General features: G+C 34.5%; 2 protein-coding genes across 2 annotated transcripts; one reads left to right on the top strand and one right to left on the bottom strand.

Annotated features, from left to right (window-relative positions):
• Positions 1-2,022: 2,022 nt before the first annotated feature.
• On the bottom strand, positions 2,023-8,894 carry CSN2 (casein beta). The gene is made up of 7 exons (XM_060096826.1): positions 8,802-8,894; positions 6,038-6,100; positions 5,255-5,281; positions 5,121-5,147; positions 4,071-4,094; positions 3,932-3,973; positions 2,023-2,559 (listed from the first exon to the last, which is right to left on the bottom strand). The coding sequence occupies exons 1-7, from the start codon at positions 8,892-8,894 to the stop codon at positions 2,023-2,025; spliced, it is 813 nt and encodes a 270-aa protein (XP_059952809.1).
• Positions 8,895-30,792: 21,898 nt separating this feature from the next.
• On the top strand, positions 30,793-66,041 carry LOC132488530 (alpha-S2-casein-like). The gene is made up of 15 exons (XM_060096812.1): positions 30,793-30,843; positions 32,292-32,318; positions 33,207-33,248; positions 33,643-33,666; positions 35,191-35,220; positions 35,317-35,361; positions 36,993-37,115; positions 37,619-37,645; positions 38,612-38,638; positions 40,092-40,115; positions 40,204-40,248; positions 41,139-41,258; positions 52,014-52,152; positions 52,329-52,477; positions 65,967-66,041. Exons 1-15 carry the CDS (start codon positions 30,793-30,795, stop codon positions 66,039-66,041), a joined length of 948 nt encoding a protein of 315 aa, XP_059952795.1.
• The last annotated feature ends 6,048 nt before the right edge of the window (positions 66,042-72,089 follow it).

Raw genomic sequence — 72,089 nt, 5'->3', positions numbered from 1 at the left:
ATCACCCTATCTTTTCCTTCACCTTTTTTTTTTTTTTTTTTTTTGCGGTATGCGGGCCTCTCACTGTTGTGGCCTCCCCCGTTGCGGAGCACAGGCTCCGGACGCGCAGGCTCCGGACGCGCAGGCTCAGCGGCCATGGCTCACGGGCCCAGCCGCTCCGCGGCATATGGGATCCTCCCAGACCGGGGCACGAACCCGCATCCCCTGCATCGGCAGGCGGACTCTCAACCACTTGCGCCACCAGGGAGGCCCTTCCTTCACCTTTTGATATCCTCTTGTATTCAATTCAAAGCATTCTATTCAATTTCAATTTTTCCACTGCTATTTTTAATGCCAATAATAACTTTAAGTTAAAAATAAAGAGGCCAATTACATCTGAAAAGTTATAATAAAGACAGGAAAGCTTAACTATGCCTAAGGATTAATTTATTGAAATGACTGGTTACAAAAGAGATTCTTAAAGAAATAATGAACACAAATCCAGAAATTATTTTTGATATGTTTATGGTATTTCCCACTTAAAGTTGAAATTTCATTGAATTAAACTTTTGAAAATATAGAGTTTATGAGTCAAATTCAAATTAAGATGAATGTTATATAAAGCATAAAATAAATAAAGGAAAAAAGTTTCATATTTTTCCATGTCGACTCATTTAAAAACTATTTTGGTAGCATGATGAAAGGATTGAAAAGTTGCCACATTTCCAGTCACAGTCAATTCTGTGGAATAGAGAGCAAATATAGAATTAGTTATATGGTATAACTCTTCATCTCTCCCCATTTGTAATTTTGGTGGGACTAATTCATAAGAGAAATTTTATTACAAATGCACCATGTTGTGCCCTATCTTGGAGGCATATAAAAGTTCCTCTAGAACCAAATATCAGCTCACTTAGAATTGTTTTATATCTACTGGATCATGATCACAGGAGGATTCGCATCTTAAGAATCTCAAAACTATATTCTATTCCCTTTTTAAGCCTTATGTCTGGACTAAGAAACTGTATTTTTACTTATAAATTGAAAGACAATATATAAATTTTAACTGATAACTAATTGAAGATCATAAAGCCTAAGTTAGAAATGTGAATGCAGTTGATCTTTAAAATAAGCTCTAACATGTTTGCATAAAAGTAGAAGAAATTATTTTCAGTTTTTCCTAAAAATGATGATAATCAAGCATAAGGATATAGGCAATTGAAAGAAAAAGAAGCACATACATACAATTTTGAATTATTTGAAATATAAAAGATACAAAATTTCAGGTGCATAATTAATAGTCAGTCATTGAGAATAAATTGATAATTAATTAAGTTAGTATATTGATGGAAGTTGCCACTATTTGTGGCTTATCCAGGAAAATGAAATGTAAAAAGATATTAACTGTGAAAATGATCAGTCTATCTCCAAACTCCTAAAGCTTACCAAAAGTGAGGAGGGGGCATTAATTGTGAAATCCTCTTAGACCTTAAAAATTAAAAAAATAAATGAATAAATATACAATTCACCTTTTGGCAAGAACACTTTCCCTAAGAATTTCATGAGTATTGAAATAAACACCTCAGTATTTTGCCCTCATATGCTCATACATCAAAAACAAGATGTGAAATGAGGCATGTGGGAAATAATTGTGCACAAGCAAAACTTCGAAATTGTAGAAAATAACAAACTTTCTTAGGTTTGTTATTCCCAACCAAATGAGGTTATCAAATTTAATTCTGGCTTTAGTACACCTTAATCCTCTTTATCTAAATTATCAACAGACCAATTAAATCATAGTCCCTGAAATTATTTCTTCCCAATATTCAGTTTCTTCTACATAGAAAGAACAATTATATCAGAATCTCCATGGGTAAGCCTAGACATTGAGATTTGGGTGGGGGTGGGGGAAGTTCTCCAGGTTATTCTATTTGTAGCTAGTGTTGAGAACCACTGATCTAAACTATATGCATTTTGGAACCATTCATTATTCATTTTTTCTTTTATTCTAGAGCTTTCAATTACTCTAACATCATAGAAACATCATAAGTGAAACAGCACAATTAGTAAATTTGGACTTACAGTAACAGGGTAGAGCCCCCGGATAGGACCAAGTACAGGCTCCTGGTACAGCAGAAGGGCCTGGTTGGGCATAACTCTCTGGAGGTAGGGCACCACTTGCTGGGGAATAGGCAGGACTTTGGGCTGAGAAAGGGACTGCAGGGGCTGAGGAGGAAACATGGGGGTAAGAGGAAGGTGATGGGGAGGCTGGTGCATCAAGGACTGGAGCAGAGGCAGAGGAAGGTGCAGATTTTCAAGATCAGTGAGAGTGAGGCTCTGGCTTTCAATAAAGGGCTCTACTGGAGATTTAGGGAAGGGTATTTCTTTATGCTTAGGAAGGACAGTCTCCTTAGCTTTGGGGACTTCCATTATTTCAGGCTGAGGGAAAGGCACCACCACAGGGGGCTGAGCAAGAGACAGGATGTTTTGAGGAAGGCTAGGGTAAGGGATTGGCCCAGTGTAGGAATAGACTAGAGGCTGTGGCTGGGAAAAGTGGTAGATTTTATCCTGGCGTTCATCCTGGAAAGAAGGAAAAATAATCTTTGCGTCTGTAACTCAGTTATAATTGTCATTCATGATGAAGTAGCCTCCTCTTTTTTGAACAATGATTCAGTGAAAAGAGAGAAAGAAAATCTTTCACTTACTTTGGTTAAGAAATTATTTGGGGTCCTGTGAAGATTAATGAGGAAAATGCCCACTAAGGGATTTCTCATTAACCCACTTCCTTCATAGGTGAATCCACAGAGCCAAAAGAAATCAATGTTTGGAGATTTCAAGACTTGTTTCACCTTTCCCTGAGTTGCCTGCAGAGCTGTAGCTATATACTTTGGTCTTCAGAGGGTACAGACTTTTCAACAATGTGTTGATAATAGTCATAATTGTTTTCATATAATGAATGAAGATCTATTTTAAAAAGACTTAAAGGGGTAACTCCAAGGTTTATTTTTGTTTGTTTTAAAGAAAGGTAAGTCTTAATTTTTTTTTTTTAATTCAAGGAGTTACTTAACAACAGCAAACTTCTAGCACTACTTCCCTTGGTAGAAGGTGGTGATCTTGAGTCTTTAAAGAGGCATCAATTTGTAAATTCATTTTGATTTAGCAAATATTTGGTGTAAGTTCCAGACAATCTAACTTCATTGGTAAAACAGGAAAGCTTAAATATCACAATTAGGTAAGTATGTTACCATAAAAGTAATTTAATTACAGAATTTTATGCTGTTCCCAAGCCTTATTTTTAAACAAGTTCTGTTATTTAATAACTATGTGATATTGTCACACAACTGTGTACTCAATTGTTCTGTACCTCACTTCTGTCATCTGTGTAATGGAAATACTTTTAGGAACTCCATACATTCATAAATGTGAGTATAAAAGCTACAGAATGCTAATGTAAAATCACTGAATATTCACTGTGCACAGCTCATCAATCCTGGGAGTTTATGAATATTCTCAATTTACAGGTGAAGAAATTGAGGTACAGATAAACTTGGAGCCAAGGTTATATGGCTGATAAATGATCAAATTAGGATTTTTGCCACACTGCTTCCCTCCTCTCTTTCCTCACCATATCCATCTTGAGAATAAGGGGATCACAGTCCCCTATCCAAAAATGTTCCTACCAATGTGCACTTATTGAAAACAGGTATACTATTAGTAAAATGAATAAACCAATAGTTATTCTTAGGTATTTATTCTAAATTCTGGAAGCTGATTATGTGTTTAAAAATGTGTTTAAATCTTTAAAAATATTTTCACCTTCTCAAAGTTTAATTTCTTCCACTGATGTTTATATTATTACCATTCTTTAGACTGAACATAATTATTATAAGTATGTTTGCATGTATTATATTTCATTATAATTTTCAAAATATACTAATCATGAAAAAATTACCTCTGTTTGTTGCTGTTCCTCATGTCTAAACTTCTCAATTTTCTGCTAAAAAAACAATTACACATAAAGAAATGTTATTATTTGTAAAAATCAAACAGGAAATTTTGAAAATATGTACATTTAAATATAACGGTTTTACCTTGTTGATGTGCGTAACAAATTCCTTTGGAAGAAAAACATAAAATCAGGTTTAGTTTTAATGAACAATTCTTAGTTGTCAACATACATCAGAAAATGAAGGCATTTAATAGGTTAATGCATATTGTTTGATAATATCATTATTTTAATTGCTGAAACTTTATGTTACACTATTCTGAATAAATCTGTTGTATAAAAGAACAGATGATACAGTCAAGAAAGAAAAGAAAATTAATGAGCATAATACCAAAAGAAGCATTTAACAGAAGCTAATTTCTCTCTATCACCCTGTTCCCTTCTTATGACAACAAATGATGTCTAATACCCTCATCTAGTTCTAGAAGAATAGTAATTGAAAATATATGATAATAACCATTGATGCATTTGTTAATCATTCTTGGTTCCCTTGTTATGTTTAGGCTTCAAATGAATTGTAAGAAATACATACCCTCCCCTAAGGACCTTATAACCTTTGCAAAGAGACAAAGTATATTGATGTACCATTTAACTAACAGGTGATAACAGACGCAAAAAAGAGTGGTGCAAGCATTAATATCTACATGACTCCCCCAGGCAGATTTAGGACTACACTAATTCTCACTGCCTCTTATTTATTAGATTGTTATTATAATAACAAAATATGTCCATTTGCATGTCTCTCCACTCTTTACTAAGGGTATCCCTCTTTCCAGTTTGTACCACAGCTGCTAGTCGAAGTCTGATACAGAAAGTGCTCAATAAATGTCAAAACAGGGAAAGAGGTTAACGTAGAGCTCAAGATAGAAAAGAGGACTGTATAGTTCATCAAAAAAAAAAAAAAAAACAGGACACAGTGACACAATTCAAATAGCAGGCAAACTTAGAAACTGCTAGAATACTAAATCTTCTAGACACTTATTCTGTCTTTAAACATATACAGTGGAAATTTACATTCGTTACCTGTCAGAACATAGCTGCATTGGCTTAACTGCCCTAATGTAACACAAAAAGAAAGTACAGTATTTTTTTGTTCTAAATTTGGGAAATTGCCTCCAAATGAACATTGTCTTACCTCACTGCTTGAAAGGCCTTCCGCAGTCTGTAAAGGAAAAAAGAAATCAACAATCAGCTGAGTCTTCTACTAGATCATCAGAAAGTGTTATTACTTTATGGTTAGAAATTTTTCTCTGAATAAAAATATCTTACCTCACCGGATACATTGAGTTCTTCTTTCTATAGAGAAAAAAAAAAAAAACAAAAAAACACCATTTTAGTTCCCATAGTTAACCCATTATTAAACATTTTTCCTACCTAATTTTTACCTTCCTTATGGAGAGCTATTTCACAAATTTGAGAAATAAAAAATGTTATATGTATTTTGAGAGACTTGTAATTGCTTTTACAGCTTTCAAATTTAGTACCTTTTTATTGGTATATTTTTATTTTACCTTAATGAAGAGTCTGTTTTATGGGTAACAGAAAAGGAGTTATTTTAATTTTTATTGAACAGTTTATTATGATTATGAATATGTTTATGATTATTCATCTTCTGGAGTAGCATCCTCTGTTGAATATACACAGGTAGGGATCAGCCCATTTCCCTAGAGTAAGAGATATGTATATTTCATCACTGGAATAAGATATATTTATCAAGATTGCACATGCATGCAATTGTATTTGTGCAATATTACTCATTTTTTTGTTCTTATATGTGTTTCTTCTTGTTTGTCTCCTGCTTATTGGTCTGTTTGCTTTTCCTTTAGGGACTGGTGGCACAATACTGTAGAAGAATTTGACCAAGATTTGTGGTCCTATAGGATTCTGTTGAGATAGTGGGTTAATGTAAATGATTTTCTTAGAAGTCAAAAGAAAAAAAAATGTCTGAGATCCTGCATTATTTATACATTTAAAATGTTGGTAATACTACATTCTTCAAATAGGCAGATAGTACTATTTCTTAGTTATTTCAAGATATTTTTCTGTACTTACCTCTCTTGCAAGGGCAAGAGCCAACAGGCAGGCAAGGATGAGGACCTTCATGGCTATTAAGTCCTGTGAATGGGGAAATGAGGAAATGATATATTACTTGTCAACCTAATATATTTTCTTATTTAGGTAGGATTACTTTCCTTTAAAAGAAACCAAAGATAATGTAAAACAAAAATGTCTGGGGACTTCCCTGGAGGTCCCGTGGTTAGGACTCCATGCTTCCACTGCAGGGGGTGCAGTTCAATCCCTGGTTGGTGAATTAGGATGCCGCATGCCACATGGTGTGGCCAAAAAAAGAAAAAAAAAAGAAGAAAATGTCTGTATTTTAGAAAAAATACTAATAGAAGTTTTATCATATGATCAAGGTCAAAATCTACTATGGCTCCTTAATCTTACATACCAAGTTTATATTTCATTGCCAGCCATTCAGATATTTTCAGCTAACAGCCCTATCCTACTTTACTCATTTTCATCTCATTCACAGTACTTATGAGGGCTTTTTTGAAAGACAGAAAAAAAAGTTACAAATATTTACAGAAAGATTAATTAGTTGATTCATTTATTCAAAAATATTTATTTAGGGGCTTCCCTGGTGGTGCAGTGGTTAAGAATTCGCCTGCCAATGCAGGGGAGACAGGTTCGAGCCCTGATCCGGGAAGATCCCACATGCCACGGAGCAACTAAGCCCATGCACCACAACTACCGAGCCTGCGCTCTAGAGCTGCGAGCCACAACTACTAGCACACGTGCTACAACTACTGAAGCCCGTGTGCCAAGAGCCTATGCTCCACAACGAGAGGCCACCACAACGAGAAACCTGCGCACTGCAACGAAGTGTAGCTCCCCCTCGCTGCAACTAGAGAAAGCCTGCTCACAGCAACAAAGACCAAATGAAGCCAAAAATAAATAAAAATAAAATTTAAAAACATATATATTTATTTAGCACCTTTTATTGTCAGACATTGCTTAGGTGCTGGGATTTTAGCAGTGAACAAAATATTAAGGTCTCAGTCCTGTTGGAGCTTCAGTTCTATTGAAAGGCAACAGATCAAAGAAAATGTATACAAAGAAGATCATATTTTATTGTTATATTATTCATATCTTTATTTCCAATAAGACAACCATTTTCATTTTAGCATTTCTTTTATTTGCTCCACTTATCCAGACATTTTCTTAGACTGATTGGATTGTCTCTTCTCCATGTATATCCACCACTCAGTCTTCATCTCCACATGCCTAATGTCATCTCTTCTCCTTTGTCACACATAATTTTAGAGACCATACATTTCATTTATTTTCTCTCCATAAAAATGTGTACTTATCCCTTGATGATTTACCAAGGTGTCAGATTCTTTTGTCCAATCCCCACTCTAGGCTACTTCTCCTTGGAGCATAACATAAAATATGTTATCACTTTTCACCAAAATGTACTAAATGGTTGGTTTTGTTGCATTTCTATAAGTTCTTGTAAAAAAATAATGTTTTTGTCATCAATATCACTTGACACACACTCTTCAATCCCAGATTTTCCAATTAATTAAGGAATTTTTTTTCTAGATTTTTCTCACGGGTGCTAATTCTATATTAATTTTACTTTACCTAACACTTCTATACATTTCTAAATAATTTTTTATTGTCATGACTCAAAAAAAGAGTATGGTACTATATTAGAATTCATTACAAGTAGGGAGAATATTATTACATTTTCTTTATTTTATAATTAGCATTTTATAAACAGATTTTCAAGCAAGAATTTTATTATTGACTAATATACTTTGAGCTATTCTTTCTTTCAGATCATATTTTTCCTTAATTTTTGTTTCCTGGTCATCTCTGTCAGGTCTAGAATTTTTGTACAAAGTAAAACACTTTGTTTCTCTCTAACTTAATTCTGTGTTTCATGTAACTATTTTAATATTTTTAAATAGTATAAACTAAATGATAAACTGGGAATTTGGATGTTCTAAACAATTTTGATAAGTACACTCTTCTTCTAAAAATATTGTCCATTTCTTGACTACTCTATTTCTTGACTCAGTATGCTATTTCTATAAACTATTTGTTGGCTAAAACTTTCTCAGTGAAGAGCCTAGGGGTAAGACGGGAATAAAGACACAGACCTACTAGAGAATGGACTTGAGGATATGGGGAGGGAGAAGGGTAAGCGGTGAAAAAGTGAGAGAGTGGCATTGACATATATACACTACCAAATGTAAAATAGATAGCTAGTGGGAAGCAGCCGCATAACACAGGGAGATCAGCTTGGTGGTTTGTGACCTCCTACAGGGGTGAGATAGGGAGGGTAGGAGGGAGAGAGATGCAAGAAGGAAGAGATATAGGGACATATGTATATGTATAGCTGATTTACTTTGTTATAAAGTAGAAATTAACACACCATTGTAAAGCAATTATACTCCGATAAAGATGTTAAAAAATTAAAAAAATAAATAAATAAAAATATTTACTTCAAGAAATAGATCTTTTAATATAAACTGTTAACTAGTCATGTACTAAAGAAAATAGCAATCACTGTTACTACATTTTGTTAGACTCAGAAAACATATGCTGTCATTATAATTTTTATCAAATCTTTATAGGTACTTCTATTTTTTTCAACCTAAGTGCTAAAAATATTGTTAGCACTATCTTAAATACTCTAATGTTTAAAGATATATTTTAAGCAATTATATTCTTTCTATATCTCAACTTAGTTTGAAATAAAGATGAGGAGAGGGTATATTGAATTTATATCTGAAATTCTTACCTTTTTTCTGAAGTAGAGGAAAAGAAGTGAAGGAGGAGCTGAGTGGATAATGGTCTGCTTTTGTGGCTCTTTATATACAGTATTTAATGGCATGCTAATTTTGTGGTTGAAATAAAATCAATAGTGAGTTTGAATTCCAAGAAGTCTGTATGATTAGAAAATGAATTCTTCCTATTATCTGTCCCCAGAAATTCTGGGGAGCATTTTAACAAGGGAATAATTCACAATCTGATAAAGGAAGTGAAACTGTCCAGTAACTACAGACATTGGCTGGGGGACAGTGATGTTCTGGCCCAGTCCCCAAGTTGTTGTAACCACAATAATGTCTCTTAGTACTTGGTGGGTCTTCAAGATCTTAATTGTGGGGAAATTCTAATAGACACCAGAGAGACACAGCCACACAAAGGACACAATTTCGTGCTAACCTGAATAGCTGTTAGTGTTTTATGCTGTAATGCAGAAAATGACAAGCTAACAAGTCCATGACAGTAGCTTAGACCTGAAGAGGGAATAGAGTTATAGGCTAAAAGGAAAGGAAGAATAGGGTCTTGAATATGAGAAAGAAGTCACTACAATTAAATCAAGTAGCGAATCTGGGTCATGAATTGCAAGGAGTAGGGAGTAGATATAGATGAGAAGAGAGAAAGAGAAAGTGGTCAGATAATGATGGACAAAGCATACAATGATCCTAAGGAACCTGGATTTTATTCTCTAGATAGTGCAGATTTGTTGAAGGGTTTTAATACAGAAAGTAACATTTAAAGAATTCTTCTACAAAATGAATGATAGTGGTACAAATTTATTAAAATGGGGCAGCCCAGGTTTGGCCTCATATCTTTTACAGTGAGTCAATGTTTGTCAGCTAGTATACATGGAAGGACAAATGAAGGAAGGAAGGAAGAAATAAAATGAAAACCCAGACAGGAGCAGGGTCTTACTCAAAGTACTACCATAGAGTCGGAGCCAGACCTCAAAAGTACTTTTTAGGTGCCCATTTACAAAAGCAGTCTTCAAATTTCTTTGCCTCTTTAGCAATTGATGTTCATAAATGTAGTTGTATTTGACACTACTCATTTTTAGAAGGTTTGTTTCTTCTATTCATTGCCTGTAATAGATATATTCAAGGCTTCAGGACAGATAGATGCCCTTCTAAAGTAAGCACTTTAGCATAATTAATAATTTTTCTTCACAATATACTTTGCATTCATATCATGCTAGATGTGCGTGGGAGAGGAACACACCTGACTGTCATACAAGTTTTGTATTGCTTAGAAAACCCAAGTCAATGTCTGCTATGTATTTGAATTATTCAGCTAATCTTCATTCTAAGACTGTTCATAGGGAGCCAGGAGGAAGCCATGAAAAGAAATGATGAAATGACTTCAATATCATAGGTATAACTAGAAAAGGCCTTGGCTGCTCCATGTGCCTTTATGTGTTAGCTCTTGGTTGCCAAGGCCACAGCCAAAAAAGTGTGATTTCTGAGAAAAGGAATACAAAAGCAAGCATGCCCTACTCATTCAACACTTCCTTTTTATTTTCTCAGCAAGATACTTTACATATTGTGCAATAAACACAGCATTGCCTTATGACTGTCTCTCACCAAGTTTGAATTATATTAATTGATATAGTTATGGACTCAATTGGGCCAGAAAAGTAGGTAAAACCTTGATCAAGGAAATCACTAACAGTACACTAGGGAAAGGAGCTTGCCCAAGGGAAAATTAAAAAGCCTGAGATTTAAGATAACATCAGGTGCCACTGGACAGGTAAGCTTCAGAGCACAAAGACCAATAAGAAGCAAAGCGCCATGTGGGCAACTCAAGCTTTTGCAATGTATAACTTAAGAGTTACCATTTTTATAAGGCAAAATGAGAATTTCATAAAGGGAAATTTTATAAGATAATCCTGGGTGAGGAGCAAGATATAATCTAAGCAAGATGTTCTAGTACTATTTGTTATAAGTAGAATTTGTTCAGCCAAAGCTTTTTCCCATATTGAATGATGGATCTGAAATATGCAGTCATGGGTTTTGGATATATTCCAGCTGAAACCATGTAAGTAATACCCTCAAGAAAGAGAGCAACAGAAAAGTTGGATAAAGAGTACAATAAAGGGACAAAAAATGTTCAGAAAACAAGAACTAGAAGAGATATCGGGAATTCCCTAGTGGTCCAGTGGTTAGCATGCTGCACTCCCATTGTAGCTGGCATGGGTTTGATCCCTAGTCAGGAAACTAAGATCCTGCAAGCTGTGTGGCATGGCCAAAAAAAAAAAAAAAAAAAAAAAAAGTTGAGATATCATCCATATGATGTCTTAAATATATTTTAGAGAAAAGGAAACTGAGGACCTGGGAATTTGTATTATTTTTTCAGGATACTATAGCTATTTAGAGATAGAGCTGTTTACTAAAAACTTCAGTTTCCTAAAAAATATTTGAGGTACTGTTTAATAACTTCCAAAACATGGGGGAGGGGAGAAGGAAAATAAATAGGATTTATATAATAATTCAGACTTAGGAACAACAGAACACAGAATTAATTAATTCTCACAAATTATTAGGTAGGGATAGATAGTTTAGCTTAGCATTATTTATATAGATGGAGTATTTTAATTCTTTCCATGAGATTATCCAAATATAATAAAATAACATCTTATTTATGTGAAATATAGCTATTAAGATTAATTTATAAAGTTAATCAAGAATCAGGGAATAAGAAATATGTTCTGTGAGCAAGCAGACACCATGAAAACATAAAACCCAGAACCCTGATTCATAGGACACACCCTTAATCCTAATTACTCTCTCTTTACATATGATCATAAAACATCACTCAAGTTCAAGATACATTTATTGAACACGTACTACATGCTAGACCAGTATTTTTCAACCTTCATGTTATTGATATTTTGGGCAGGATAATTCTTTGTTTTGGGGGTTATCCTGTGTTTTGTAGGATGTTTAGCAGCTTCCCTGGTCTCTACCCGTAAGATGCCAGTAGCACCAACCACACAGCTATTAGAACCCAAAATGTCTCAAGGAATTTCCAAATGTCTCCTGGGGCAGGGCAGTTAAAAATCATCTCACATTTAGAAGCACTGTACTGGATGACTTGAAAAGTCACACAAAGAAAAAAGACAAAGATGGTGTGGTTCCTGCTCATTATCAGATCATAAATGTGGAAGGACATATGACTACATTTTGTCATGAAAGTAATTTCACCACTCCATAATTTCATCCTTCCTACTTTCCTATTCCATTTCCTACCTACTGAATAAACCCCTTTTTATATCTGAAGCCAAACATTATTTGGTTTCATCAGAATCTAGGACCTTTCAACCATCCTGTCAATACTTCAGTGCCTTTGAATTCCTTATGTCTATATGCCCCTTTTTTCCCACTTTGAATTTCAAGAGAATTGTTATTATCACACTTGTATACAGATATTCAAATCCCCTACTTGTCTCTGATTTTACTATACTGTCTTACATAAATCATATCCCAGGTTAATCTGAATTCTACCTCCTGCCCCTGTGAATGTAGCTGACAAAAAATACTCAACCATGACAATTGTTCTCACTCTAAAATGAAGTGCAGCAGTCACATATTCTCCCCGACTTCCTTAGACTATTTAACATTCAAAGCAACAACACCTCTATATACTGCCTTTCATTGGTTTCTTGTCACTCCCAGATTAAAATCCAAAAGTCATTACAATGACCTAAAATACCTTACATCATCAGGCCCCCTGTTGCCCCTTTGACTTCATGTTCTGTTTATTCTCTGTCTAGCTCCTGCCCTGTCCTGCTGGCTTCTTTGCTATTCCTTGAGCACAATAGGTGAGCTGCCACCTGATAGCTTTCCATTAGTCGTTTCTTCAGTCCAGAATTCTTTCCCCAGATAAATGCATGGACCACTCCCCACTCTTCTCTTATGTCTCTACTTAATTTTTCTGTGAGGCTTTTCCTGGCCATCTTCCCCAGTACTCCTCCTGATATTTCCTACCCCACTTCCTTTACCTATTTTTCTTCTTTTCATAAAATATAATGTAAATACTATACATTTTACTTTTTATCGTGATTTTTTTTTGCTACTTGTCTCCAATTGTTTGTGTTTCTGTAGCCCTGTACACTTATAAATCCATTATCCTTAAAAGAATGTAAGTTTCATGAGGCCTATATCCTAGGAGTCTAGAATAATACATCTAGTTACTTTTAAATAAGTCTAAGTAGCTTATGTAATAAAATTAAATTCATTTATTTGCATAGTTTAAATAACTGTTGACTGAGTAAATGAATTAATTAACATGTGACTGATTAAAATACAGCATCAGTGTAAATACTCTCTTAAAGAACACACCAAATAAGCAAGCACTAGACCTACCCAAGGCTTGGAGGATATTGTCAAAGAAATGTTCAAATTTCAACTTTGTCTTGGAAAATACATAGGAGTTTGTTAGTCAGAGAATGTGAAGAGAGAGCGTTCTCTGTCAAAAGGTATTATGCATAGGAAAGACGTGAAGACATGAAATTATGGAATGGAAAAGTTATATATGAGACATAAGGAGAGGCAAGAAGTAAGGCCAGAAATATCTCTCCAGAAAGCTGTGAAATGGTCTTGAATGCTGTGTTAAAACCTTGGATATTATTCCATATATAATATGAAACCATTAAAATAGTTTTTGTGGTAAAATGGCTTGTCACAACAGTTTTTGCAAAATAATTCTGAGAATAATGTGGATAATGACCTGGAAAAATGTCAGGTTAGAAGTGGAAAGACCAATTAGGAAACAAATTACAATTACCTAAGAAAGAACAAAAGATGTGAATGAGGTGAAAGTTGAATGTACAAGTTATGGAGCAAAATCCACAAATGTATATCTTTTCGGTTTTTCATCTAAGTATTTGATGGTAACTGGTAGGAGAAAACTGGTGATGTAGCTGAAGAAACAGGAAATTATGAGACAGTATTTGTAGAATATAAGATGGTGCAAAACTGATGGTTTGTCTAGGCTAAAGAAAGACCACTGGAAATGAAGCAAAGATGTAAGAGAGAAAAGGGATAAAATAGAATGGTGATGATCATGTAGGAGGCATTAAAAGCCGATCTACCTAAGACAAATGACTGATTCAGAGCTTCTCTGGAGAGTTAGAGAAATGAACAAGCATGGTTGTGAAACCCCCAAGCTAATGGATGGAGATGCAAAAATGATTAAAACAGATCAGATATCTTGTCCTCAGGAAACAAAGTTTTTTTAAATAGATCCATACAAAACATTATGACTGATAAGCAGTCATAAAATGCATAAGCAAAACAATATCATTAATAGGAGACATAAAAATCAGAAACAGGATAAAATAACAATTTCAGAAAAATAATTTTATGGTGCTGAACTACTTTAAATTAGTCAATGACTGTAAATAACATATATATATATAAATTAATTATATTTAGTGTTTCAGAATGTAGTAAGGTGTGGTAAATTTAAAAAATTCTTCTACATAAAATAATTAGGAAATTAAAAAAATCATTATGCTTAAAAGTTAATTTTTCAGTTGATTCCACTTAGCTTGCCAGAATTATTCATTCTCCAGTAACACAAAACCACATTTGTGATCTCTTTATTTTAGCAAACACAGCCCTTCAATGTGTTTTGTTTTGTTTTTTGGCAAATAAGATATTTTAAGGCATGTTTCAAATTTGTTGATAGCCTGTAAATATCAGAAGAATTCACATTAAAAAAAATCCAGACTTCTGATTTATCTCCTAAAATAATTTGCAGAATCTGGTAATACAGAGTAATATTTTTTCCATGTCAAAAACTGGCTGGAGCTGAATATTGACTGCTTCCTTTGACCCAGGCTTGAACTTTCTAAGAGGCCATAATCCATATTTTATCTTACCTTTTTTTTATGTCTACTTCTGTTTTATTCATTTAAATCACTTGGCTGGTCTCTACAGTTATTTGAATTTGTAAATATTTTCTGATTTAGCATCTTCCACTTAAAAAATAATATTTTCGATTACATACACTATTGCTAAACTTTGCTATAATACACACACACACATATATTTAATTGACACCATCTTACAGATGAAAAACCTGAAGACAAAACTTATCTACTCAGTTTATAGTGCTAATAAGTAGTGGATACAAGTCATTACATTGTGTGGCTTGTCATTCAGGTAGACCAAGTTTTTATATTTGATAGATGGCTACCAAGCTTCAGTTCTTCATTCATTCAAATAATGAAGCACATTTATATTTATAATAATGCAATTTTATTACATATCCAAATGTTTTTCAGATACGTGTTCAAAGAAAATAGAAAACAGATCTATGAAATTCTTTTTGCCTGTAGCCAACTAAATTTATGCAAATGAGAAAAAGAGACTAGGAAAGACTTAAGAACTTCCTTGAACCACAAAACTAGACCATGACAGAGGTGAGGCTACATAAAAACAGAATGTTAATAATCAATACACGTAATAACATCTTCATTTCCTCTAATCATGTTCTAAATCATCCTGTATGAAATACTCCTTAGACTATGTGGGTACAAAAATTGGTCAGGAAAAACATGTGATAATAGTGAGTTCTTCTTAGAATTCAAATAGTTTACCTGTATTTTAAACCACATGATGGAGAAACAATGTTTAAATAGTATTAAGATAAACTATCTTAACACATTCACTGTCTGGGCTTCTTTTCCTTGTTTTACAAAACAAAGTAATATTTCCATATATCCTTTCTCTCATACTTCTTACTTATGAAGAATATCTGTACAACAAATACTATTATTTAGAAAAAAATACAAACAGTATTTTAAAAGATAATAAAATGTTTTAAAGAAGGTTTCTTCTAATTAGCCCAAAACTCTTATTTATCATTCTTTACCAGGTTTTTTCTTGATGAAACTGACATTTAGACACTAGAAACAGTTTATTGTATTGGTTTTATTTTATTATTATGTGCTCAGACCTTGCCTTTTGATTCAGGGTGTTCAAAATGAAGATTACAGAAATTCAGGAAAATCTTCATCTGTAAAATAGAAAAAAAAAATTCACCTTACATTACTCTAGTGCAGAAAGTACACATAACATGCCTAGCAGAGTGAAAATAGCAGACGCTGAGTGATTAGTAAATCTTTTGTTTTATTTTTTTAAACCTACACTTTAAGAAAATTTGTTTCTCATTAATTTTTTATGATACAATTTATTTCATTAATCTAAAGAAAATTCCTAACTATAACATATTGGGAACATCTGTGGTGAATAAGCTTATTTCACATCATTAAATATCACACAATATTAAAGATGTTCTAATGAAAGTGTCCTTTGTTATATGAAATTTAACGTTAATGTGCAATGTTAGGGAAAATACGATTTTAATCTGTCTACTTAAATATAAGTAAATTTATTTATTTATATCAAAACTATGCAACAAATATACCATATGAAAAAGAGAAATTATGCAGCTTACTACTTGGAAATTATTTATTAATGCGAATCTTAAGATAAAAAATTGAAGGGAAGGAGCTTCAAAATGGCGGAAGAGTAAGATGTGGAGATCACCCTTCTCCCCACAGGTACATCAGAAATACATCTACATGTGGAACAACTCCTACAGAACATGAACTGAACACTGGCAGAAGATCTCAGACCTCCCAAAAGGCAAGAAACTCCCCACATACATGGGTAGGGCAAAAGAAAAAAGAAAAAACAAAGACAAAAGAATAGGCACGGGAACTTGCACCAGTGGGAGGGAGCTGTGAAGGAGGAAAGGTTTCCACATACTAGAAGCCTCTTCACGGGGTGGAGATTGGGGAGTGGAGGGGAAAGCTTCAGAGCCACGGAGAAGAACGCAGCAACAGGTGTGCGGAGGGCAAAGTGGAGATATTCTGGCACAGAGGATCACTGTAGACCAGCACTCACTAGCCCGAGAGGATTGTCTGCTCACCCGCCGGGGCAGGCGGGGCTGGGAGCTGAGGCTCAGGCTTTGGTCTGAGCGCAGGGAGAGGACTGTGGTTGGCTGCATGGACACAGCCTGAAGGGGGCTAGTGCACCACAGCTAACCGGGAGGGAGTCCAGAAAAAGGTCTGGAGCTGCTGAAGAGGCAAGAGACATTTTCTTGCCTCTTTGTTTCCTGGTGCGAGAGGAAAGGGGATTCAGAGCACTGCTTAAAGGAGCTCCAGAGATGGGCGCGAGCTGTGGCTATCAGCGCGGATCCTTTAACGCCATCCTGTCTGAGCGAAGAACACATGCCCTCAGGCAATCTACACGCAGAGGTGGGTCCAAATGCAAAGCTGAACCCTGGGAGCTGTGCAAAAAAGAAGAGAAAAGGAAATTTCTCCCAGCAGCCTCAGGAGCAGTGGATTAAATGTCCACAGTCAACTTGATATACCCTGCATCTGTGGAATACCTGAAGAGACAATGAATCATCCCAAATTGAGGAAGTGGATTTTGGGAGCAATGATATACTTTTTTTTTTTCTCTCTTTTTCTCTTGTTGTGAGTGTGCACATGTATGATTCTCTGTGTGATTTTGTCTGTATAGATTTACTTTTACCATTTGTCCTAGGGTTCTGTCTGTCCATTTTTTGTTTTGTTTTGTTTATTAGTATAGTTCTTAGTACTTGTAATCATTGGTGGATTTGGTTTTTGGTTTGGTTATGCTCTTCTTTCTTTCTTTTTTCTTAATTTTTAAAAAAAAATTATATTTATTTTAATTATTTTATTTTATTTTATGTTATGTTATTTTATTTTATCTTCATCTCTCTTTCCTTCTTTATTTCTTCCCTTTTATTCTGAGCTGTGGGGGTGACAGGTTCTTGGCACTCCAGCCAGGCATCAGGGCTGTGCCTCTGAGGTGGGAAAAGCAAGTTCAGGGCACTGGTCCACAAGAGACCTCCCAGCTTCATGTAATATCAAATGGTGAAAATATCCCAGAGATCTCCATCTCAATGTCAAGACCCAGCTCCACTCAATGCCCAGGAAGCTACAGTGCTGGACACCTTATGCCAAACAAGTAGCAAGACAGGAACACAGCCCCATCCATTAGTACAGAGGCTGCCTAAAATCATAATAAGGCCACAGACACCCCAAAACACACCACCAGACGTGGACCTGCTCACCAGAAAGAAAAGATCCGACCTCATTCACCAGAACACAGGCACTAGTCCCCTCCACCAGGAAGCCTACACAACATACTGAACCAACCTTACCCACTGGGGACAGACACGAAAAACAACAGAAACTACAAACCTGTAGTCTGCAAAAAGGAGACCCCAAACAGAGTAAGTGAAGCAAAATGAGAAGACAGAGAAACACACAGCAGATGAAGGAGCAAGGAAAAAACCCACTAGACCTGAAAAATGAAGAGGGAATAAGCAGTCTATCTGAAAAAGAATTCAGAATAATGAAAGTAAAGATGATCCAAAATCTTGGAAATAGAATGGAGAAAATACAAGAAACATTTAACAAGGACCTAGAAGAACTAAAGAGCAAACAAACAGTGATGAACAACACAATAAATGAAATTAAAAATTCTCTAGAAGGGATCAATAGCAGAATAACTGAGGCAGAAAAACAGATAAGTGACCTGGAAGATAAAATAGTGGAAATAACTACTGCAGAGCAGAATAAAGAATTAAAAGAATTGAGGACAGTCTCAGAGACTTCAGAGACAACATTAAACATACCAACATTCAAATTATACAGGTCACAGAAGAAGAAGAGGAAAAGAAAGGGACTGAGAAAATATTTGAAGAGATTATAGTTGAAAACTTCCCTAATATGGGAATGGAAATAGTTAATCAAGTCCAGGAAGTACAGAGAGTCCCATACAGGAGAAATCCAAAGAGAAACACAACAGGACACATATTAATCAAACTAGCAAACATTAAATACAAAGAAAAATCTATTAAAAGCAGCAAGGGAAAAACAACAAATAAAACACAGGGGAATCCCCATAAGGTTAACAGCTGATCTTTCAACAGAAACTCTGCAAGCCAGAAGGACGTAGCAGGACATATTTAAAGTGATGAAGGAGAAAAACCTACAACCAAGATTACTCTACCCAGCAAGGATCTCATTCAGACTTGATGGAGAAATTAAAAGCTTTACAGACAAGCAAAACCTAAGAGAATTCAGCACCACAAAACCAGCTTTACAACATGTGCAAAGGAACTTCTCTAGGCAGGAAAACACAAGAGAAGGAAAACACCTACAATAATAAATACAAAACAATTAAGAAAATGGTAATAGGAACATACATATCAATATTTACCTTAAATGTAAATGGATTAAATGCTCCAACCAAAAGACATAGACTGGCTGAATAGATACACAAACAAGACCTGTGTATATGCTGTCTACAAGAGACCCACTTCAGACCTAGGGACACATACAGACTGAAAGTGAGGGGAAGGAAAAAGATATTCCAGGCAAATGAAAATCAAAAGAAAGTTAGAGGGATTCCCTGGTGGTGCAGTGGTTGAGTCCATGCCCTAGTCCAGGAAGATCCCACATGCCTTGGAGTGGCTGGGCCCATGAGCAATGGCCTCTGAGCCTGCGCATACGGAGCCTGTGCTCTGCAATGGGAGAGGCCACAACAGTTAGAGGCCCGCATACACGCCCACCAAAAAAAAAAAAAAAGCTACAGTAGCAATTCTCATATCAGAAAAAATAGACTTTAAAACAAAGACTATTACAAGAGAAAAAGAAGGACACTACAAAATGATCAAGGGATCAATCAAAGAAGAAGATATAACATTTGTAAATATTCATGCACCCAACATAGCACCTCAAAACATAAGGCAAATACTAACAGCCATAAAACGGGAAATTGACAGTAACACAATCATAGTAGGAGACTTTAACACCACACTTTCACCAATGCACAGATCATCCAAAATGAAAATAAATAAGGAAACACAAGCTTTAAAAGATACATTAAACAAGATGGAATTCATTGATATTTATAGGACATTCCATCCAAAAACAACAGAATACACATTTTTCTCAAGTGCTCATGGAACATTCTCCAGGATAGATCATATCTTGGGTCACAAATCAAGCCTTGGTAAATTTAAGAAAATTGAAATTGCATCAGTATCTTTTCTGACCACAATGCTATTAGACTAGATATCAATTACAGGAAAAACTTTGTAAGAAATACAAACATATGAAGGCTAAACAACACACTACTTAATAACCAAGAGATCACTGAAGAAATCAAAGAGGAAATCAAAAAATACCTAGAAACAAATGATAATGAAAACACAACGACCCAAAACCTATGGGATGCAGCAAAAGCAGTTCTAAGATGGACGTTTATAGCAATACAATCCTACCTCCAGAAACAAGAAACATCTCAAATAAAGATCCTAACCTTAAACCTAAAGCACGTAGGGAAAGAAGAAGAACAACAACAAAAAAAAACCCCAAGAGTTAGCAGAAGGAAAGAAATCATAAAGATCAGATCAGAAATAAATGAAAAAGAAATGAATGAAATGATAGCAAAGATCAATAGAACTGAAAGCTGGTTCTTTGAGAAGATAAATTAAACAGATAAACCATTAGCCAGACTCATCAAGAAAAAAAGGGAGAAGATTAAAATCAGCAGAATTAGAAATGAAAAAGGAAAAGTACCAAATGACACTGCAGAAATACAAAGGATCATGAGAAACTACTACAAGCAACTCTGTGCCAATAAAATGGACAACCTGGAAGAAATGGACAAATTCTTAGAAATGCACAACCTGCCGAGACTGAACCAGGAAGAAATAGAAAATATGAACAGACCATCACAAGCACTGAAATTGAAACTGTGATTAAAAATCTTCCAACAAACAAAAGCCCAGGACCAGATGGCTTCACAGGTGAATTCTATCAAACATTTACAGAAGAGTTAACACTTATCCTTCTCAAACTCTTCCAAAATATACCAGAGATAAAAACACTCCCAAACTCATTCTATGAGGCCACCATCACCCTGATACCAAAACCAGACAAAGATGTCACAAAGAAAGAAAACTACAGGCCAATATCACTGATGAACAGAGATGCAAAAATCCTCAACAAAATACTAGCAAACAGAATCCAACAGCACATTAAAAGGATCATACACCATGAACAAGTGGGGTTTATCCCAGGAATGCAAGGATTCTTCAATATATGCAAATCAATCAATGTGATACACCATATTAACAGATTGAAGGAGAAAAACCATATGATCATCTCAAAGGATGCAGAGAAAGCTTTCAACAAAATTCAACACTGATTTATGATAAAAACCCTGCAGAAAGTAGGCATAGAGGGAACTTTCCTCAACATAATAAAGGCCATATATGACAAACCCACAGCCAACATCGTCGTCAGTGGTGAAAACCTGAAACCCTTTCCACTAAGATCAGGGACAAGACCAGGTTGCCCACTCTCACCACTATTATTCAACATACTTTTGGAAGTTTTAGACACAACAATCAGAGAAGAAAAAGAAATAAAAGGAGCCCAAATCGGAAAAGTAGTAAGTTGTCACTGTTTTCAGATGACATAATACTATACATAGAGAATCCTAAAGGTGTTTCTGAAAACTACTAGAACTAATCAATTAAGTTGGTTAAGTAACAGGATACAAATTCAATGCACAAAAATCTCTTGCATTCCTATACACTAATGATGAAAAATCTGAAAGAGAAATTAAGGAAACACTCTCATTTACCATTGCAACAAAAGGAATAAAATACCTAGGAATAAACCTACCTAAGAAGACAAAAGAATGTATGAGAAAATTACAAGACACTGATGAAAGAAATTAAAGGTGATACAAAGAGATGGAGAGATATACCATGTTCTTGGATTGGAAGAATCAACACTCTGAAAATTACTATACTACCCAAAGCAATCCATAGATTCAATGAAATCCCTATCAAACTACCACTGGCATTTTTCACAGAACCAGAACAAAAATTTTCACAATTTGTACAGAAACACAAAAGACCCTGAATAGACAGCAATATTGAGAAATTAACATGGAGCTGGAGGAATCAGGCTCCCTGACTTCACAATGTACTACATAGCTACAGTAATCAAGACAGTATGGTATTGGCACAAAAACAGAAATATAGATCAATGAAACAGGGTAGAAAGCCCAGAGATAAACCAGTGCCCATATGGTTACCTTATCTTTGAAAAAGGAGGCAAGAATATACAGTGGAGAAAAGAGAGCCTCTTCAATGAGTGGTGCTGGGAAAACTGGACAGCATGTAAAAGAATGAAATTAGAACACTCCTTAACACCATACACAAAAATAAACTCAAAATAGATTAAAGACCTAAATGTAAGGCCAGACACCATGAAACTTTTAGAGGAAAACATAGGCAGAACACTCTATGACATAAATCACAGCAAGATCCTTTTTGACCCACCTCGTAGAGAAATGGAAATAAAAACAAAAATAAACAAATGGGACCTAATGAAACTTAAATGCTTTTGCAAAGCAAAGGAAACCATAAAGACTATAAGACAACCCTCAGAATGGGAGAAAATATTTGCAAATGAAGCAACTGACAAAGGATTAATCTCCAAACTTTACAAGCAGCTCATGCAGCTCAATATCAAAAAAAAAAAAAAAATCCAATCCAAAAATGGGCAGAAGACCTAAATAGACATTTCTCCAAAGAAGATATACAGATTGCCAACAAACACATGAAAGAATGCTCAGCATCATTAATCATTAGAGACATGCAAATAAAAACTACAATGAGATGTCATCTCACACCAGTCAGAATGGCCATCATCAAAATATCTACAAACAATAAATGCTGGAGAGGGTGTGGAGAAAAGGGAACCCTCTTGCACTTTTGGTGGGAATGTAAATTGATACAGCCACAGTATGGAGGTTCCTTAAAAATCTCAAAATAGAACTACCATATGACCCAGCAATCCCACTACTGGCCATACACACTGAGAAAACCGTAATTCAAAAAGAGTCATGTACCAAAATGTTCAGTGCAGCTCTATTTACAATAGCCAGGACATGGAAACAACTGAAGTGTCCATCAACAGATGAATGGATAAAGAAGAAGTGGCACATATATACAATGGAATATTATTCAGCCATAAAAGAAATGAAATTGAGTTATTTGTAGTGAGGTGGATGGAACTAGAGTCTGTCATACAGAGTGAAGTAAGTAAGAAAGACATAAACAAATACCGTATGCTAACACGTGTATATGGAATCTAAAAAAAAAAAAAAATGGTCATGAAGAACCTAGGGGCAAGACGGGAATAAAGACCTAGACCTACTAGAGAACGGACTTGAGGATGCAGGGCAGGGGAAGGGTAAGCTGGGACAAAGTGAGTGGCGTGGACATATGTACACTACCAAACGTAAAATAGATAGCTAGTGGGAAGCAGCCCCATAGCACAGGGAGATCAACTCGGTGCTTTGTGACCACGTAGAGGGCTGGGAGAGGGAGTGTGGGAGGGAGGGAGACTCAAGAGGGAAGAAATACGAGAACATATGTTTATGTATAACTGATTCACTTTGTTATAAAGCAGAAACTAACCCACCATTGTAAAGCAATTATACTCCAATAAAGATGTTAAAATGCATACATACATACATACATACATACATACATAAAAATAAAGATAACAGTTTTGAAAAAAAAGAGAAGAAAAGAAAAAGATTGCTCAGTAAAGAAGTGGGGTGACAGAGTACTCTTGAATATAAAAATCACTGGAATAAACGTCAATGTTTCCTGGCATGGGTCCAACTGTCTTTATACTCATCACAAGACTTCCCTTGACCTCCCTTCCACTTCTGGTAAAATTAGAGAACCTTCTACCTCAGGTATTCCTTGTATCTAATTACTGGGAAAGTCATACACAATTAGTGGCAATACTCCAAATACTAACACATGCTCTATTCTGAGTTTAAAATTACAAATGAGTTATGAAACTATCATTTACCACCACCTCATATGGCATGGAAAAGAAAGGGGGGGATAAAAGAAAAGAAGAAAAATAAGCAGTTTAATGAGCCTATCAGCAAAGCAAATATTTGAATTTAAGAAATTCTTGTTTTTTGAAACTGGGAAACATCTTTATTTTAATATGTTCATCACTAGTTTTATAATGGCTTTAAATAGAATTTGTTTAATATACAAATTATCGAATTATCTGTATCAATTCTATGTTTAATCATGATAGTGGCACTGTGATCATTTTAATTTTACCTTAGGAAATTATTTGACAGTCTATGTATATATTCCATGTGCATATACCGTATGACACAGCCATACCATTCCTCTGCTTTATCAGAGTTTTTTAAAAAAAGTCTTCAAAAATCCTAGTACAAATAATATTATAATATCTTTATTCATGATAGTCCCAAACTAGAAATAGCCATGGTGTCCTTCTAGAGGAGAGGCATAAACAAAGCGCATACATTCTTACAATAGACAACTCAGCAATAATTACCCTGGATAAATCTCAAAAACATTATGTCATGAGACAAGAGTTAGACACCACACAGTATATGCTCTATGATTACATACAAAAGATGCTCTAAAACAGAAAAAACGAATTATTGATCAATTCAGATGAGTGATGGTTTCTGAGAGGGGTGATCAAGTGAGAAAGGGTAGGAGGAAACTTCATGGGGTAATAGGAAAGTAACACACTTCGACCATGGTAACTGATCCACTTAAAATACGTGCATTTCATCACTCATAAATAATACTTTAATTTATTAAAAAACTTTAGTTAATGAAAAGAAAATAAATTTTGTCACTACAGTTGAAGCTTCATTGTCCCCACTCAATTCCATTCCCATCCCTAGCTCCTCAGAGGTAATCAGGATTTTGAAATTAGTATGTATGCTTCCCAGGCATTATATTATGCCTGTACTACACATGCATATAGCTCTTCCAATAGATAGCAGACATTTGTTTAAAAGGTTTTGTTTTCTGCATAATAAAGTAACATTTTGACAGTAAAAATAGAAATAACTGTGTATGTTTTAAGTTTTCATAAGACTGCATTCATGGATTTCTCAAAGCATATAAAATATATTGAATTAAACTTATTTTTAGAAAAAATGGTTAGATACATTTCTCATAAGTCATTCTTCACAGGTTACATAGCTAATGTATTTTTCTGCCAGAGACCACTTCATTTTAGACTTAGAAACTAATGGATGTTTCCACGTTTTCAATGAGCCACTATTCACTAATCAACTAGTAACATTTTTTAATGATAATTAACGTTTCTTGAATTATTTCTAGCTCTTATGAACCTGTGTTCAAGTTTCATTTCCATCCTCAGAGCTCTGTTGGCCTTTTTGTTTGCTTATGAACTAACTCTCAATTCCCTCAACTTTGCACAAACTTCCCCCATACATTATTTTCTTTCTGGACTACCTGATTCTTATACTTATGGACAGTTCTGTATATAAGTAAGTGTCTTGATGAACTATCGATATAGTCATTGTAATGTATTAAACATATGACAACAGATATATACCCATTGAAATAATATGGGACTTCCTATATTTTAGGATTTCCTTTCTTTCTTTATTTACTTATATCCTACAGAACTTATCTACTCCAGGCTTTTATTTCTAACTGGTGGTAAGATCTTCCTTTTCTTTATGTTCTTGTATTAGTTGTACATCAGTAGCATCAGAAAAGGCTGAAATCATGATGGTAGGTAACTGATAAGGACTTTGCCTGTAGTCTGTTCTTTAATAATTTTCATCAATCCCATTAGGTAGTTAAGTATTGTTGTACACTGTTTATTCTGTATTCCAATCTAAATTTTTAACTGGAACTTCAAATTTAACTTTTATAAAACTAAGCTCCTAAAAGAATAGATATATGTGTACATATAACTGAATCACTTTGCTGTACACCTGAAATAACACAACATTGTTACTCCCATGTAACATAAATATTTTAAATTTTAAAATTAAATAAATAAATAAAATAAGGGGGAAAAAACTAAGCTCCTAATAGTTTTCTCCTAAACTAGTTCCTCTCTCAATATTTGTCATATTAGTAGGTAGTAACTACATTATTCCAGGTGATCAGAACAAAAACCTGGAGTAATTGTTGAACTTTTCCTTTCTCTCCCACCTCACCTTTAATCTATTAAATTCTATCTTCTCTAAATTCCAAAGTATATCTAGAATATTACAATTTCTCTCCATCTCCTCTGCTGGCATAAACACATCTAGATTATTACAGTAGGCTCCAAATTGATCATATTTCTTCCCTTGACCCTTTTAGTCTACTTTTTAGTAGGTAATCCCGTTATCTTCTACTTGACATCACTTTCCAGTCAGTGTAACTGTTTCCTAAAGTCTTTTCAATACCCAAGAACCTTGTCTTATTGGTCCCATTTGCCCCTTTGACTTTGTTTCCACCAAATTCACTATTTTTCAACCATGCTGGTTTATCCAAACATTTTCAAACTTGCCAGGAATACTCATAAATCAGGGCCTTTGCAGATGAGTTCTTCCTGAACTATCTACAGTACGAGGTTTATTTCCTTCAAGTTTTTACTCTTTTGCTCATGGAGACATTTCCTGGCCACACTATCTAACAGTGACTACCCCATCCCTGCTAATACTTCTTATCCTCTTTCTCCAGTTTTCTCCTTAGCATGCATCATAATCAAACCAAGAATGTCTTACTTATCATGGGTCTATCTCTCTCAGCCAATTGAAATATAAGCCCCATGAAAGCAGAGATATCTCTTTTTTTATGGCTTTCTCCTTGATGCTTAGAATAATTCCTGACACATGCTCAAGAATTATTCACTGATTATATCTTAACTACATTTCCAACTTCAACAACTGTTCAAATACTTCATTCATAGCATATATTAACAAGTTCAAGTACATCGAAGATTTGGGAAATCTTTTCACAGATGGCTCAAATTTCAACTGTATCTTCAGGAACACTTGGGCATTTGCAAGGCAGATAATGTGATAGAAGTGCATTCCCAGTCAGAAGGATCATGGGACAGTTCATGGTGCCCTGGAAATACTGTGAATGAGGAATATGACATGTCAAGAAATGAGGCCAGAAAAATCTCCTGGGAAGATTTTGAATGACCTTGAATTCTATGTTAAATATCTTGAACATTACCCTCGACAGTATAAAAAGCATAGAAATGTTTTGATTCAGTAAAATTACTTGTTACATCGAATATAGAAAGAAAATATTTGTGTAAATTATGGAAAATGTATTTTGGAGATAACAGATGAGAGGTTACAAGATCTATTAGAAACAAGTTATCTAAACAGTGGAAGATAAATTGTCACAGAAACAATAGATTGAAGAGGTTAGGAGGAATAAGTCACAAGTATGAAAACTTCCAAGAAGTTTGGTGGTGAGTGAAAAGAAAAAAATGGATGCGGTGTCCAGTTAGTGACAGAATGATGAAATGGTATCTGTAGAATGAAGGCGAATTCAGGATATTTTAAGCTAAGCAAAGGAGGAAGTACAAATGAAGCAAATAAAACTGTAAGAGGAAAAGTGGGTAAACATATAGATAAGTGCTTAGAGGATGAGAGAGAAGCAGGTGGACCCACATCTCATAGAGAAGTTACTCATAAAGCAGTTACTGGAGAACCACGGAAATGAACAAGCATGGTTGTCTGATTTTCATGCTCTCAAAAGTTAAAAACAATGGAAAACTGTGGCTTCTAATGACAAGTAGTCCTGATTGTAAAGGGAAATTAAAGTGTTTACTAAGTATCCACCAAGTGTCAGGCCAACTTAAACAGCAAATATGTAAAGATGAAAAGCCAGATTTCTTCTGCTCCAGAGGACAAAGTGATTTAAATAATTCCATAAAAACAAGATGATTGCTAAGCAGCAGCAAAGGAGACATAGAAATCTGAAACAGATTTAAAAAGGGCAGTTTCATGAAACATAATCCTATGGGGGAAACAGCTTTAAGCTCTTAAATACCACGTGTAATAATTGGTTTTCTTTAGTTTTAAGAATGCAGTCACACTGTAGTAAATTTCACAAAGATTTCTATGGAAACTTAGGAATTTTAATAGCTTGATGTCTAAACATTAATCCTTTGATTAACCAGAATATGTGGTTTTCCAAAATGACTCATTTTTCAATAATTACCTGCATCTAGAAACTAACAGTCTCTCCAAAGATCTCAAATTGGCAGCACTTGGGCAAAATCTAACTGCACATGGGTTCTGTCTTCAGACACAATATTTTTAAATAGTTTTAACTTATTGACAATCAATATACAAAAATGTTCTGAATAAATAATAAGACACTTAGACTAGCCTAAAAAGTAGAAGATTTGGCAACAATGGGGAATATATATTACATGTCAAAATTGACTGGAGCTGAGTATTTCCAGGCTTGCACTTTCAGGAAGACCACATTACAGTCCCTGTGATACAGTCTTTTCCCTAAACCTAGACCCACTTCAGGCAATTATGTTACCTGCCTGGTTATTATAGCCATTTCATTCTGTGATTTCTGAAAATGTAGGTGCCATGTAGATACCAATTCACTTTACATAAATTATTTCTAATCATTACAATTTTATAATTTGGATTCAATATGCATATTATTATTTTAAAGATTCAGAAAATACTGAGAAAAGTTAAGAAAGTAAATGCTTATGAAAGTTACTGCTAACTAGTTGGAGAGCTGAGTTTTCCAGTATATCACATAGACTTGCATATGGCTAACCATGTTTTTAGTGTTGGCAAATGATAAGCAATGAATATGAAAAATGTATTTTTTCACATATTAATGAAATTTTAGTTAACATATCCAAAATGTCATTTGAGATATTTATTTTAAATGTTTTAGATTAGAAGAGGCACTGAGGTACTTCTAGGAAAACAAACAAACAAACAGTTTATCCTGAACGATCCAACTAGTACATGGAAGAGGTGAGTTACACAAACATGAAATATAGATAATCACTATACATTATAAACTCCTCCTTACCTGTTATCATGTTCTAAATCAACCTGAGTGGAAGCACTCCTTGGACTATGTGGTACAAAAATTGGATGGAAAAACAATTCTAATCTTCATGACTTCTTAGAATTTGAATTCTCTTTAGGAATTTCAAACCACAAAATTACCATATTATGGAGAAACAAGGTTTAAATAGCACTGTGATAACCCATCATAGATCTCCCACTGTCTGGACTACTTGTCTTCCTTTTAGGAAACAAGGTAATATTTTCATTTATCTTTTTATTATTCTATATAACTTGTAATATTGTAAAACCTAATAACATTGTTCTAAAAAGTATTTTTAAAGAAACCAATGTCAGTGTACCTTAAGATTCTTTGACAAATTGGGAACTAACATGCTACTGATTTACCTCCTTTTCAGTGCTTCTGAATATAATCAACATATAGACACTGGAAACTATTATAGTGCTCTATCTTATGATGAAATGCCACAATCTTATTTTAAGGATGAGCTCATCATATGAGGTTTTTGTAAATCCAGGGCACTGTGTATTTGATGTATGACCTCCTGAATCATTTTCTTCATCTGTTAATCAGACCCATGTACCTAAAAAAAATTGTTCCAGAGACTAGAGAAATAATTTACAACATACCTAGCACAATGTCTGGCAATAGCAGTTGCTTAGTAACTACAACTATTTCTATGGTTCTCATTTATCAACATGCTAAAATCATTTCTTTAACTTTTAATTAACGTTTGCCCATGTTCCAATTTCTTTCATCCATGGAAAATAAAATGTCTTAAGTAAAATTGAGGTAAATGGCTATATATAATAAACTTATTTCAAAATTTTAAATTATAAAATTTAATATATATCTAATCTTATTTTAAAACGTAATCATTATGAAATGCTTCTAAAGTGAGTGTCATATGCCTCGTTCTGTAAGAGTAAACAAACATATCTGAGATTCTTTAGTAGGTAGGAATGAGAAATTAATAACAAAATCAGGCAATGCAAATCTTAAGATAGAGAATAATTCCCGTGCATACACATTCTCTAGATGTGCATAGGAAAAGATCACTAGTAAATTTAACAGTTTGAGCCAAATAAAATCTTGCCCTTTAAGAATAATTAATTTCATATTTGTAGATCTACAGAGTAAAACACTGTTATATATCAAAAAGCCATTAGAATAACTTCACTTCACTTTTCAGTTCTCTGTTTATCCACTGAAAAAGTTGAATTAATATGTGGTCAGCAACCCTGGGGGACATATATGTAGTCACAGTATTAGAGATGGAGCTGAGTGGGATCTTATTAATCAAATATTTTTAGTTAAACCTCTTTTTCTAGATATTCAAAGTGAGGTTCAGTGATGTTCAGTGACTTGCTCAAGGTTCAGCAGCCTGTCCCGGGCTGAGCTGGGATCAGCAGGCCTCCTTGTACCCATCACAGTGTTATTTCTACCTGCTAATTCTTCCCCTTATGAGGGAGCCAGGCTCTTTTCCTCACCTGAAATCTGATTTCAAAATTATTTTGCATTGCTGATAGTGATTCTCCACAAGATTAAAGAAGAATTGTAAATAATATGGCTTTATTAGTATAAGCATAATTTATTATTTTCACCACTGTATCTTCATGTCTAGAATGGTACCTGACACAAGGTAGCAAGTATTCGTTGAATAAGTGAGTTAATTAATAAATAAATTAACCATTTATACATAGGGTCAATTATTCTACTAACTTGCTAAGCCCAAAAAGAACTTCCACAATTTAAAAACTAAGATTTTTCATTATGTTGTGTTAATTTCTCCTTATTAAAAACTCATCATATTCATATCCATGTGTTTCTCAGTGAATCTGCTTTTATCAGTCTTCATTTCCCTTTCTTAATTACCTGGTACAAAGATAAATAACACATAATTAAAGAGGAAATAAGTGAGTTTAAGGAGAGTAAAACTATTATTGATTAGCTCCATATGTATTTCACAGGACCAAGTAAACATGAAGTTCTTCCTTTTTACCTGTCTTTTGGCTGTTGCTCTTGCAAAGCATGTAAGTATAATAAGATGTTTATGAGTATCTATTATTACCTGAATATAAGAATAATGAATCTTTTATGCAGAAAACGGCAGGGGTAGGCAGCAAGGAACTGTGACCTTTAAAACCTATAATCAAAGATGGCGTTGGCTTCACCTTACACAAGATATCAAGGTGGACAAAAATACTTTTTATAAAGTGGTCTCCTTGTAGGGTTGGAAAGATTTTAGTCCTAGGTTAAAAGGCATACACTTTCTTCCATATCTGTTTGAATTTACTGGGGAACTATTTTCACTCCAAGAACCACTTCCTAAAAGTTAGAAACACATTAAACTATAACACGGACATCTTTCAAAGTTCAGGAAAGTGACAGGTAAAATGTAGATTCCCAAACCATCTCTCAAACACATGTCAGAATTCCGTCATTCTTGACTACAGTACCTCAGCAAACATGATGCTTAGACAGAAAATAAGCATGTGTTGAAGAGTGCTAACTTTGAAAATTACTTGCCAAATAACCTAATGCAAAGTCATCCCTTAACTTCTCAAAACATCGTATTCTTCTAGTGAGAATGTAATAATAATATTCATATCACACGATGATAAAGAAGGACTAGATTCTTCATGTGAAGTGCTTCGAAGACACAGGCACCTAATCTGTTAACTTCCTCAGGAGTAACTCAGTTTCTCCCTTACCCTGCAGCCTGTGCTGCCAACCCCTCTCCCATACCCAGTGTCTCCCTCCCTACAAATGCACTATATCATCAGGGTAACCAGAGTTCTTTGCCTCCTTTGCATTTCATATGTCACATATCAATCTTGAAAAGTTTTTGTTATTAAGTTTAGAGCCAATTCAAGAGCATAGCCAGAGTAAGAATTCTAGTTAGCCAAACAGAAAAATATAGTAATAATGCTTCTGTGATCAATCTTACACCAAGCTTCATTGTTTCTTTCTTCTGTTTATAATCTCCTAGTCTTAACTACTGTTTTCCCTTTCTCTCTAAATCAGTAATTGTCAGTCTTTCCCTTAAGATTAATTAAATCTAGCAATTAACATAAATGAAATAAAACAAAATGTGATGGTATTATAATATCTTAAGATTCTGTAGCACATCTGCACATACATCATATTATATTTTAAACTGTGACAGGATTAATATAAAATACTTAAAAACTAATAACCCAACACTTCCTAAAAACAATAAATACATTAAGCTATAAAAAGGATTCATTTGAAGTAAAGAATGATTTGCTTATTAATATTATAGCATATAATATTACAATAATAATGAAAAAAATCAACTAAACACTACACATTTCCAGAAACAAATTTCTAAAAGTCTCTTGTCATCAAACCAAGAACAATCAAAACAAAACTAAACTAAACAAAAATAGTGAGATAACTTGGCATTTGAAATCTACCATAAAACTGAAACTTGTATTTGTTTTTGTTTCTTTTATAGGAGATGGGCCATGTCTCCTCCAGTGAGGTAAGACACTTTGGTGTCAACATAAAATCCTTTCACTTAGTAAAAACATAATATGCCCTAAACTCTTGTCCTTAAAATAGTTTTTCACCAGTGAGTCTAGAACTACAGTCAGAGACAATTAGAAGTGAAGCCATTAAAAAAAGTAGATATGGAGGAGTAAAGACCAAAAAATCTACACATTCAAATCACCAAGATTAGATTTGTGCATTTTTTTCTAAAGACCTCTCAATATTAATGATGTTTGTTCACAAGTCGTGATGAACACTTTGTGAGTACAATGACAGGAATCCATTCTATGTTTCTGCAATGAGGACTCAAGCTTTTCTGGAACTATGTTAAATGCTACTTTCCAAATGACTTCCGGGCCATAACAGATGCCCACAGACAACTTCAAGGTCACCTAAGCATTTTCTTGTTTTCCTGTGATGTATTTAATCTCTTTTAAAAAGACAAAAGAAAAAACATGATAACAATAAAGAAAAAAAGAACATTGGAAATTGTACAGAGGATATAGGAAATATTTTCTTTCTTCTCTGTGGATGATATTTGGGAGAGCTTTTGATTCAGTTATTCATAAACCAAAGCACAATGTGAAATTTGTTAGTTATCTGAAATATAATAATTACGTAGAGGGAGTGAAACTTTGGCTAACTTTGTTCTGTAATTCGGTAAAAACTAATACGTTATCTACCCAATGGATAATGGTTGTAGATTGATATTTTATTAAGCTAGAATGAATTCAGTTTAGGTAAATAAGTAATATTGTCTTTCTCTTTCTAAGGAATTTATCAGCAAGTTCCAGGAAGTAAGTCCTAAATTCTTAAATTAAATATATTTTAACTTTCTTTTTTTAATCAAAGTTATAAAATAAATTTATTTACTTTGTAGAAATATAAGCAGGGAAAGAATGTGGTCCTTCATCCCAACAAGGTAAATCCTGATTACTTTAGTCTGTTAATCTTCGATTGATGAGACTGCTTTTTCTATCAAACATGGGTCACTTTCTCATTCATGCAAAAAGAATATTATTTTCAATTATGATTGTGAAAATGGTGATGTTTTCATTGTTTTGCCAAAATGCTATGGACTAACATGAAAGGAATTCCAGGAAAAGACTTGTGAGCCAGTTTTGAGCCACAGTGTTAAAGCAGAATATCTGAGAAAGAATTTCTTGTTAAAGGTTCATCACCTTTAATTTTCTTCCTTAATTCTGTACCCTTTTGTTCAAAAAATTATATTTTCTTTGCTATCACTTTATGCTCAAGAATATTACCCTGGATTTCAGTAAATGCTATATCCTTTTGGTTTTGTTTTCTTTTAAGAGAATATTTGTTCCACATCCTGTGAGGTATATAGTGATTTCACATCAGTAGTACAATGTGAAGTAAAATATAGTATTAGAACCACGTTGAAATTAACCTGGATTTGGAAAATAGATTTCAAGTCAATCAAATTTGAAAACCAAGATTGTCTTTAAAGAATGAGACCAAAAGTGTATCGTCTTCTCTTAATTCTATGACTAATTCAAATGACGAAAATATATCTTCGCATGAATCAACGAATACATTTGACTCCCAGATTCTATGAGGAATGAAGAACTTGTCTTTTAATGGTTTTCATTCTTGAAGTCTCAAACTTATTTTCTTCTTTTTAAAATTATTTTTCTATTGCAACATTTTCTTAAAATTGACTCAATCAATTTGTTCATCACAGAAACAATATATATTTACTTCCAAAGGCATGTTAGTTGGGCTAATGATTTATTTTTCCTAATACATAATAAAATAAGTAAGGACTATTAAAATGAGAAAGAAAAGCTTATCCATGTCTTGCCTAAAATTATCTTGTGTATTCATTCATTCCCTTGACAAAGCATTCATTCAACAAGAACTATGTCCCCAACACTACTTTAGCCTCTAGGAGTTCAATAATAAATATGCTAATCTCTGGGAATACAACAATAAATACAATAAACAACGATAAATATCACTGGTTGTATGTTTATCACCAAATAGAAAATTCTACTATAATTCATACAAAACTCTTACAATGTACATTGGTGCTCTTTGACAGAGATATCAGGTATCTGACTCCAGAGGAAAGTACATTTTAAATCAAGCCAGTGTCAAATCAAGAACCTACTATTCACCTTCAATATAGTTTTAGCCTGAAAAATCTCTCAATATTGCTTAGGGCAGTGTTTCTCAAAGGGCTACCTTTCAGCTAGCAGCATCAGCATCACCTGGGCATGCTTATGCACTTTAAAATTTGAGAACCTCTTGTTTAAGCGAGGGTGAAAGAGGGAATGGTCACTATTATAATAAAGACATGCTGTGGTAGAAATATCCAAGCAATGAGAACAATGGGAAAAAGTGTCTGGATAGGAAGAAGCATAGCCATGGCCCGTAGCCTTGTGTCCTGAGGCACAGCCTGAAGACTTCCTACTTAGTGTCTAGGAAGGTTGCTTTACTGTTTCTCTAAGCTTCAGGTCTGTCTCAAACGGAGAGCCAATGGCGGCCTCTCATAAACAACAATTGTGTCCTGTAGAAAGGGTTTGCAGGATTTAGTTTGCCACACACCTCACTAGTCCTACTTTGTAATATTTTTGCCACCTGTCTACACTCCCTAGGCATCTGATATTTTATGAATAACATAGAATTGATGAAAACTTTAAAATGAAACATATTTTCAGTCACATGTTATTAATTTGACATAGAGTGAGGGCTCTCAATAATTTATTTAATCTGTAATAAATAACAATTTATCAGTAGTAGTAGCTTGGGCTATAAATATATTTAACTAACTGCCCCTTCTACTCTAGCACAACTCTAAGGCTAAATCATGCAAGTTAAGTTAATTCTTCTTTTCTTCCCCTAAGGAAAGTGCTGAAGTTCCCAGGGAAGTAAGTAATTTTCATTCAAATAAAATGGAATTCATATCACCCAGCCTTGTTTTCTTTTTGTGTATTTTTATAGCAAGTGCTTTTTTTTTTTAACAGAAAGTTCAGGTTACTGTGGAAGATAAGCAATACCTGAAACAACTGGTAAATTTCTCATACAAATTATAATTTCAAGTAAACCATGATAGTATTGCTGTTTCTTCTCCCAAATATTCACACAACTCATTCCATCCCAATGAGTTATTTACCCCCAATTTATAGTAAGTAATATATTTTGTTACTTTAATTTCCAGCTATTATCTTATGAAACCTGTGGATTTATAGTTTAAGAAAAATGAGCGTTGAGCAATTATCCAACTGATTTTGAAGGAATTACAAACTTTAGAAAATGTGTTTCAAGTTTAAATGGTATGAGTGAGATACCAGTGTAGTTGAGGTATCACATTTTTGTCCACTCAACTTCTCTTTGACAACAGTGTCATAGAAAGATATCGCAAGTGTAAAGGTTTCCAAGCCATATATAAGAGGTCATGTAACTCATCCTCTGTGGACTAGAGAAGCTTGCTGTGTGCACAAGGAAAGAACACCTGCTTTGGAGTTAGTAACTTGTATTCCAACCACAACTTCACAAATCATTACTTAACCTCTCCAAGCTACAGTTTCCTCAACTAAAAATGAAGATAGTTATATTGACCCTGAGGAATTACATTAGATGATATGTATTTCAATTATGCAAAAAAAAAAAATGCTTGGAGCACAGTAGTTAGGTGCATCTAAAAAGAAGGTAACAATTATTGTTATCATATCCCTACACAAAGCAGACATACCTGCTAAAACCTTTAGAACAGAAAAAGTCTTTCTTTGAATACTTAAAAATTGGGACTCCCCAGATAAGACCTCTTTTTTTAGGAAATTCTGACTGCTAAAAAGACCATTCTTAACTTTGTCAAAATGCTTCAGGTAGCATTTTCCTTTTGTACCACTCTTTTAAGGTAATTCTGAATTCATCCAATAATTATTCCCAGGCAATTCTAAAGACCAGTTGACATTCTACATGCCCATTTATTTTCAAATCTCTATGAAATTAAAATTCTCCTGAGTGAAGATGCCACTATGGCTTTATATTTAATCTCTAAAAAAATCATCAGAGTCAGATCAAAGACTCTGGAATTTACTAGAATATTTATTGAGCCTGATAGATGATAGATAGATAGATAGATAGATAGACAGATAGATAGATAGATAGATAGATAGATAGATAGATAGATAGACGGACACAGCAGGCACTATGAAAACTGCTATATATTTTTACAGATATAATCCTACATGGTATATAATGCTCAGATAAATTAAGCAATATGAGCAGGGTCATGGATTCCAATACCCAGGATTAAGGGAATTAATGTTCAGTTTTATCTGACTCCAAAGACCAGACTTCTTATATACATGGAAAAGAATATGACAGACACTTACCTTCTAATTCAAGAAATGTTCCTTTCCTTTCTTATACATACTTTTGTTTTTCCCACATAGATATTGTTCTGGAGGCCTTAATAATCAGACAATTTCTTTAATTTTGCAATTTATTATAAATGTAGGAACAGTTACAGTAAATGTTATGTTACTAAACTATTCTTGTTAGGTAAATTTGCCACCATCTATAAATTGTCTAATTCAATAAAGTTCTAAGTAACTTGGTTCTTCCAAAATCTGCTTTTGACACAAGGAGGGAATTCAGCATTGGAGTAAATATTGATAATTTTATTTCTCTCTAGAGCAAAATAAGTCAGTTTTATCAGAAGTTCCCCCAATATATCCAGGCTCTATATCAAGGTCCAACTGTTATGAACCCATGGGGTCAAGTTAAGAGAAGTGCTGAACCCTTTATTACCACCGTGGTGAGTGCTGCTTTCTTATTTGTTGTTTGTTTGTTTGTTTGTTTTTCTTTTTGGTGAGGGATGAGTTCGGGATAAATATATGTAAAATAGCTAGAGACAAAATGTCCCAACGAGTTTTAACTGAGAAAGCAGAACAAATGTGAATAAAATCTTGTAGTCCAGAAATTAAATAGCAAAGAAAAAATAGCCTAAGTGTAGTAACAAATAACAATAGTAACCATAGTGACAAATAAGAAATTTAATTTGAATTGTTCTAAGTGTATGTTCCTACATCATTTTGCTTGGCTCCTCAAACAAGTCTCTTATATATGAGGGGATAGTAATCATTAATTTCATGTAACAAAAATATTGTATTGTTAAGAAAATACAAGAAAGTGAAGTAACTTGCCCAAGTTCCAAGTACTCTCTACCATTTTGTTTCATAAAACAGTCTGTCTTAAGGAACTTTTTCTCATATGAGGAATAAATAACGAAAGTTTTCTTGCCCCTTTTTTTGGTTACAGAGCAGACAGCGGCTCTCTACCAATGAGGTAAGGCATTTTCCTACAAAGTCAATACCTTGGTAACTAGCAAGATATTATACACTTATTATACACTGTACTAGACAGTCTTTGATGTAGTTTTTAAGCAATAAATCTAGATTTACATAATATAGGAAAATCGGATCTTCAGATCTCTAAGAAAAATCTGGGGAAGGCAGAACAAAAATGTACACATCCAAGGATACAAAGATTAGATCTGTGCTAGTAGACCTTGTCAAAAATGTTAACACTACTTCTTTTTTAAAGATCACCATTAATATTGCTATCACACCAGAAGACATGGTGTAGACCTTAGATTTTATAAACAGAGTGGGAGGAATCCAATGTATCATTCTGAAATAAGAACTCTAATTCATCCAGATCCATACAAAGTGCTGTTATCCAAACGTCTTCCTCATATCACACATGATTAAATATATTTTCACGTCATACAAGAAAGTGCCTAGTTTTATTCCTACTTAATAATGAATTAAAAAGTTCAGAAAAGAGAAATAACAATTTTACAAGTAAGATTAAATGCATCATTTCAATTTTTTTAAAGGAATCTGCCAGCCCCTCTCAGGAAGTAAGCCAAAAACACTTATATTAAATATAGTTAAGAAATTACTTTTTAGTTTGTTATGGTTATAAAGCAAATATTACTTATTTTGCATAAATATAAGCAGGAAACAATGTGGCTATGCATCCAGTCAGATAAAATGTATTTATATATTTATTGGTTCATTGATGAGATATGTCATCCATCACTCACTTAAGAAATATGTATTTAGCAAGTATTATGTCTTTTCATGATCTTAGATCTTTGGGATACAACAGTGAGTTAAAACACAATAAAAATAAAATTAATTATTCTTCTTTATAAAAGAGGGGTTTTCTGCATATATTCAAGATGAAATTATGTATAACCAATACAGTGAGAATAAAATGTCTAATTATTTTTTTAATTTTTTTAAGGAAAATCCAAAGAAGACTGTTGATATGGTATGGTATTATTTCTATATGAAGCTCTATTTAATTCATATTTTCAAAAATTAATATGAATAATTAGGTCTATCTGAAATGTTCTGCTTTTAATAAAATAGAGTTATATTTGTAAGTTACTTTAAAATATAATTTCTCTTCACCTTTTAATTTGTTTCTCTCAATTGCCCTGAATTCTTTCAATTAATCCTTCCATGTAAACCAGACTTTCCACATAAGTTTTATATAGTTCCACTGCCTCTTTCTTTTTTGTAATCAAACTTTTACTATTTTTTGAACTGGAAATTTTACTTTTTCTTTTTTAACTGTCATACTAATATCCTTTTTGTAATATGAGAAAGATCTTTAATTCCACAAATATCAAAAATATACTGCTAAGGATTCAATTATCCTGGTCCCCAGATTTTGACTACTTTTTTTTATTTCTCAAGGAATCTTCTAGTAGCTCATATAGTGAGGAGAATGGTACTTTTAATATAAAACAATTAGTTTATTGGGAAATACTGTACTTTTCTGCTGTTAATTATTTTAAGTAAATTAAGTATTGATAATTTTTTAACAGAGCCACATCAAAATAGCCAGTAGACATAAAGAAAAACACGTGTAAGAAATATACACAGAGTCATTTTAGAGGTCTGAAATGAAGTAGATACATAGCTAAGCATAGCTGTTTTACCCCATGCTTTTGATAATGTTCAGCTGGACTCTGGTGCATTGGTAATAGGAATTTTTAAAATAAGCCAAAGCCAAATCAACATCCTGTCAATTGCCTTCACCATAGTTCTACCCTGAGTCTCTCTCGCTGTTTCAAGTGTTGAATACTGGATTGGGTTATGAGTTGTGTAAATCACAGGTACAAGAACACTTGCTGTGTTACAATGAGCCAAGTGTGTAAGCACAATGGGAAAACTTCCTGGGAGAGGATAAAGCATGGATTGTGGCCCACAGTTTTGTGGCCTGAGGCATAGCCGAACGTCTTCATCCTCAATGAAGGAGGGAGCATGTTTTACCCTTTCTCTCAAATTGGGGGTACCCGGGCACTAAAAAAAAGAAAACAATGGTCTTCCCAGAAAGGGCATGCAGGCTCTGCCACATACCTCAACAGCCTGATTGGTTTTAGTTTTTCTCCTTTCTCTCTCTCTCTCTCTCCCCACCTTTGCATTTGCATATACTCCATGAGAATTTGACATTATATGAACAATATAGGTAAATGGAAAATTCAAAACATATTTTCAGTCAAATATCATATGAACACAGAGAATGCTCTGATAATGAATATTTAAACTCATTAAATCCATAATAAATTCCTATAAAGTAGTACTTTGTTTTTTGGTAACAGTGGTTTGGCCTTGAATTATTAAAATAATTAGCTCTAGTTCTCTATTATAATGATATAGACAAAATTACTCGTGGGCTATCTAAGTAAAGTTGATCCTCATTTTCTTTCCCTAAGGAATCAACGGAAGTACTCACTAAGGTAAGTAATTTCCGTTCAAACAAAATTAATTACATATTATCCCATATTTTCTTTTGTATTTATCACAGTTTATTTTTATTATTAACAGAAAACTGCATTGACTGAAGAAGGAAAGAATCGCCTAAAATTTCTGGTAAATTTTCCATGCAAACCTTTGTAGCGCAACCAGTCTCAGCTTGGACACTGCTGAACTGCGATCCTCTCAAAACAAACAAACAAACAAAACCCCGCTATTTTTAATAAAGTCTAATTTCTATAAAAATCTTCCCTATACTTTGTCAAAACTAATACAAAAACACTCTCTCATTGTACTAACTGGATCATTGCCATGTATCCACCCAATCATTATTCCCCAGTTATTCTAAAAACCCATTGATTTTTCATTTTGTAAAAACAGGAAGTTATCCTGAAGGCAGATGCCACTGTGTTTAATTCCAATTTTAATCTCTATAATAATCTCTAGTTGGACCCATGTAGATGGTTCAAAATACAACACAGAGGAGAGGGATATTTATTAATAGGTGACAGGCACTATATCAAGTGCTCTCTCTATATTAATTCATTTATTTCTACAAAGTAAGTGACACTCAGAGATTAACAATTGACTCAGTGCCACAGATTCTTCTAAGATAAATCACACATTCTATATGACTCTAAGGACAAGGGTGTTTCCACCAGACATGGAAAAGAAGTCACAATCTGAGACACTTATTTAATAAATTAAGAAATTATCCCCTTGCCTTCTTACACACACCAATTTTTTCTTTTCTCTCTCTTTTTTTTTTTTTTTCTGCTTAAGTATTTTGGCATTCGGGTCTGAAATAACCAAAGAATATTCTTAATCCTACAGTTTATTTTATGAATGCAAACATAGAGTTAATTTTATATGAATAAGCTCTCCTTTGCTTAAGTCTGTTTGGTATCATTTGGAATTTATCCAAATAAATAAAGCTTTAGTTTATTTGGTTATGTCCAAGTGTGCTCTGACACACTGGATAACGGAAAAATTATATTTTTTTCTAGGACAAAATCAACCAATATTATCAGAAATTAACCTGGCCCCAGTATCTCAAGACTATTTCTCAGTATCAGAAAACTACGAAGCCATGGAGTCACTTTAAGACAAATGTTATCTCCTATCTGGTGAGTTCTCCCTTTTATTTTTAATTTTAAAAAACGAGTTATCTTTTATAGTAAAAATAAGATAGGGAAATTAAATTCCAACAAGCTCTCAAGTAGAAGCTGAAACAAAATTAAGTAAAAATTCTAGGCTGGAAATTAAATTAAATTAATCATATAGTACAAATATAGTTACAATAAGCAGAAGTAATTATAATGATAAGTTGTGTTTGCATTGGATTTAAATTTCTTAAGTGTTTGCTTATAATATTTCAGTTTATTCCTATAGCAATTTTTCAAGGTGGGTCAGCATAGAGAATATGACTTCTATTTCACAAAAGTATCTGAAATTCCAAAAAGTAGCCTGACAAAGCTCTAATTAACATTGCTCCTTTATTTCATTTTTTTTTTAAATGTGACTTAGGAAACTTTTTTAACATTAGGAATAAGTGGGAGAGCAGGAAATTGCACCCTGCTCAGAGAACTGTCAGAACTGTCAGAACTGACAGTTTAACATTAAAATATAGGATTGGAATCAGAAGCCCTGACATAAATAATCTTTTGACTTTGGTCAAGTCACTTCATTTTTTTCAGGATTTTTAAAATATGATTTAATTTATTAGATATACATGTAGCATTTAAAGATATCTGCCCCATGATTAGAGAAAATAAGAATTTAGCATCTGTAGTTTGAATATGAGATGCCAAAATGATGCTCTAAATATTTCCATGGAGTGGTAAATATTCTTTTTGCTTTTTATTATAAGCACATAGCTAAGATATATTATTTCTTTCTCTTTTAAAGAGATACCTTTAAGATTCTTGAATTAACTGCTTCCACTTGATTATGGTAAGTATCTCTAGGCTTATAGTTTAAACAATAAATAGTATTTTTGTATGAAGAATGCATAATGTTAATAGAGTTTCAACTTTAATTAAGTCATACTTGGTTTATGAAATATTTTAAATTTTGCTTATATCTTTTTGATTCACAAATGTAAGTGATCTGTGTATTTGCATGCATTTTATAAATATTTTGAAAATAAATTATAGGAAAGTTTCTCTATAGCTGATAAGACATTCAGCCAGAAGCAACAGCTCTCAGTGGAAATTGTCACAAGCATAATGGTCACAGGGATGTTAACTTATAACGTTCGAGATCAGACTCAGAATTTCAGTTTGGTGGAAGAGAGTTTTCCTACACAAGCTAGTTTAAAACAAATTCTCTGCATTATTTTCTCTGGAAAAATCACCACTGTTTTAAATACACAAAACCTACTTTTCTTAGTGGCTCTCTTTGACATTTTAACCATTGCTTTAAAGCCATGATGAAGGTCCAAGGAAACGAATATACATCAGTGTTGCTTTTTTATGCAGTCAACTTTTCTTTTTATTACATTGCCCTTGCAGTATATAGGTCATCTCTAGTATTGGAATTCTGTCTCACTCAAGTTATCTTCTTGTTCCTTTTATATGTCCTGAAATGAGACAAAGTAGGTTTCAGAGAAATGAGTAATAACTGTGGTAGTAATTTATTGAGGTCTTACAATGCTAGTCACAATTCTAAGCCCTTTGACTATATTAACAAATTTCATATTCACAAAAAATCGAGGAGGTGGTTAATATTATCAGCCAATTTGAGATAAGGAAACTGAGGCCCATGGAAGTTAAAAAACTTGTTCATAATCACCCTGCAAAAGTGGAAGAGCCAAGACTCTAACATAGATTTCCAGCTCTAGGACTCCAACACACCACTATTGATGCCAAACGACATCTAAAGTCCAGCTAGGGGATTTTTTGGCTTTAAGTACATTGTCACAAACATGATTTGCTTTGTCATGTCATTTTGGCTCTCCAAATGATGAAAAGGGATCAGACAACTTCAAAAAATGATTTTATGTGCGAAAAATAATAACTATTATGAATAAGAGCTGAAATCACAGCTGTATTTTATAAATCGCAATATTTCCATTGCTATAGTTATTTATACATTTATTTTACACTTTTAAAAAGCTGATCATGTGTTCTATACTGTGAGAGACATGAGGGAGAGAGAAATAAGCTACCAAACTTATCCTCATTAAGCTCTATTCTAGACAAAGATATGGGAATGCCAATACGGGGTGCCAGATGCTAAATTAGAGGCATGAGAAGTAGCTGGTAGTATAAAAAGGTCGTGATGCATCAGACTTAAGTCATAAACTAAGTATTTCAGTTAATTAGAACTAGACTAAGCAAAGCAATGGCAGAGAAAAAAAGTCAAAAGGTATCAAATTGGCAGAAAAATTACAAAAGAAATAGAGAAACCAAAAAATGCACTATAGATTTTAAAGATTTTAATAATTTAAAGCAATTTCTTAAAGTATCAACCCAAGGTCATTTTGCATAATGATTTTTTTTCCTAAAACCTAGATTTCAATTAGATAAAAGCTTTTTAAATGTAGAAAGCATTTTATGTCTAATAAACTATTTAGAAAATAAGAATAAATTTTCCTTCAAAATTGGCTGGAAATGTAAATAATTACCACTTAATGAATACATATAAATATTACTTTTATATGCTGGATTGAAGAACCTGGATATCAGTTTTCACTCATTCATTAAGTTGTTCCACAAATAGTTATTAAAGCCCCTTACTATGGGGCTTCTCTGGTGGTGCAGTGGTTGAGAGTCTGCCTGCCGATGAACGGGACATGGGTTCGTGCCCCGGTCCGGGAAGATCCCACATGCCGCGGAGCGGCTAGGCCCGAGAGCCATGGCCGCTGAGCCTGCGCATCTGGAGCCTGTGCTCCGCAACGGGAGAGGCCACAACAGTGAGAGGCCCGCGTACTGCAAAAAAACAAAACAAAAACAAAAACAAAAAAAGAAACAAACAAACAAACAAACAAAAACCTTACTATGTGCTAGGTATCATGTTGGGCACTAAAAAATATTAAATAATAATCATTATAAATAACAACATTCTGCTAGAATAGGATGGATGGGTATGTGTGTGTTCTGTATACAAGCATACATTGTTTCTTGAATGTAAATCTAATAGATAATATAGTATTATCTTTTTTTCTTTTTAGGCTTGACTGGAAAATCTATCTTCTACATTTTCTTATCTACCACATTACTTCATACTACCAACATGTTTGGAGAGGCCCACTAATAAGACAGAAATGTTGAGGGAAAGGAAGACTGTGCAGAATATTTCCTGAATTATTTATATTCTCCCTGTTACTTCATGTTGAATATACTGGGTTTGTATGGTGGTTTCATAAAACTTAGCTGATGATTATTTAAAATGCTTTCCCTACTCTTTCTGAGTTGCAAAACTACATTTCTTTTCCTCTGAAAATAAAATTTCAAGTGCATTCTTTGGTGTGTAATCATCATTTCCATTGTTTATACTGGCCCACTAGGCTATTGATGATAATATAAACAGTCCTTTAACAATCACTTTAAACCAGCTTGGCTAACACCAAAATAACTGTACACTTTCTGGGTAATGCAATTTTACTTCTCATAATGGATAACCTTGAACTCTACAAATTATATTCTCCAAACACAGCTAGGTTTATAGTACAACTCAACCATTGTTTTAACAATTTTTGATTTATTTGTGCTCATAATCTGCCACAGCATTAATCCCAAAACTTCATCAGAGTCCTCAATCCTCCTCTCCCAGGTCACATTGTCACACTAAAGTAGGGAGTCAGGCATTGAGAACATAAACCTTCCAAGGCCCCCCCATTAATGGTATCAACAAATGGAGGAACAGGAAAAGCAAATAAATGGATTCATGCATGGAATGTAAGGGAAAACTGTAAGGGGGTGACATGTCCAAGAAGACAAAGGGATAGGGAAAAATAAAGGAAAGTGGATTTAGGAGGAAGGGATAAAGATGAATATTATTTGAGCTTAGAAATTTGTGTTAAGCATCTGTTTATGATAGGAAGACATTGGAGGGGTTTTCACTGGGGAATGACATTATATGCTATGTACCTTTGGTGAAAGGATTTGAAAATTGGAGACTTTTTCTTTGACATGGTAGAATACTCCAATCCTTTAACCCTCTCATTGTATTCCATTCTATACAAGCCCTCTTAGGGTCACTTCTTATTCAAGCTGAACGCTGAAGGGTTTTTCAGAAGGAGGTAACATATGCCATATATTTTGAAAGGGTAAGAGGTAGAAGCTAAGAGAATTTTTCTTTGTCTTTGTAGAACACTCCATCCCTTAACACTCTGATTACATTCTATTCTCTCTAGTTCTTATTCGCCTTACTTCCTTTCTTGCACAGCTCAGAATTCACCCTTGATTTTTTAAAATATCATCTTGATAACTCATGTAACCCTTTGCACCTCTGCATTTAATCTTACTGGAAAACATCCAACCAGGAACTAAATTTCTATTGCCACTCCATGCAAGGAGCAGAGCACTAAAGTAAGTTTGTTTTTTAACATTTTTGGTCACCAAAGACTACTTATCAAACTTTGTCTTTTTGGCATTAGAGTTAGCTGCCTTCTTCAACACTCCCTAAACTTCCAATTATCTCACTGGAAAAAAAACATTTGCTTTTCTACTTTATTGACAAATATTGTGTCCATCAAGCCTAAACACTATCCACCTCCCTAGTATGACACTTCAATAACTTGATCTAACTCCGAACGTAACGTTAACTGTCTCCTTCAAGTCTCAAGGGATGTGGTGATCTTCCTCTAATTCAAAGCTAACAGCTCTTTTGGTGCTTTTTAAAATTTCCTCTGTAATCTATCCTTATCAATAATGTTCAGTGGAGCAAAGTAATAATGATGATTATCATATCTAAAACCAATTGAACAGCTATGTGTAGGGTAATTTATATATTTGTCTCAATTATCCTTACAATTATTAATATTACTCTTATATTTCTAATAGCTATTAATATTATACCTTGTAGATGAGGAAATTTTAGTAGAAAAAGAATAAGTTGCCCCCGGGGCATCATTCTATTTGGACCTGTTGATATTTACTTCCTGGTAATTCTTATAATGGTCTTTATCTAGCTACTTTTTATAGGTATTTTTCAGGACTTCTTTTCTTTTTCCTGCACAAACATTGATGTTCTCTAGGGCTCTGACCTCAGCCACTTCTTTTCAAATTCACCATATTTTTTCCTAAATGATCTTATCCACTTTAAACATTTTAATTGCCACATACAATCAGCTGATTAAAATCAACTCCTAATTTTCTAGATAACTTCAGCTCTAAATTTCTATCCCCCAATATTAGACAGACATACCTAACTGACTTCTGAAACTCTCTCTATATGGTTAGATTCCCAAATTAAAATATAAGCAATATTATGGGTAACGTGTAAGCAGAGCTTCACTTGAGTCCTCAGTGTTAAAACATTATCTGGTATTTGGATGAATTCCATATATTTCGGACCTAATATTTTATTACAGTAAATTAAACTGGAACATAGCATTTATCATAGCTCCTAAAATTTTATGCCATAGCACATGGTGAAAAAACCTTTAGGATCTGAAATGTTTCCCAGTAGGTGATACCAATCTCCCAGTGAATCTATAAAAAGAAAATCTCAATAAAGCACCCATAGAATGGCTACTTTTCAGCAATTTATTTCCTGGTAAGCCCTCCAAGACAAATTAATTGCAAAGTGTATCCCTAGGTAAGTAAATGAGGTGATTTCCACTTAAGGAAGTTTAGCCAGAAGCCAATTAGTTGTTGAAAGACATCTGCCAAAAAACATAGTTTGGGCTTTGATGTCATTTATGTTAGGTAATGCTGACAGTAGTTAAATAGCGGGGCCAGATTTTATGTGAATGGTCTTCCTAGTCAGACTAATAAAGCCATACATTCTTTTGTCACTCTCTAGAAGAGAAGTACAAAATATATTGTATGTTTTCTGAAAAAACCAATTTATTAATGTTCATAGGGTCAGTCAAAATGAAGTTTTTATTTTGGGCCTGCATTGTGTGTGTCACTTCTGCAAGGGTGAGTAAATGGACTTTTAAAATTACAGCAATAATATACCCATCAAGTAATTATAGACAGGGATTCGTGTTAATGATATAAATTATTATAGTGCTGATAATGATGCAGCAGAGAGATATGTTAATGGGCATGTGGTTTGCTGTGCCAAACTTTTCAAAAGAAATTTTTAAAAATCTGAAATAAAAAAGTTGTGTAATCTGAAAATGAATAAACAGCAAGGAGAAGAAATGAATTCAGAAATACAGTGGGTTGGAGAAAGAAAAAAATAAAGGGAACCAGAATTCCATGTAGATGATCTTCACTGGTTATGTCTTCAAATTATAGAAAACTGGATTAGGCTTCCTCTGGCAGTGAATTCCCACTGCTGGAGGTATTTATGTAGAGTCACAAGGAATACTTGATGGAGTTAAAGTAAATGGACATAATGACTACCAGTGTATTATAAATAGATGAGGCTCTAATGTAAGGAATAGCTGATGGAAAATTCTTAATCCTAGCCAACAAGTGAGCTAAATATCCTCTTTTGGTAAAAGAGAAAATTATGACATCTACTCCATAGGATGGCTTTGAAGATTAAATATGATAATTATGTAAAGTACTTAACAGAGTACCTAGGATATAGTAAGAGCTAAAGTGCTACTTGATATTATTAACTATTATTATCTGATTATTGACTGATACTACTAATTATCACCCTGTGCAAATTTCAAGATATTTTCCAATCTCCTAAAATCACCCGAATTAAACTCTAATTGTTAAAATAGTAAATGATGAGTTTCCTACACTATCTTGTCATTCTTATCTCATGCTCTGTTGTATAATCTGTGAGAAATTCATAAAAGATATTGAAACTTAACTGGAAAACAACTGGACATATGGTCCTTCTGCAACTGTTAAGAGGTGGCGACAAAACACATACATACACACAAACACACACACAAATGCAAACAAAACCTGAGAGGTAAAAGAGAACAGCAAAACAAGGTATATGAAAAAGACAATGATTTTTCAGATGGTAAAATTTATGTACATGTAGAAAATTACAAACCAAAATCTATCAGCCAACATAAAATTTCCTGAGACAATGGTCTATGTTAAAAACATATAATGATGATAACAATAATAAACAAATAATTTACACTAGTGATTTATATTTCAAGAAGAAATTAACTATATTAATAATACAGTTGTACAAATTCTTCAGTAATAAAATCTGGGTACAGATGTTTGCAAATGAATAACCATAGTGAATTAATTTTTTTCTTTTGTTTTAGAAGTGTTTCTACTTCATTGATGAGGTAAAACTTTTTTTCATCTGTGTATAAATGTATTTGTTTTTACCTTAAAGTATATTTTATATTTTAAAACTCTCTGAATTTTACAAGGCAATTTTGTGACAACTATTGCTGTTAAAATATTAATGCTATTAATCTCTTCTTATTTGATAGAAAAATATTTGTGGAGTATAAATATATTTGTGTTAAACATATTTACTGTAAGGTCTTTATTTCTTTTAAATGAGCAGAAGCATTAAGTAAGTTTACTCCCTTTAGAGTGTGATAAAATTTTTGCTATACCCAGGTTTCCTCCTTATGCCTCTATAAAATTTTATGACAATACTGTACTAAGTTTACTTCAGCAAACTAAGTGATTAATCTGGGAAGGCTTTGCCTGTATGAAAGATTAGAGCAGAAGAAAGCATGTCCTAGGAACTAAAAGCAGGAGGAGTATGTCCCAAAATGTTAAATGACTTCTGTGAAGCAAATAATCATAAATTATCACTACACAGGACACCAAAACATTCATCACTTGACTGATATTAGAATTTTTTTTACTTCTTTGTCATTTTTGCCTCAATTCTGATGACAGGAGCCTGCTAAGAAAATGATACCGGTATCTATCCACAAGCATGCAGTAGATAAACATGACAATCTAGCAAGGAAAAGCCAAGAGATATGATCTGGATGTGCACAGTTTGAACCAAATACCATTAGATATATGGAGAAGAAGTAGAGAGGTTTTGAAAATAATTTTTTAAATGAAAACAATATACTACTTTGAATTTCTTATAAGAGTTAAGATTTTAATCATACGAATCTAAGGTTCTCTGGTCACAGTATGAATCATTGACATTTGTCTCTGTGAACACTCTGGAACATCTATCACTTGTGTATTATGCCTCATACCTTCAGGTGAAAATATGATCCAGGAGGAAATACTTTATCTCAGTAATTCAGGAAACCAACCTAAAATTGGAAAGAATATGATACACAATATTAAATTTTAATGAAAAAGCTTGATAGCTGGGAAACAGTAACCCAGGCACAAGCAAAGAAACCTTGTCTGTTCTTTCCAATACCTAAGAGCTAGCATGTGGACAGCACAGAGGAGGCACTCATTTAAAAAAAGAAATCTTGAAAATCTATCAAGAAAAACAAAATATCCCAAAGCTACTGAGGAAAAATCTACATTCATTGAGAAGTTATATTGCAAAGCATTGTTTAGTCCCTAGGGATTTTGTGATAAACCTAAATGATGATCTAATGTAAATATCTGGTGTAAATAAGTCACTAGCCACAGAATTAATCAAAACATTTGGTTCCCTGTACATAAGTATTTGTAAATAGTTATGAACAAGAAAATTTAAAGAGAGTGTAGAAACACTGGAACCAGTAGGACATTAAAATTGGTCATTGCCGATCTGCTTTGTAATAAGGTATTTAGAATAACAGGACTGGGTCTACACAGTCTTGGAAAGCAAGGCAAACAACTATATTGCTTAAGAAAGAAAATTCCAGGTTACTCAGAGAGTTTTGGCAGTTATAGTCACTCTGAATGCCAGTAGAGATCTAAAGAAAGATTTTTCTCAGGGGCCTGAAACTTAAAACCAACTTTGTTTTCTTTGTTGTTTTAGAATTTTGTCTCATCCAGTGAAGAGGTAAAATATATCTATATTTGTTTATATTTTAAGAAATATAAATATATTTTAAGAAATATATTTTATATTAATAATTTTCTTTTTAAAATAGCATTTCTGTCTAATAACATTAAATAATTCAGTATTATTAAGTTTTTCCCTGAAAAGCTAAATAATTTCGTAACATGTTATCTTTTCTTGCTGTGATGGTCTCATTTAAAAATGCATCTATAAGGATGAGCATATTTATATTTACACATACTGTAATTTTTTATTCATATTGATATCCTGCCCAATTTCACTGCCACTTCATTAGGTAAATACTTTTAATTGAAAATTATGTAAATAAAGTTTTATATCATAGAAATGTATTGCTGATTAAAAAAAGGAAGTATTTTCCAACAAATATGAAAATTGGGTCTACGTTTATCAATAGTGCATGTTACTGACAGGTTAACTTGGAATACATGAAAAGAAAATAGCTCCATCAACCAGTTACCATTAAAATAAACATATGATAAGAAATATTAAATATGGCTTATTATATTTTAAATGATATTTATGTTATATAAATTTTCACTTTCTTGAATTATAATTGGGCTATGCAATGAATCAAATAATCTATAGTCTTAATATATAAACAAATACGTACCAAATTTGCTCAGAAAACTGACAAATTTATAGTAGGAAATAAAACTTCATGTGTGTGAGACTAAGAAATGTCTTAATTTTCTATAAATTCTTGCATAAGCTTGTGACCTTGGAGCTCACTGACAATTTTACATACATGTAATAGACAAAGCTAGAGAAACTAAAGGAAAATAAGGAGGTCCTTCTACCAAAAAATAATGTGAAATGTAATAGTAAATGCATTAGTAATATTTAGAATTTTCTCATTTAAAACACAAACACTATCGGGAAAATTAAATATGAAAAGCCCATAGTATATATTGTGAGATGATCATCACAATTAGTTAACATCCATCACCACGTATAGTTACACTTTTCTCTCGTGATGAAAACTTTTAAGATCTGCTCTCTTAGCAGCTGTTAAACACACAATACGGTATGGTTAACCATAGCCAATTATATCTCAATTGGAAAAAAAAAAAAAAGCCAGCAGTCATCATCCACATCCAGTCTGCTTTACTTCTTAATAACAATTTAAGATGCCTAGCGGGTTTCACTGGTGGCGCAGTGGTTGAGAGTCCACCTGCCGATGCAGGGGACGCGGGTTCGTGCCCCGGTCCTGGAGGATCCCACATGCCGCGGAGCGGCTGGGTCCGTGAGCCATGGCCGCTGAGCCTGCGCGTCCGGAGCCTGTGCTCCGCAACGGGAGGGGCCACAACAGTGAGAGGCCCACGTACCACAAAAAAAAAAAAAAAAAAATAGATGCCTAGCCTTGAAGGAGTAGAAGCTTTGAAGAAGGGTGGGAGGAATTCAGAAGGACAGCTAGAAAAGGTATAACTAAGTGAATACACCCCTGGGGGCACTTTAGAGACTCAGCGGGTCCTGAGGGCATCCAGCTAGGCATGCTGTGCAGATAAGGAGGCTTGGAAGGACTGATCCTATACTGTGCATCTTCTTTTCTTCTATTGTTGTCCTGGCCTAGCTGGCATATTGTGCAGTTTATAACACTCCAATTCACCGACACAAAATATTTCCTTCTACATTGAGGTTTATTCCATTTTCTTCAGAAATGATTAGTTCATATTTTGTAAGTGATGCAAGGACATTAGCCTTGAGAATGAGACTAAATTGGAATTCTTTAAAAAATAACCTTTACTCATTGTACATCATCACAGTCATAACATAAGTAATGTAGAGATAAGATAGAGGTAATAACTTTAACTGACTTCTTTGCTCTTGTTTAGGATTACAGCGGCAATCCTGGCAGTCATTACCCAGTTAACCCAACTCTGAATATTCCTTATCCCATACCAGACAGTGATTTCACTCCTCCTGTCTATCCTACAAGGAATAAGTTCCCCAATTACCCTGGGAATCCTGACCGTGATGCTGGGGTACCTCATATCCCTGGGTTCTCACTGCTCCTGGAGCCCCCCACCACCACATTCCTAGTTTTCCCATACCTTCTTGGTTGTCTCGTCATCCTCCCTCTCCTTGGGCTTTCTGCCTTCTTACTCCCTCAAAAAGACCTATGGGACCTTATTTCCCACCTGATACAGCTGCACCTACTGCAGCCGATCCATATGTACCTAAGCCTCTTGCCCCACCTACTATCCCAGAGACTGAGCCACCTGCTGTGACAGAGTCTGATGAAGCAGAAACTGCAGCAGCTGCCCCAGGACCTCAGACCTCTACTTCTCTTGACCAGGTGGGTTGCCTCAGTCTTACTCCTGTGATGCGTGAGAGGTGTAGGTGCAGGAAAGAGAGTCTCTCCACAAGCAAACATATACTGTATCAGCTGAAATATTTTGTACAGCTTTACTGAGATACAATGACATACAGCAAACTACCAATACTGAAAGTGTATACTTTGGTAAGTTTTGACATATATATATACACCCATGAAAAAAATCACCAAGATAATGAATATATCCACCACAGCCAGAAGGTTCCTCCTGTTTTTTTTTAAATATTCCCACTCTCCCCTTTTTTCCTGTCCTTGATATAGTTTCTGTCAGTACAGATTGGTTTGCATTTTCCAGAATTTTATATAGGTAGAATCACACTGTGTATACTTTTTCGTGTCTGGCTTCTTTCACTCAGCACAATTATTTTGAGATTTATCCATGTAGTTATGCATATCAATAGTTCAGTCTTTTTATTTTTATTTTTTTGGAAAGTAGTATTAGATTATATGGATGTATCATAAATTTTTACCCATTCATTTGCTGATGAACACTTTAATTTCCAAACTTGATGCCATTTATTTATATCCAATTATATATTGAATAATGTACTGGCTTAAATTGCGCAGTTCAATATTCTATAAAAGGGATTAGATGGACAGCCCTGCCTTGTTTCTGACATTAGGGGAAAGTTTTTTTTTTCTAGAATACCATTAGGTTACTGTGATTTTCACCTTTAGTAAATAGGAACAGAGAAACATTTTGATCTAAGGCTAATTTTTCCCATTGCAGAGATCAAACTATTCTGAGTTCCCTGTGAAATCTGAGCTTTTTTTTACTCTGGCTTGTGTGATCAAAAACTTTTTACTGCCCTGTGTGAGCACTAGATATTGTTCCATTTTGTCCTTTCAGGTGGTTCTTTACCTGACCTGAGGTAGTATCTTCATATGAATAATATATACTTGGTTGAAAACCTTAGGATAACCTATTTATATATATATATATATATATATATATATATATTTATTTATTTATTTATTTATTATTTAATTTATTTATATTAAAGTATAGTTGATTTATGATATGTTAGTTTTATGTATACATCATAGTGATTTGATATTTTTATAGATTATACTCCATATACACTAATATGTATAAAATAGATAACTAATAAGAAAAAAAAGTTGAAAAAAAATTATCACAAAACAGTGGCTATATTTCCGTGTGCTGTACAATATATTTTTGTTGCTTATTTATTTTATACATAGGAGTTTTTAGCTCCTAATCCCATCTCCCTATCTTGCCCCTCCTCCCTTCCTTCCCCCCATTGATAACCACTAGTTTGTTCTCTATAATTGTAAGTCTTTTTTTCTGTTTTGTTATATACATTCATTGTTTTAATTTTTAGATCCCATATATAAGTGATAACATAGAGCATTTATCTTTCTCTGTCTGACATTTCACTAAGCATAATACTCCTACATCCATTCACGTTGTTGCAGATGGGAGAATTTCATTCTTGATTATGGCTGAGTAATATTCAGTTGTGTGTGTGTGTGTGTGTGTGTATATATATATATATATATATATATATATATATATATATATATATAACATCTTTATCCATTCATCTATTTATGGACAAGTGCATTGTTTCCATATCTTAGCTATTGTAAATAATGCTACTATGAACATAGGCCAACATTTTTAGATCTTTGTATCTATGTCTTTGTCCCCGTTTTTCCTTCAGATTCTCTGCCTTGTGAATTTCAGCTATCTTTGTCTTCCTGGGCACCCAGGTCCATCTCCCTTCACTAAGTCCTGGAAACAATCCAGGCAGTAAGATCGGACAATCATAGGGTTCATCTCCTTTGCTTCCTGTCTCTTAGGGATTGCTGTTTTTCATAACTTGATATTTAGATCTTGAGAAACTGTTGCTTCTCATATTTTTGTTATTTTTAAAATTTGTTTCAAGCAGTTTCTGTTACTCATATTGACCTAAAGAATAGTTCTCTAAACTTTTTAAAAACAATGATTTTTTGAAAAATATTTAGAAGCGCTTTGTCCCCAAGTTGTAGTAAATGTGCCTATTTTATAAAAGGGAAAGTGGGATTCCAAAGTACTTCGAAGACACTTTGAACCCTGTGCACAGACTGAAAACAAACGAGAGCTTAAATCCAACAGTGAATAATTTCTAAATTATATTGTTGCTAATTGAATACTCCTAGTAGTTGTTTCCTAGAAGGGGGTACCAACTTTTCTTCTTGTTCCCTTGTTCTGATAGGGATCAGAATCAAGTTAAATGGTTGTTTGGAACTGCTCCAGAGAAGTCTGAAGAGCCATCCTTATTCTCCAATACTCCACACATTAACATGTTTCTTCAGTAGTCTTCTTTGACACAAAGCACTCTCCTTCTACCAGTATATACATACCTGTAGTTCATGACTGACATGAAGGTAGAGAGAAATTTAAGAAAGTATGGATAAAAAGAAATTGATAAAAGAGGGCATTGAAAACACTGCTAAATATTTTAGACTGTTTCCTGTAGCCAAATGAATTTATAAAGGACCTTCATTGAGTAATTTGACCAGTTCTTTGTTTCCAAAAGCTAAGTCTGATGGCTTAGAGTATTCTAAATATGAGTTATGAAGAAATCACCAGGGCACAACTTCTTAAGGAATAAAGATTACCCAGAAAAGATAGGTCAAATACTAGGAAATGAAGTACATTTTATCATTTTGTTGTTGTTGTTTGTTTTGTTTTGTTTTTTAGGTAAAGAAATGAAATTTTCAAGAGAAGAGAGTACCATGCATCTGTTTCTATGAGTCATATGTGATCACGAGATTTTAAAATCATGAATTATATAGATGTCATCTTCTGAACCCACTTTTGAATATATTTTTACTATATGAAATTCAGAATGTGGGGTATGGAGAGATACTGCCAGTCTATGCCTAAGATCTTTGAAATTAGGAACCCATACCCTGTGTAAGAAACTCAGGCAACTTTTGGACAGTTCTTCCTGACATTGATCCAAATGGATTATGACTTGAATATCCTAAAATAATAGAGGTCAATATAGGGAAGAAACTTCCATAGGGGGAAGGGGGTTGAGTTATGGGTGAAAGAAACCATTGTTAAAGTTCTCACAGATCATTTTGTATGTTATTTATTCAACTGCTCTTCTTACCCCACACTGAGAACCACTGTTTTAGAAAACAAATAAACAAAGAGACAATTTAGATCTCAAATCTCCTGTCCCTACCTCCTCCCCTGCATCAGCCTTGCCTCCCACTTTTCATTACACACTGTCCTGAGAAGAAAGGCACTGGTGAACTAGCTCATTGGTTACACTCATTCCAAGCTCTTATTCCTTTATCCCTTTGTAAAGCTGTTCCAATTTTACTGTTATAAACATTCACTGGACAGGAAAATGGCAAGGCTTTATTTGACTGTCAGCCAAATCAGAATTTCTACTGAGGTGACATCAGTACTTAAAGTAGAATTGAAGACCAAACTTGATAGTCTTTAGTATTGTTGATGATGCCTCTTAACAGCAGCTTTGCCAAGGAAATTAAAAGGCTTAAATGTTGAGTTAAACACTGCCTACTGCTATATTCTTTGGGGGTTTTATTTGTTTTACTCTTATATAAGATAAAGGGATATTGATTAGGAAATCAGTTCAAGATATTATGTAAATTTAACAATTTCATATTTTCAATAAACATTTGCATTTCATTCCTTATTATATTAATTACTTAATTCACAACAGATAAAGGAAAGAGTACTACTTTTCTGGAAAAGTCTCTTAAGGCAGAGAAGGAATTCTACTTTAGTCATTCAGTATTAGGAGACTGTTGATCTGAACCCAATACTCATACACAAAAAAGTTCTGTATAATATATACATACGTGCAAATAAATCATAGCATTGAATTAACATTTCATTTTTAAATTGTTACAAGAATGCATAATATCTACAAGAAGACAGAGGAAAACAAGCTTGATTCTCTTAAATGTGTCATTGAATTGTAGCATGAATTTGTACATGACCATTCAATATAGTCCCTTACCATTAAAATCATAAAGTAGCAAAAGCAATTCTCTATAATACAAGTCATTTGGTACGTTTTGCACAAAACTAATATGATTTTTTTCCCTTTTCAGGAATAACTGGTGGAGAAATCAGTGAAAGCTAGAAAAAGTTATTTCCCTTTCTAAAGACTACCGTTCTGTTATATTAAAAATATACTTCAATAAAAAAATAAAATTAAAAAAAATCAGTCTGACTGTATTGGTTGGTTTGTGATATTTTTTCATTGGACTGAATTCATATAGAAATGATGTTTATGGTGTATTATTTTTCAAATTCACAATTTTAAAAGGTTACTTCCTAAATATCTACATAATAATTGTCAGAGATTTAAACATGTGATGGCAATATACGCCTTTCTTTTGAACAAACCCCGTCTAAAAAATACAACACAGAAGAGCTTCAAGATGGCGGAAGAGTAAGATACGGAGATCACCTTCCTCCCCACAAATACATTAGAAATACATCTACACGTGGAACAACTACTACAGAACACCTACTGAACACTGGCAGAAGACCTCAGACCTCCCAAAACGCAAGAAACTCCCCCACGTACCTGGGTAGGGCAAAAGAAAAAAGAAAAAGAAAAAGAAAAAAAAAAAAAGAGAAAGAAGAATAGGGACGGGACCTGCACCAGTGGGAGGGAGCCATGAAGGAGGAAAGGTTTCCACACACTAGAAGCCCCTTCGCGGGCGGAGATTGTGGGTGGCGGAGGGGGGAGTTTCGAAGCCACGGAAGAGAGCGCAGCAACAAGGGTGCGGAGGGCAAAGTGGAGAGATTTCCGCACAGAGGATCGGTGCTGACCGGCACTCACCAGCTCGAGAGGCTTGTCTGCTCACCCGCCCGGGGGGCGCTAGGCTGGGAGCTGAGGCTCGGGCTTCGGTCAGAACGCAGGGAGAGGACTGGGGTTGGCTGCGTGAACACAGACTGCAGGGGGTTAGTGCACCACGGCTAGCCGGGAGGGAGTCCGGGGAAATGTCTGGACCTGCCAAAGAGGCAAGAGACTTTTTCTTCCCTCTTTGATTCCTGGTGCACGAGGAGAGGGAATTTAAAGAGGTGCTTAAAGGAGCTCTGGAGACGGGCGCGAGCCGCGGCTATCAGCGCGGACCCCAGAGACGGGCATGAGACGCTAAGGTTGCTGCTACAGCCACCAAGAAGCCTGTGTGCAAGCACAGGTCACTATCCACATCTATCCTCCCGGGAGCTTGTGCAGCGCGCCACTGCCAGGTTCCCGAGATCCAGGGACAACTTCCCCGGGAGAACGCACGGTGTGCCACAGGCTGGTGCAACGTCACGCCGGCCTCTTTCACCGCAGGCTCACCCCACACTCCGTACCCCTCCCTCCCCTTGGCCTGAGTGAGCCAGAGCCCCTGAATCAGCAGCTCCTTTAAACCCGTCCTGTCTGAGCAAAGAACAGACGCCCTTAGGCGACCTACATGCAGAGGCGGGGCCAAATCCAAAGCTAAACCCCAGGAGATGTGCAAACAAGAAGAGAAAGGGAAATCTTGCCCAGCAGCCTCGGGAGAAGAGGATTAAATCTCCAAAGTCAACTTGATGTACCCTGCATCTATGGAATACCTGAATAGACAAGGAATCATCCCAAATTGAGGAGGTGGACTTTGGGAGGAACAATATATATATATATATTTCACTTTTTCTCTTTTTGTTAGTGTGTATGTGTATGCTTCTGTGTGTGATTTTCTCTGTATAGCTTTGCTTTTACCATTTGTCCTAGGGTTCTGTCTGTCCGTTTCTTTTTTCTTTTTTTTCTTTATTTCTTAAAAAAAAGTTTTCTTAATAATTATTTTTTTATTTTAAACTTTATTTTATTTTATTTCACTTTATTTTATTTTATCTTCTTTCTCTCTTTCTTTCTTCCTTTTCTCCCTTTTATTCTGAGCCGTGCAGGGGACAGGCTCTAGGTGCTCCAGCCAGGTGTCAGGGCTGTGCCACTGAGGTGGGAGAGCCAAGTTCAGGACACTGGTCCACAAGAGACCTCCCATATCCACATAATATCAAATGGCAAAAATCTCTCAGATCTCCATCTCATGGCCAAGACCCGTCTCCAATCAATGATCAGCAAGCTACAATACTGGACACCCTATGCCAAACAACTAGCAAGACAGGAACACAGCCCCATCCATTAGCACAGAGTCTGCCTAAAATCATAATAAGGCCACAGACACCCCAAAACACACCACCAGATGTGGACTTGCCCACCAAAAAGAAAAGATCCAGCCTCATCCACCATAACACAGGCACTAGTCCCCTCCACCAGGAAACCTACACAACACACTGAACCAACCTTAGCCACTGGTGACAGACACCAAAAACAACAGAAACTACAAACCTGCAGCCTGCGAAAAGGAGACCCCGAATACAGTAAGTGAAGCAAAATGAGAAGACAGAGAAACACACAGCAGATGAATGAGCAAGGTAAAAAACCACCAGACCTAAAAAATAAAGGGGAAATAGGCAGTCTACCTGAAAAAGAATTGAGAATAATGATAGTAAAGATGATCCAAAATCTTGGAAATAGAATGGAGAAAATACATGAAAAGCTTAACAAGAACCTAGAAGAACTAAAGAGCAAACAAACAGTGATGAACAACTCAATAAATGAAATTAAAAATTCTCTAGAAGGGATCAATAGCAGAATAACTGAGGCAGAAGAATGGATAAGTGACCTGGAAGATAAAATAGTGGAAGTAACTACTGCAGAGCAGAATAAAGAAAAAAGAATGAACATATTTGAGGACAGTCTCAGAGACCTCTGGGACAACAGTCAATGTACCAACATTCGAATTATAGGAGTCCCAGAAGAAGAAGAGAAAAAGAAAGGGACTGAGAAAATATTTGAAGAGATTATAGTTGAAAACTTCCCTAATATGGGAAAGGAAATAGTTAATCAAGTCCAAGAAGCACAGAGAGTCCCATACAGGATAAATTCAAGGAGAAACACACCAAGACACATATTAATCAAACTATCAAAAATTAAATACAAAGAACAAATATTAAAAGCAGCAAGGGAAAAACAAGTAACACTAAGGGAATCCCCATAAGGTTAATAGCTGATCTTTCAGCAGAAACTCTGCAAGCCAGAAGGGAGTGGCAGGGCATATTTAAAGTGATGAAGGAGAAAAACTTACAACCAAGATTAATCTACCCAGCAAGGATCTCATTCAGATTTGACAGAGAGATTAAATGCTTTACAGACAAGCAAAAGCTAAGAGAATTCAGCACCACCAAACTAGATTTACAACAAATGCTAAGGGAACTTCTCTAGGCAGGAAACACAAGAAAAGGAAAAGACCTACAATAATAAACCCAAAACAATTAAGAAAATGGTAATAGGAACATACATATCGATAATTACCTTAAATGTAAATGGATTAAATGCTCCAACCAAAAGACACAGACTGGCTGAATGGATACAAAAAGAAGACCTCATATATGCTGTCTACAAGAGACCCACATAAGACATAGGGAAACATACAGAGTGAAAGTGAGGGGATGGAAAAAGATATTCCAGGCAAATAGAAATCAAAAGAAAGCTGGAGTAGCAATTCTCTTAACAGATAAAATAGACTTTAAAACAAAGACTATTACTATTATATATATATATATATATATATTATATTATATATATACATATTATATATATATATATATAATATATATATATATATAATATAATATATATATATGTCTAGATTTTAACTGATTCTCACTGCAAGGCATACCACTAGGTTGCCTTATCTTTCGAATGGCCCTATATATTGGCATGACTTAATATACAGTAAAAGTCAAACAAATGGCACCTGTCCATCACGTATTGGATTTCAACAGATACAGAGCTCTTCTGACAGAATCAGTCTGATTTTTTTCTGATTTTTACACCTCCATACTTTACATACAGAAAAATACCAAATATACAGCTACATTTATGATTACCAGTGTGCTCCATAACCACATATCCATCAAGCAAAATTTGGCCCTTAGCCTTAGCCTCCATAACCTCATATTCATCATGTATCTGGCTGGCTAAAATTAAATTTGAGTTACCTATAGTTGTTTGGAATGCATTTTATACGGTATGGATCCTGCATGACTCAGAAATATAGGATGTAGAATGATTAATTATATGTTCTGTTAAGAAAGAACAAATTATACTGAAGGAAAAAAAAATCTGTTGTGTATACCTGATGAAGAGAGCGCCCTCGAGTGGTGACATGAGGATACTGCAGGCATTAAGACCTAACCTATAAAAACCTAACCTGCTTTATAGCTTTATCAAGTCATGGGTCCATCCTGTGCCCACTGCAGCCATTACTAGTTGAGTTAGCCTTAAAATCTATCTCAGTACAACTTGTTGAGTAGCTATATGCAGTCATTTGTGACTGTCACTTAAGATCTAATTTTTGTTCCTTTAATTAGCCACAGAATCATTTAGATTAAATACCCAAAGGTAATCAGATTCACCAGGAACTTACTAGTAAGACTCATGTATTCAGGTTTCTGATTTTATATTTCATTTAGTAATTTTCTTTACATTTTAATAATTCTATGTTAACGATTTGAATGTCCGAAAACAAACAGAAAGGAAGAAAATCTTAATTCTGCAACTAAACCACATAACCATTGTGTATTTTCTCTCTCCTCTCTCTCTCTCTCTGTATCTCTCACACACACACACACACACACACACACACACACGCACGCACACACACACCATGTTTCAGCATCATTTCATTTAGGGATCTCTTAGCCTAACAGCTGTAGTTTATTCTTAACAAGACAATCGAATGGTTTTTATCCTATCATCACCCATCTATATACAAATAGAGTCACAATTTGTAACATTGCTAGTTCTATGCATAGTTCATAGATACTAAGGACTTGCATTCTAAAGTAAAATTATTGACAAAAAAGATAAAAGTATACATTCATGAATGGGAACACTTAACTAGCTGTTAGTATTTCAAGAGTGAAGTTATAACTAGAAATCTTAGAGAACTGAGAGCGTCAAGACCATCATTAGATCAGTGGAACTCAAAAATTGCTGAGACATCAATAACAGAATTATAGAACTTAAAGTTCAATGGAAAAAAAAAGTTCAATGGGAGACTGTGAATGGTCATTGAATTGATTGTTACAGAAATTGAGCGCCAAGAGTTGAGAGGTTGAGATGAGTGAAGTGGAAATATTAGCAACATTAATAATGGTGGTTACAGAATCTATTTAATGAGTAACCATTACATGGGTATCAGACAATGATAAAGTACTTCCTGTTGATGAAGGGCAAGGAGGACCGATGAAAGAGGCAGAACATTCTAGATTGGTAGATGGCAGTTTTAATAGGAGAGAGAACTTACATGCAAGGCTTGTCTTGGGTGCCACAAAACCAGTAATCTCTGCACCTGCCCACCAGAATCTTAGAAGTCTATATAAAGGTCTTTAATTGGGTTCAGTCATGTATACTGTTCAGATTGTCTTGACAACACATTTCTCTCTCAAGGCTGCATCTTTGAAAACAGTTCTGGTTGTGGGCACAGTGAGCAAAAGGTACATTCCAAGGACAGGGGAGAGGACGAGAAGCCTCTGATTGCCTGGGCCCAGCTTGCTGGTCAGTCATCACATCCTTTTGATGACTTCCTCCAACACAATAGCTCCACAAGGCAAATATTATTAGCCTTATTTTACAGATCATAAAACTAAGGTCTGGAAAGATTACATAGTTCACTTGAAGTCACTTAGGTAACATATCACAGAGCCAGGATGGTCTATGGCCAATGCAGTTCACATGACAGTGAAATAATAAAGACAAGCTAACTTATGCTGCAGTAACAAACAACCTCCAAAACTAGGTGGCTTGAAACTCTAGGATTTGTTGCTCGCTTACACTACATATTTACTGTGGATCAGTTTAAGATCTGCTACATATTGTTCTCACTGGGGGAGTCAGGTTGTAGAAACACATATTGACAGAAACGTTACCATCTATGACATTGCCAGTGGCCACAGCAGAGAGAGTGGTGAATTATCTAAAAGTTTCCAGCCAGAAGTGACACATGCTATTTCTTGCTCATATTTAACTGGCCAAAGCAAGTCACTAAATTTAAGGGCTGGAAAGTAGAACTTCACATATGACCAGGAGGAGGAATGGAAATATTTGGTAGACACTACTAATGTCTAACACATGTACACTTTGCTTAATGGATAGATGCCAGATGCCAACAGGATGGAATCCAAGCATGTTTATTTGTCTTAGAAAACCCAGTATGATGTGGCCTCTGATTATCTGCCATACATCATCCCATCAATTTCCCACAGGAATCCTATATTCTAGTGATATCAAACCAGTAATTATGCCCCCAAACTATCAGGCTATGTCATGCCCCATGCATTTGCACATAAGGTACACTTTGGGATTTTCATTCCACTTATATCTGCCTGATGAATTTCTCCTCTTCTTTCAGGACCCAGCTCAGGGTTTTCCTGTGCTATGAAGGTTTATCAGCACATTACATCCCTGACCCACATGTGCCAGAGCCGTACCTCTATTCTATCCTCATCAAACAGTATCACACTCATTTGTTTACAAGTTATTCTCATCTATTAGACTGTAAGTGTTCTGAGTACAATATCTCTGGATCATTCCTAGTACTCAATAAATAATGTCTGGATGAAGGAATCTGTATTTTAATAGGGGATACTAAGATTTAGCAAAGAAAATATATCATAAGTATTAAACTGTCATTAATAAACCAGGGAAGGTTTGAAAAAAATATAGGATGGTAGGAGATAGGCATATCAGCAGTAGCTTTTTATTCTTTACTGTTAAAACTAACAATTTTTTCAAAGGAACCATTTTTTTAAATGCAACCTGATTTCATACTGGAGTGGAAGGTCACATATATATGAGTAGTTTGTGAGGTTTTTTCAAATGATTGTTATCTCTTAGAGACTTCTCCCTAGAAAATCAGATGTTTCAAGTTTCTCCTAAAATGATTTATTGAGAATTATTACCATGGCGAGCAATGAATTTACTCATCTAGTGACATTTATTTTCTGTAGATATGCTGGAGATAAGTATATAATTTTTCCCATTTTACAGAAAAGGGAACAAGTGCAGAGAAGTTAGTTAACTTACCCAAATTACACGGCTGGTAAATGCCTGAAATGGAGTTCAAACTCATGACTTTTTGATGATGAAGCCATGTTATTAATAATTCCATTTGTACAATAAATGCAGTAGATGTAGTAAATAAATTTATCATACTCATGCATTTATGATGTTCTAATAAATCACCCTATTCTGTGTTTTATCAGAGGGTTTTACTTTCCCAATGTTTTTATCCAAAGAGCATTGATAAGGTATAAACTTCAGGTTTTATCACTTATATAGGTGATAGTTTGGGACTTACAAATTTTTCTGGAATTGTAATAGCTGTGGTTTTTGCCAAATTCTAGGGCCTCTTTTGGGTCTGGTGTTGTATGGTGGTTACACATCTAGAAATCTTATGACCATCTTACCTACCCCAGCTGTCACATGTCGTTGGGTAGACTATGCCCTTGAAATCTTTGGTACTTTTGACATTTAAAGGAAGAAAGCAATGCATTTGTTTTCCAAGAACTTCTCCTAACAAGAATTTCCTAATAGCACAATGTGACGCCAAGGTTTCTAAAACACATTCTCCTAAATGCACACAGTTAGCCCCAGGCCAGATTTCCACAATTATTCATCTCTGGACTCGAACTGTATTCATCTGTGAACAAAAAAGAAATTCTATCTGAAGGCACATCTAATCTTTGAATCTAAATCAGTTCTCTGAAGTACCTATGAAATATAGAACTAGGAACTTTTTTCTACCATCCAACATAAAGAAATTCTATATTCCTCTACAGACAATTTTTTTTCAAAATTCTACTTAGAGATTGCACTTGTTTATTCTAGCTTTCAGTGATTTCTTAGGCTTAGAATTTGCGTGAAGGCCCCCAGCAAATGCAAATTGCTAATTTCAACAAGTCTTCTTCACTGGGGCAAATAAATAACATGACTGCTCAGTGAATTTTACCTTACAGAGAAATCAGGATGAGCAATTACTGAAGAAGGAGTGTCCAATTCCTGCTGTCTTTGCAACCAACAGACCACGCCGCCTCAAAATTATTTCCCACAAATCATTTCATTCACACTGGTTTTTAGAAGAGTCATTTTAACCCAACCTAACACTTATTCAAAGCCCAGGCTTAGACAGATAACCCATACTCAGACGTTTTGCAAATCGTTACATAATGTTTATTCATGGACTACTTTAGTCTTCTTTATAGAGATTAGCTGCCAGTTTCGTGAATGTTTCTTGGTAATACTTTTTCATCCATTCATACCTTCAGGGTTAGAACTTATTTTGTAGCATTTTTCTTGTAATTACGTGTCTTAAAGACGTTATTTTTTAACCTTTGCCTGGTAAGTGACAGCCTAAGAAAATGATACTTTCCACAATAATGTAAAATAGGCATCACAACAGAAAAGAACATATTAATAATGAATTATCAGTGAAGGTTAAACTTCTTCAACTCTTATGTATGCATGGATGTTACAATAGGATACAAAAGAAGACAAATACATTTGTGGAAATGTAGGTTCATAATCATCAGACCCATGGCAAAACACTGTTCAATTCACTAAGTGAGATTTTTAAAAATGTGTACATATATGAAACTGTAAACATTAAGGTTATGGAATAAGTCTTTAATAAATTTCCTGCCTTAGTGTAGTATGGTTGTTAACAAGAGTATTTTGGAGTTGCATAGGTCTTAGTTCAGATCTTGACCCTGGAACTCATCAGTCACATACCCTTGGGAAGATTTCAGAATCTCAGTGATCAATATTTTATCCAACTTTAAATGAGAGTATCAATATCTACAGCTCAAGATTGTGGGATGATTAATACAATTTTGATGTATGTAAATAAAACACTTAGTATAACACCTTGCACAATATACATGTTAGTAAGCAATATTTTTGTTCTAATTAACATCATCATTCAGAAATAGGGGCTGGATGCAATGCTTTACAGGAGTTTGCAAGTAAATGTCTGAATGTATGGTATACATATTTATATATGGCAAAAGAGAGAATACAAGAGGAAGAATATGCTCTGGAAGGTTATAGCACATATGTTCACAAATTTGATAAGTTATCCAGCATAGTAATAAATTTAATTTCAGAAAGAACTTAGAACTCTATGTAAATAATATTACTAAAACATCCAGTTAAGCAGATATCTCATGAAAACACAATATTGGTGTTTCCACAGAGCTTCTATATTTCTGAAGGCCATCCTGATGAGGAAAGTTGTCTGTGGCACTGGTTTATTAGCTCTTGGCTTATGCTGCCTTAAATAATTGTTTTTTCAGGTGGAAGATCTTCTTGGAAAAAGAATACGGAAAATCAAACTTCCTTCACTGAAATGTGACCAGAACAATAAGTAATGTTATTAGGTGACCTTCCCGGTTCGTAATCTCAGCTGAGAGCACTTAAGCTGTATACTGGAACAATAACCTTGGATATATTTCCTCATGTCAGAATGAGTCTCTTAAGACTACTGAAGAAGCAGAAATAAGTTGTCTGACTTAGTATCTCTTCCTTAGAAAACTCCCAAATGATCTAAGGCAAGCCTCTGAAAATTCAGAAATCAAGACATATTAATTATAACAGGATATATGTCAGGGATTATATTATTCAAGACATGTGGGGCATCTTCAACAAATAATGAAAAGGAAATTTTAATCAAGAAAACCGTGATGTTTATTGAATGTATCTCAAAAGTACATGGGAAAAAAACTATCCAATGTCTTCATCCTGAGCAAACACATAAAGAATGGTTTAGAAATAAGTATTTACTTTAGAAAGAGATCTGGATTCAAATTTAACTCTATCACTAACAAGCTATGCCACCTTGGGCAAATTACTTAGTATCTCTGAGTCTCAGTTTCCTTGCAAGTATAATGATGATAATGATACTTTGTAGATTCTTATGAGGGTCAGTTGAAAAAATGTACTCAGAAAACACAGCTGAGAACCTGATGCATGGTACCAAACAAATGTTAGTTTCACATATCTCTAAGTACCTGTATCCTCAGCATAAATTGACAGTTATGTGGGATACGTCACGTAAAATACTACTACCAGGACAACGAAGCTAGATTATTTGGGCGACTCAAGCACTATCCATTATGTGAAGGCATTATTTTGCTGGAGCTGACTCTTACTGCCTCTTGAGATTCAATCTTTAATAATTAGGTATTTGAAAAGTCAGCTGTTAAACAGTTGGTAACTTGAAATGGGCCTGGTGTGAGTTTTACACTATGGAAATTGGGAGATACTAAAAATGAGGGTTTTGTTTTGTTTTGTTTTGTTGTCAGAGATCTGGTTAACTGAATTTTAGCACACCACTGTCTAAAAGAAAGGTTAGAATTTGAGAGAAAGAGGAATGGTAGAACCAAGTGAATTTTTCTTAATAAAATGTTGAAATCAATATTTCAAAAAATTTTCAAAATTATTTTTAATTAACAGACTAATTGATCAATAATATATATCCTTAGTTTTGGTTCAGTGACTTCCCTCTATCCAAGTGCTCTGTGGATCTTCTATTTCTAACATCACACTGGCTACTTGCTGTTCACTTTTTTTCTCCTGCACCAAGTTCCATTCAATTTACTAAGCTGGTCTTTGTAATAAAATATATTTATCTGTATTATGTTTCATTCTTTCATTCATTCAACAAAAATTCTGTGTCAATTTTGTGCCAGGCCCTGGGGATGTTCAAGGTCCCTATTGTCTAATGAACAATCTAACATTGGGTGCTTTTTATATGAATAGAGCATTAATTATCTCAACAACCCTATGATGTTATCCCCATGTTACAGAAAGGTATACCGACCATAATTTAAAGGCTTGTAGCTGACAGAGTTAGAGCCAGGAAAAATAACTTGAGTCCATGTTCTTAATCTCAATCCTTATATAGCCCCTCTTTGAGATGGAGACAAGTTAAAAACTGGTAACAAATGAATGCAATAAACTGTGAGGTTTTGTAAGGGATTTTGGAAATTAAATGTCTATAGCCCTGGATTATTCTGGTACTTCACAATGCTAACATTTCTGGTGTATGCTCAGCAAAACTGCCAGGTGCTTTTTACCCTAGTGAGGTCTCTGTTCTCTCTCTCTCTCTGAAACTTGGTCAGAAATGCATTGCAATGATGTAGTGGGCGGCAAGTTTTATCAACCATTCTATGAAAAGAATAACCAGCAATAATTTTCCAGCATGGACTCTATATGTAGAGCCTTAGGGTTTTCTTTAGTCATTTTATGACCCATTATATCAGATAATATTGGTTCTTATTCAATATACCTCTAATTGCTAACGTATATAATAGTAGCAAGTCTAATGAGAAGTTTAGTTCTGGGTATTAGACTATGGCCTAAGTCATAGAAAGAGCATTCACAATTCAACACACGATAAATAAGACTAGTGTGTTAGAGGTTATTTCTCAGAAGTAATCATTTTCTGTAATGATTCAGAGCTGACTAACTAATGAGAAACAACACTTGGTGAACAGGCAAAGGGAGAAGTCAAGCTGCTGTACAGTCAACAAAGGCTTTAGTCAATCCCATAAGGAATTCTGGAGCTAGGATGGCGAGAGGCCTGGCCACTAGTGGATTAGTTAGATGCTGTTTGTTGGCCAGGGAAGGGAGAATACCTTTGAGGGAGGGAGGTAAGGCAAACCCTGAAGAGGCTGTTGTCTGGCAGCACTGCCAGCAGCTGGGATAAAAAGTCCTTCATTTTAATTGTTATATTAAACAATATAATGTCTTATCATCCTGAGTGGGACTCTGGTTGGGGCATTACAGCATCCCTAATAGAGACTAATAAAGTATTCTGAAAAAGAAGAGTTTGAAACTAAAGATGACTTTTTTTTCCCATCACTAACTCCAGAGGACAGGCTAATGTGAATATGGGTGACCAAATGAACAACACTGGTAATTTGGGCAGAATTATTCCCAAGGTGAAGCAGGAGACAAACTAGAGTCTGTAGCACTTTTACTCATATTTGGCTCCATAATCTAAGCTTGTAATATTGCGTGACCTCCAGCATACAGTTCCCATTCACAGCATTGTTTTTCATAAATTCATACTGATTTTTTTCCTATTTCTGATCATTCTGTCTGCCAATTTACTCCCATTTCTGGTCTTGACTCCATAATCAGATTTGACAGTCAGCCTTATTTTCCAAGCAACAAATATAAGTTCCCCTTTCATTGTTCAAATAGCAAGCAGAAAAAAAATAGCTATTTCTAAGATCGCTAAAGTGTGGATTAAGATATTACAAATAGAGAAACACATAATTACAAATGACTTCTCCTTTCTACTAAATTCTTCATATATATATGTAAGTTCACCAGAAATGAGGTAACAGATTCTATCATACAGAAGTATTTAAACCAAACTAGATGTATACTTTTTGTTTGGACTATAAAAGACATTGCATTAACAAACTTGTTGTATCATAATACTCTTATACTACAGAATGAGTTTTTAGAAAGCTTTTTATATTAAACAATATAATATCTTATCATCAAACACGTCAATGACTTTTTTTAACATCTTTATTGGAATATAATTGCTTTACAGTGGTGTGTTAGTTTCTGCTTTATAACAAAGTGAATCAGTTATATATATACATATGTCCCCATATCTCTTCCCTCTTTCAATGACTTTTATTATTTGTTAGTGCTCTAAAAAGCATTAAATCTCTTTATGTTCAAGTGTGTCTTTGGAATTTCTTCAGAACGATCATCATGCAATTGTTCAACAAATATTTGAATATCTGATATGGGCGAGGCACCATTCTAGGCATTGAGGATAAAGAAGTGAACAAAACAAAGATTCTGCTCTAATGAAGTTATACTCTAGTGATGGAAGGTAAAAAATAAAAACAAATATTTATGAGTAACACTGAAAAGAATAAATAATCAAATAAGTAAATAAATCTATCAGTTATGAGACACTGGCACATGCTTTGCAGGGAATTTAAGTAGGGTGATATGACAGAGGTGACTTCTCTAGATTGGGTTAGAGTCTGGGAACATCCGTTTGTGGGGTGATTCCTTAATTGAATGACAAGAAGGCATCAGCTCCTCAGTGGTCAGAGAAAGGGCATCCCAGGCTTAAAGAACAAATACAAAGTCCTCAAGGCAGGAATAAATTTAACGTGTTCAATATTCAGAAAGAAAGCTGGCATGGTTGGAGCTTAGAGAACAAGGACCCAAGTGAGAAGCAACAAAGTAAGAGAATAAAACAAGGGTTGTATAATCGAGGACTTTATAAACCAGGTTAGGTGGAAGAAGAAAAAAGAAATAGAGTAGGAGATGAAGGAAGAAAAAGAGTAAATAGATGGAAGAAGGCAAGGGGAAAAGAGAAGAAAAAAAGAAGACAAGCTAACAAATATTTTGAGCAATAAAATATTGCTGCTGTTAGAAGGCATAAAATCTTGTTGCAGTAATCTTTTAATGTAACAAAATTAAAAACAAGACAATCCACAGAATTTTGAGGGAGACTAAAGCATACTGGCCTGGGCTACTAGGCTCCCTTGACAGGACATTCATAGGAGAGTGAATGACCACAGCAAGGGCTCGGCTAGATGTCTGAAAAGGAGAAAGCAAGAAATCAGCCAAAAACACTAATCTTAAATCAAGTTACTAGAACTACAAGATTTTGATTAAAATGGATGTATTTGTTTCTGGGAGGTTATAGTACAGAAAAGAGGTTGGGGTCAAACTCTGATGACAGGTCCAAAAAGAAGAAATTGATACAGGATTCTGTATTCATAAAGAGCAAGGGACACAAATAAATAATCTAGAGGTCCAGTAGAAAAAGAAACCAGTTCAGGTCAGGGGACAAAAGAAGTGATTTTCTGAGAAGGCGGATGATGATTATTCCCAGGCTGTATTGGAGAGGTGTGCTTCCACTGCACACTCCACAGGCTGCACTGCGTGGCATCGCAGGCACTTGCCATCTTATAGCCCAGGATTCGTTGTGTGCTGGCTTCTCAGTTACTCTGCACTCATGGGTCTTTTTGTGAAAGGAAGAGGTGGAGATTATTTTTCTTACTACCTCTATTCCTGAACAAACTACTCCTAGAAATTATACTTTATAGTCATAATTTACATGCACATAACTACCAATCTTAAATATAATAAAATTAGACCTATATTATCAAGTCAGCGCCATAATGGACATGAGATCATTAATATCAAGTAATGTACACTATTAAACAGAGGGATCACTTTAGTAAATTAAAAGTGAACATTATGTAACAGTAGAGATTTGATTAAGAGCTTGCTTATTCTCTGTATTTACTACACAGGCTACTCTTGAAATAATTGTTAGCATCACAAAACCTATTGCCTTCATTGAGATGAGATTTATTGTTCAACTTTGGCAATATATGAAAATACCCACTTTTACCATTTATTATTTTTATCTGCTAATTATCTTTGGAATTGTGCTATGTATCTCTCCTCTCTGGTTAGGTAGCTTGGTGCTTTAGAAAAGCTACTTGGTTAAGAATCAAAAGACCTGCATACTGGGCATGTTTGTGGTACCTTTTTGACAGTGGAAGAAACAGCAATTTCCATGAAGGCAGAAACCATGTCTGTTTTATTAACACTAATTTCTCAGTGTCCAGAAAGGACATGAACTATAGAAGCTGCACAATAAGTATTTGTCGTGTGAATAAATGAAAGGAGGAAGTCACTGAACCTTCCGTACCTCAGATTTCTCATTGAAATGTGGCTGGCAGTGTTATATCTGTCCTGCCTAACTTGGTGTGTAATTAGAGTTCCTGGAAAAGTATAACTCATAAGCAAGAAATTTATTTTTATTATAAGCAGTGCTAAAATTCAAATTCAATTCTCTTAATCCAAAGAATCTACTTCACAATGGTTCTCTGTAAACCTTTTAATTGATTTTCAGGTTAGATGAACAACAACATAAAAAGCAGAGACAACATTTTGAAAGGACTAACCTATAACCCATTGTTGTTTCTGCTTCATCATTTATGTTATTGGAACAGAGAAAAGATACAGATAATTTCAAGGGTACATAATCCAACAGTCAGATGTACAATACTTGGCATTGTTATGTGTTTTTGTACTTTTATTTGAATAAAGAGATGTCTGGTGTTCTGGTAATTGAACTAAAAAAAAATAATAATGAAGTCACAGTGACAGTACCTGGTTCAGGATTTCCTTATCTTCAGGTTCCTCTGTTTAATGTCCCTGCCTCTTGATCCATACAGAATTACATTGCTCTGGGCCTGGATGACCTTTTTCTCCCCTGAATGAAAGAACCCATTTATTTAACAAAAGCCAATGGAATACCTACTGGGTGACTGACGTGGGATAGAAAAATTAGTAAGTTCAACACGGTTGAGTAGGAGAAACAGACACAGACACTATTCACACTACAGTGTGATAAG

The sequence above is a fragment of the Mesoplodon densirostris genome, chromosome 1, assembly GCF_025265405.1.
Source record: "Mesoplodon densirostris isolate mMesDen1 chromosome 1, mMesDen1 primary haplotype, whole genome shotgun sequence".
Classification (NCBI taxonomy): Eukaryota; Metazoa; Chordata; class Mammalia; order Artiodactyla; family Ziphiidae; genus Mesoplodon; species Mesoplodon densirostris.
The sequence above is the reverse complement of the archived record's forward strand: the minus strand, read 5'-3'. Positions and strand labels throughout refer to the sequence as shown.

Excerpts from the sequence above, each read along its gene's own strand:
- LOC132488530 (XM_060096812.1), top strand. The coding sequence starts at position 30,793 with ATGAAGTTCTTCCTTTTTACCTGTCTTTTGGCTGTTGCTCTTGCAAAG. Across the intron at positions 32,319-33,206 it reads GCCATGTCTCCTCCAGTGAG|AAATATAAGCAGGGAAAGAA; the intron begins GTAAGACACTTT and ends TTTACTTTGTAG. Across the intron at positions 33,249-33,642 it reads TGGTCCTTCATCCCAACAAG|AATATTTGTTCCACATCCTG; the intron begins GTAAATCCTGAT and ends TTCTTTTAAGAG.
- CSN2 (XM_060096826.1), bottom strand. The coding sequence starts at position 8,894 with ATGCCATTAAATACTGTATATAAAGAGCCACAAAAGCAGACCATTATC. Across the intron at positions 6,101-8,801 it reads TCCTCTACTTCAGAAAAAAG|GACTTAATAGCCATGAAGGT; the intron begins GTAAGAATTTCA and ends CCCCATTCACAG. Across the intron at positions 2,560-3,931 it reads AGGAACAGCAACAAACAGAG|GATGAACGCCAGGATAAAAT; the intron begins GTAATTTTTTCA and ends CCTTCTTTCCAG.